The following is a 72,089-nucleotide window of genomic DNA, read 5'->3' as shown; positions in this document are numbered from 1 at the left end:
ATGTCGGTGGCCGTAGCCGCCGCCATTTGCATACGCATTTGTTTTTGTTTTTTGTTTTGTTACCCAGAGCCCTCCGTGGCCGGAAATCCAGCTGCGGATGGCCCTGGCCTGGGCCTGGCCGGCTGCTCCGCAGAGCCTCTGCAGAGCACAGCCGGCCATCGAGGATTCCAGTGGATAGGACCGGATTGCCTCCCCCCCATCAAGGATTCCAGGGGGAAGGACAGAACGCCTCCCCCCCCATGAACTGAAGCCGCGAAAAGGTAAGTCACTTTCGTACATCCCTACAATGCAGATTGCCCCAAATTTGGCAAACCCATATCTGAAAGCCCAGTTGAGGGAAAAGCAGAGAAGCAGAGAAGAGGCAGGTTGGGAAGGGTTAAGCACCTGATCCTGTCTGCCACTTCTCTGCCTCCCCTCACTTCCACTTCACCCTTCTCCTACAGCTCTGAGGCTATTCAATAGAGATCCAAGTTCCTGGAGTCTATGCTTGCAAAAGATGGACAGGAGGTCCACTGTGAGCAGAAGATGTAGAAATGTTAGTGGGTGACAGAGGGAAGGCAGAGCCACTCAGAGTGTAATCTCAGATCCTCTGTCTATACTTTTTGAGAACTCTTGGAATACAGATCTTGTGTCATGAAACTGGAGATAAACAAATGCTGTCCCCATCTGCAAAGCAGAGGAGGGAACCAGGCAACTACTGACCTGTCAGCTTGATGTCGATACCTGGAAAGGTTTTAGAACAGATCTTTAAACAGTCAGTCTATGAGTGTTTAGAAAAGAATGTTTTGATTATGAACAGCTAGCATGGATTTCTCAAGACCAAGTCATGCCAGATTAATTTTATCTCCTCTTTAGATAGAATTACAAGCATAGTAGATCAGGGGAATGATGTGGACATAGTATATCTTGAGATATGGACATAATCTTGATTTCCGCAAGGCTTTCAACAAGATCCCCTATGATATTCTCATGGCAAGCTAGTAAAATATGGGCTAGATAATGCTACTATTAGCTATAGTCATTGCTGGTTGATGGACCATACCCCAAAAGTGCTCTTCCATCTCTTCTTGTCAACCTAGAAGTGGCAAGTGGGATGCTGAAGTCTTGGGCCCAGTATTGTTAGACATCTTTATAAATGACTTGGAAAAAGGAGCAGAGAGGATGACCTGGCATTTTCTACTGAGTAGGTATTTCTCCCATCATCCTTGAAAGACTGAGAAAAGCCCACAGGGTGCTTAAGAAGCCACTGTTCCCCCTTTTCTCAGGAACTGGTTGGTTGGATGATAAAAGCTGGTGCTGGACCTACGCAAATCATGGAAGTGGAGTCCACTACTAAATAATCCCGGCCATTCAACAGTTTGGTGGTGACTGTTCTCTCATTTCATCCCTTTTTCCATATGATTGTCTAGAGCAGGGAGAAGGAACAAGGAGCAGTATACTGAGATGGGGAGAAGGGGCAGGTAATTTCCTCATCTACAAAATAGTGGATTGCTTCTACAAAATAGAAGGACATGCCACTCCCTGGCTCAGCTCCTAATTGGTTGCTTAATGGAGGCTGACCCTGCTCTTTCCATAGCTCTTGAGTACATTGAATATGCTGAGTGCTCCCATCCTGCTTGTGTCAAACTGTTGATCCACACTTCACATTGCTAGATGGCTGAACACTGGTGAGGTATCTGCCAGCTGTGTAGTTCTACTCTGAACTTCACTACAGTCTTAGACTTTTTTTCCCTTCAGTGAGGTATGAATAGGGATGTACAAAAGTCACTTACCTTTTCGACGGGGTGATTCGCAGTGGCGGGAGGCACTCCGCACCTCCCCCCAAAATCCTAATCTGGCTGGCTCCACTCCGCAGAGATTCCGCAGAGCCACCAGCCGGGGCCACCTGCAGCCGGACATCTGGCCGCTGGGCAACCTTCTGGGAAACAAAACACAGCATACGCAAATGGCGGCGGCTACGGTGGCCACCATTTGTGTTCCCTTTATTTCACTGTTTTAGCCTACGTTAATATTTACGTAAGCTATTACAGCGAAAAAAAGGGGAATGCAAATTGCGCCCACTACGCTATTTGTGTTCCTCTTTTTTTCACCGTAATAGCTTATGTAAATATTCATGTAGGCTAAAACAGTGAAGAAAAGGGAACGCAAATGGCGGCCGCCGTAGCCACCGCCATTTGCGTACACTGTTGTTGTTGTTTTTAGCTTGCCGTGATAGGCTATGTAAGTAATTACGTAGCTTATCATGGCAAAGGCAGCTACGCAAATGGTGTGGTGGCCGCTATTTGCGTGGCTGCCTTTGCCGTGATAGGCTACGTAAATACTTACGTAGCCTATCACGGCAGCCTGGCCGGACGCAAATGGTGAAACAAGAGTAATTTCCCCTGACGATGGATGTGAGACCTATCTTTGGGCAAATGCTAGAAAGACCCTGATTGGTTGGCCAGAAAAACAACCATTACAGGTTATCCATTACATTCTCCCAGTCTCTTTTCCCCTTGTAAATCAAGTAAAGGAGAAAAACAAAGATGAGACAATTACATTCTCCCAGTCTCTTTTCCCCTTGTAAATCAAGTAAAGGAGAGTGTGTGCAATCATTTTGGTATGATGCCTTAAGGGCAAAGAATAGAGATAATCACTCCCTTAATCAGCCATCTATGTAGCTCTAACTATACTCAGTCTTCCCTGAAGATTTTATTTTGTGATTGCAGTTTTTTTAAAAAAAACTAAGATGGTGAACAGGAAATTGAAACTGTTATTATACAGGAAATAACAGCACTCTGTCAAAATCTACAGGAAAAAAAATCCATGTGTTCAAAGTTACCGTCGACATCTAATGTATCTGATCAGATAGCAAAAAAGAGCAAAATTACAAGAGTCATTACAATATCATTCCAGGGCAAAGTTCTGTTAAAAAAATAAATGTGTTCACATTAAATGAATGGGAGTTTAAAGCTCAGAATATCTGATACAAAGGAGAGCCGGTAATAATTTCATATACTGCTAGATCAAAGGCAGGAGTTCCAGTTGCCCACCATACCTTCATTACCAAGAAAAAATATCAAAACCTATCTCTAATACCAACATGCAAATGTTTGCTTCCAATTATCTTTTACCCTTTATTAGATACCAAGACAATGCAATTGATTCTTGCTTATCTGTAATCAGTAAAAATAAGCAGTAATCTCAAATACAGTTGACCACTGCCATGCTCCATATACATCTGAACGAATTTTACTATCTTTTTGTGACACATTCAGAAAACAAATGTTCACAGCATAATTACAAAATCTTAGGAATTTTTCAGTGAACCTATTCAAGATGCCCTACAGCAGTGATCATCAAAACATTTATTTGTTCTACCTGAGTTTTTTCAACTATTTATAATAATTCTTTCAACTTCTGTGAAGCAGTTAAACGTACATTGCTTTATTAGTAGACAGGTGAGCCTCCCTAGACAGGGCGGAGTTCTATGACCAGGGCCACCAAGTAAACTCTAGAGCTTGGAACAACCCCTATATCTCAGATTTTATTGCACAGGAAGAGATATGTGTAGGAGGCATCCTTCCAGAGAAACAAGGCATAGCAGAACATTTAGGGCTTTAAAGGTGAAAACTAGCCCCTTGAATTGTGCCCAGAAATCAACTAGTAACCCATGCAGATATTAGAGAACTTATGTTACATGGTACCCAAGGCCTATTCTACCTAAAATGCTGGCTGATACATTTTGGATCAGTGGTATGTTCCAATCATCTTCAGTTATGGTGGTAACTGGTGTACTGATCCAATGAGAAATACAAGGTTTCGTGGGTGTGACTGCTTTGGTCGTTGTTTATAAACCTACTGTCTCCCACAATAAGGTTGTCCCCAGATTTTTCATTTTCCTTTGGTTTTCTTCCTCATACCCGTTTCCCCAAAGCAAGAGTAACCAAATTGTGAAACAGTGATGTGGAGTTAAGGTTGTGATCCTGAGCAGAATTACTAGGAAGTGAATTTTATCAAGCTCATTGGTATTTACTTGTGATCCCCCCCTCCCCTCACCAGTTACAGTGCTCTGCATTGAGTATTTCATCCTGGCAGTGAAAGCACTCAGCTGAATCTTACTAACTTCCTTTTTGAAATAAATTTCATCCATTAACATTTTAAAATTTACCCGTTTCATTGTGCTGTCCCAATGTGATTTTTGTTTGTTCTCAGACTTATATTGTGCATGAGCATGCTACAACTTGGATTCCTGACTAGTCCTCTGCTGATGTCTTTGTCTGGGAATTAATCCATGAAGAGATTAACTACTCTTGTATGGAAAACTCGAATCCGTACCAACCAGTCTTCTGTGGAAAGAAGCTGTGAAGATACAAATTTGGAATGAGTCTGTCTTTATGTAGAAACAGGCTGCCTTGCCATTCATAGTTGTGGTTACCTATCTGTTGAAATAAATGCTGCCCTACTGGAGGAGATATTAATTAATTCATTTTTGTTTTTGAATTTCTGTGTGACGTGCTGTCTCAATTTTGGCCTGTCCTCATTACCTTTCATCTGGTCAGTACAGGATAGATTGTTATCTTACTCTCTATTCTCATGGACCATTTTTTTTGTCCCATTGACCCATAATACAAAGTGGTAGCTTGCAAAGCAAAGGGGTGTGAGTGTGTGTGTGTGTGATAAAATAAAGTTAATAAAATATAACTATTGGATCCACATTGGCCATTGGCCATCCCAGTGCTTTCCATTTATGGAAAGTATTGGGATCTAGTAGAAGATCCCTGCTGGAGGAAGGGGCAGGGAGGCGATTTTCCAGCCCTTCAGAAGAGCTTTTCAGGAGACAAAGGGGGCTTCGGGAGAAGGAGTTATTGCAAACAGGGTTTACTGTTTGCATCATATTGGAAAATGAACAAAATCTAATAAACTGTTAATAATTCAAAATCAGGTAGTACCAGAATGGGGTGGTGGTGGTGATGGTGATGGTAAATATCATCCAAGATGAACACAAACAAGCAAGAGGTGGCTTTCTTTTTTAAAAAAAGGATGCAATGAATGGGATTTGGGGAAAGGACTTTAGGAAAGGATTGATCTGGATTAGAATAAGGAAAGGCTCAGATAAAATGACACAAGCCATAAACAACCCCCAATAACTCCATCATAAACGTTTCCAGCATTACTGCTCTGATGACATAACTTGCAAAGAGCACTGAAAACAGTGGAACGACGTCTGATATGGAGTGTTTCAGTCAGAACCAGTCAGAACTCTAAAGGAGTTGCAAAGTACAAGGTGCAACGTACCTTGGAGAGCTCCTTTAGAGTTCTGACTGGTTCTGACTGAAACCTGGAACAGATTCACCACCCCACTGACATTGGAACCAACAGTCTCCACTGCTGATAAAGTACTTCAGTATCCCTCCCAAAAGCACTGTGATTGGAGAGCCCTGGAACATCTATAGCAGACCTTGGAAGCCCACCCCTGGGCTACCCACTTAAAGCAGTTGGATTTAATCACAATTAACTTGTTTCTTTCATTTCAGTGGCACTTAATCATGGCTAACTTTAGCTATATCATGGCTTTAGCTGATAAGTTAACTCTGGTCAATTTTAATTGAAGAGGGCAAATATTAATTGGTGCTGCTGCTAATTAATTGTGCCATTTTTGAAACAATTTTATTTCTGGTGTGCTACTGTGAAAGGGTATGAAAAAGAAAATATGTTTTTTCCTTCAGTGGGTGGGAGGTTTTATTTATTACATTGTAAGTTATTGGGTACTTCTCACAATATCTCCAAAAATAAACATCTACATGGAGGTGTAGGTCATATGCAAATTTAATTAAATTTAAATGATTTGTGAATTAATTAAGAGAACAATGCTTTAACTGGTTGGTAGATAGGCAGAGAAATATTTTTAGTTGATTTTATTGTTAGTAAAATAATATATTCTGTGCATTTCTGACTCTGTGTGTGAAAGGGGGTGGGGGGAATGGATATCCAAAAATGGTGAATGTGGTTATTCATATACGACAGCTGCAAATTTTATACAAATTTTATGAATGTCTGAAAAGTTGAAAACACAGGGATATACCAGTGTCAAGGTTCCACTTATGACCTGGACCCCCTGAGCAACACCTTAAGGATCTCCTGCCTCCTTAAGAGTCCCACCTTCCTTCTTTAAACTTCCCTTTCCCAGTAACGTGGGGTTTAGGCTGTAGACATGGGGTGACTGACACTCTAGGCACAGAGCTGAACCACAACAGTTTACTAGCAGATTTAAAGCAAACAAATTACAATTAGAGGTATTTATACAATAGAGCTGAGTGATACAAAAGGCATCAAAAGAAAATAAAAATTGCAAAACACAAGTTCCTTTACCCTAGCTGTCCTTAGACTTTTCTAGGCTGCTTCTTCCTACTCACTCTTCAGATTCTGTTCTCATTTCAGGCTCTGGCTGGCTCTCCTCTTACTGGCTGTCTTTATATACCCACCTCCCTCAAAACCAAAAGTACTGCTTCAAACCTGAAGAAATGAAACTTAAGTGAAGAAATTAAACTGACACTTAACTGGAGAAATGAAACTACTCCTCTCAGGGTTACCCCCTCAGCACAGAAAATTCCATGCCTCCAAATCTGACCCTTTTTCCCCTTGCCTCTGTAGGCCTCAAACCTTCACTACCAGTGAAGGCTGAGTCACCTTGATAAGATTGTTAGGGTTCATTAGTATATGTCTGAAAAATGGGAAATTGTAGATCTGTTTTCAGATGTTCACAATTAATTCTGGGATTGTCAGTATTTACTTGTGAGTGTCAACAGTCATCAAATTCCAGAATTTCATTGTAACATTAATATAATATAACATACATACATATATATATATATAGAGAGAGAGAGAGAGAGTAATATTATATATAATTTATCTCACACAGAAAGAAAGTGTGTGTGTGTGTGAATTTACACACATACTCACATACTTAGATGCAAAGTATTTTTATTAACGACGTAAACTCTCAAAGAATCTCTGCTGCTCTGTTCTTCACTACAGCCTATATAAAATGAAATTCTCCTCCCGTCCAGATTGATGGTGGTGGAATGCCCCAAGCTCCAGCTTTCAGACTCCAACCACCTTGCATGATAGATGTTAATGCCTTTCTTTAGCAATGCACCATATATAAATCTTGGGATTGTTGATGGGAGAAATAAAAGTTTTATTTGTTAATGAAATATGATGTAGCCTTTGCCTTGCTCTACTTAAATACCATCAAGGAATAGATCATGTTTTTTTAGAAGTCAGGAGTAGCCCCAGGCTCTCTATAATTCTAATTGATGTAAATGAAGAAAATAATGAAAGCTTGTGTGTGCTGACCCTGTTATACAGGGTGGTTCACCTCAATTAATCAAAGAACCTTTAGAGGGGCTGAAAGCATCTGGCCAGAATAGAGAGTTCTTCATTTATGGATGCTCAATTGGCAGTGCTTGACTGTGAAATGCTCTGCCTAGATTTCTAGGGGAAAAATATTATTACACCATCATTGTATGTGGGATTTTTCAAAAATAGCTAATGTAGGGAGGGCTGGGGGAATGACAGGTCCCTGTCCCAAGCAGGTTACAATCTACACATCAACAGAGGGAGAGACAGAGATGAAAGAGAAAGAAGAGGATAATGGGGGAACAACATGCCAAAATGCATTTACACTTACAGTATAATTCTGTACATGTTGACTCAGAAATAAGTCCCAGTGGGCTCAATGTGACTTGCTTACAGGTAAACGTGTACAGGATTGCAGCCTTAGGTTTAGTTTGTGTAGGCAGTGAGGATGAAAAGGTTAAGCCAATGGCTTCATGGACAGGGTGGGCTGGTTTTAGGAGGAAACTGAACAAAGTTAAAGAGGCAGCGCTATGCAGATGTTCATGGAAAGAGTCTCAGGCACAAAGGATAGCAAAGGGGAATAGGCACAGTTGTCCTTTAGAAACTAAACCATGGAAACTTTATTGATCAACATTTAAAGAAGTACTTAATCATTTCTGTTTGGTTAAATAAGAACACAACTCATCAAATATTATTTATGAAACCCTTCCACCTTACAGATACCAGGGTGGTGTACAATAAATATGACAATAAAAAGGTCACATAAATACAAAGTAAAACAATAAAATACAATCAAAGCATTGAAAAAGTAGCAAATACTACAAGACAAACAATCCCACTTAAAATGTCTGGGCAAACAGGATCACTGTTTTAACCTGGAACCAAAAGGATTGCAATGTTGGAGTTAAATGCAGCTCTAAAAAGTGTGAATGTTTCACAATTGGGGTGCCACAGCAAAGAAGGCCCTCTCCTTTGCTGTCACATAATATCTTGAAGATACTAGGAAAAGAACCTCCCCTGTAGATCTTAAGACACAGGCAGACTGATATAGGGAGAGACTCTCCTTCAGGTATTTTGGTCCCAAACTATTTAGGGCTTTAAAAGTAAACACCAGTGTCTTCACAATCAGTGTGATATGATTTTATCTTGCTGCACCAGATAAGATACTGGCAGCCACTTTCTGAAATAGGTGAAGCTTCTGGGTCATCTTCAGAGCAGCCCATGCAGAGCACATTAAAGTGGTCTAGTCAGGAGGTTACCAGGGTATGGATCACTATGCCCATGCTGGCAGCTGGAGTGGTAAAAGGCACTTTCAATGGGAGTTCAACCCTGTCTAGAACAGGTTGCACACCCAGTTCCATAAGAACCACAAATCAGAATGCCTCTATTTTGTTGGAATTCAGTTCCAGCTCATTGGCTCCCATCCAGCCCACGACCAAGTCCAATGACAGAGAGAAATAGAGCTGAATATCATCGGCGTAATGATGACACCTCACTCTAAATCCTCACCCACCAGTTAAGATGGAACTTTGCTGGGCCTCACAGCCCAAAATTCGTGGAGTTGAGCTGCTATGTTCTGAAACTGACCCTACAAATAGGAATGGAACAATGGTATCACTGTGCCTCCAACATCCAACTCAAAGGGCCAGTCCAGCAAGATACCTTCGCTGATGGTATCAAAAGCCACTACGGGACCATGGAAGATCAGCAGGATCACACTCCTCCTGTCTCTCCCCCAAAAGAGGTCAACTATCAGGTGACCAAAGCCATTTCAGTTCCAAAACTGGGCCTAACTTCAATTTGAAATGGATCTAGACAATCAATTTAATCCAAAAGTGCCTGGCACTGAATCTCCATCAGCTTCTCTCAAGAGTTGATATTAGCACCTGGCCTGGGCAATAGTTAAAATCTCCCAAATGCAGAGACAATTTCTTAAGGAGTGGTCACACAGCCACACAGCCACCTCTTCAAAGGCGGCTGGGACCACCCCCTCTCATAATGTGGCATTCATTACCTCCTGGATACACCAAAGCAACCCCCTCCCCAGCTAGCTGTTAATAGCTATGGTGGGCAAGGATCAAAGATACAGGTTGTCAGCTCCACCCCTCCAAGCACTTTGTCTAGGTCCTCAGGCCACATCAACTGGAATGGGTCCCACACAACAAGACTAGATTGTGCTCTGGACATGTCCACATCAAGTTCAAGGTGAATATTAATTACTATCCTCCGTGTACCTTGCAAATTTCTCCTCCCACCTCCGGCTCAAATCGGATTGGTTTGGAAATATGCTGAGCTACTTCCCCCAAACTCTAGAGACCCAGATTCACAAATCCCTGCTCAGCCATGATGTTCACAGGGTGATCTTGGACCGGTGAAGTATCTTCTCCCCTCCTGCCAGCCCTACTGAAATATAAAATCCCTTACCATTTATACTAATACTAATCTTCTAGTCCTATGATTATTATAGGCAAGAGTTTAACCATTTCTTCTGTTGACTTACTGATCGCTCATGTTTTTTTGTTTGTTGGGGGGAGGGTTTGCTTGAAATGTAGATACTTTGGTAACATGTTACCTCTGTCACATCTGATATGTGTACTTTCCATAAAATGACCCTCATGCCACTCAACTAACAATGCTCTCAAGTAAAGCTTGAAATCAAATGAAGGTTTGTAATAACACACAGGAAGGTTATGTATACTGATTACTTCTTCTTCTTCTTCTTCTTCTTCTTCTTCTTCTTCTTCTTCTTTTTGATAGTGATATTGCTTTGTTTGGAAAATGCAGCATTCATACATTTTAAACATACTTAAAATTGTTTTACAAAGGTAGGCATTAAATTTTTCAGCAAGGTCACCATGTGGTCAGTGTTGACGTGGTAATTCTAACTATGGACTGCCTGCAGATTGGATAGACAATTTAAAACAAAAAACCTTGTGGAAAATTTACACCCATATGCTGCTCATACAAATTTAAAACCTGCCTAGCTCTTTGCATAGTAAATACTGTCTGATGTAACCGCTGTGGATAATCTCTCTGAAAGGAACTTGGCCTCCAAGGGCTAGCGGTATAACTCAAGGGAAACATTGGGTGAAGATTAGAAAGAAACAAAAGACAAGCACTCAATTTAAGAAAGTCAGCTTTGGTATTTACAATGAATGCCCATTCTTTTCCCAATCTGGGAGGGAATCATGATGTCATATGCTATTTACCAGGGAAAGTCTCTCCTTTTTCTGGTACCTACCTATCCCTAATAAATCACAGTTGCTATTACGTCTCCTTTTCAAGGGAGAGTTTAGAAATATATATTTTTAAATGTTGGTGTGTATACAGCTAGGCCAGACCTAGCTTCCCTTTCTTTTCCAGCCCCCAGCTAGCCATCCAGATGTTGCTTCATGTGTTTAAGTTGCAACTATTCTATTCTATAATCATAGTACAACTAGGGACGGAGGCGAAATTTGTTCAGAATGAGCTAATTTCACACTTTTGAACCAATCCATGAACCGAAACTCAGTTAGCCTTCAAAAATTTGCACTTCTCAGGTTTTGTGATGGGGGGTCTTCCATCAAAGAATGCATACAAAAATGTATATAGGGAGAAGTGAGTATATTTGTGAAAATAACATAAAAATGCATACAATTTTTCATGCAAACTTTAAAAGAATTCTCAATGTTTGGGACAAACTGAAGTTAGGGAGCAATCTTATTCATGTTTAGAAAGAAAAACAGTCCTGCAGCTTCCAGCGATCTCCAGCCAGCATAGCCCTTAAGTTTGGGGAAAATGAGAAATTGGGAGACAATTTACGCCCTTTTCGTAAATCCCCATTTATGCAAATGGAGGCTGTAAAGGGGCCATTTACGCAAGATTAATTTACGCAGGTGTAAATGATCCATATATGCTTGTAATTTTGTGTAAATGGCTGCTTTATACCCTCCAGTTGTGTAAATGGGGATTTACAAAAAGGCCGAGCCATCATTTTTATGTTAAATGGCAGCTCAGTGAGGGATCAGGTGGCCATGTGCTGCTTACTGGGCACCGTGGACTGCACAGGGGCTCACCGCACATAGCGAGCAGGGGCAGGCAGCCAGCGGGGGTCCAGCAAGGGGTGCGCAGTGCGGGACCCAGTGAGTTCATCCAACCCTAGCCCTACTTCAAGATAGATGCAAACACACACACAAACATCAGTAGATGCCAGCCAATATTAAGCACTTTTATATTCCACTGATTACAGTGGAAGCATGTGAATCAGAAGTATTTCCCATGCTTGCCAGTATCCCTCAACACTACCACAAACATAAGGGTCAGCTTCCAGATCATGGGAACTCTCCACCTCAGTACATTTGGGGGTGATGAGGAAGGTTCCCAGAAACCACAGTAAGCCTGAATCTGATTTATTTTCAGATCAGGACCAAATTCCAGACTGTTCTGGATTCAACCTAAAATGGATCTGGGGAGGCAGGACTCAAACAAATCTGGTGACTGAATTCTGTCCCCCACACACATTCCACCATTGCAGGGGTTTGCCCCATCACTAAGTAGTTTGCGTATAGTACAGTAGCAGTGCCATGTTGCAGTGATGCCGAGAGCTTTCTCATGCCCAATAGAAAAATGCAACATTTTGTAAAGTGAATCATTTATGTATCAACCACAGACTTCTAATACGTGCCAGCTCTTGTGTATTTCACGAAGAAGATAACAATTTAAATAAGGTTATAATTTACTACCAAAATCTGTAATTAAACTGCTCTGATTTGCATCAAACTGGAAGAAACTCCCTCGGGGGGGGGGGGAGAGAGAGAGAGAGAGAGAGATCTATCAAACACTACTTGATTTTATCTAATATTAAGAAAATAATATCTGCCCCTGATATAGATTACACAAACTGACTTCAGATGCTTCTTTATTCTCAGCCTGTCTAGCAGCTTTTTGGTATATATTTTTTCATATGTGAAAGAGATAATGCGAATGAAAGATATAATACATGCTTCTTTTGGTAAGAATGGTACAGAAGATAACAGGCAAGTTAGCAGCAAATATGCACAGTGTTAGTGCATTTTATTTAGGGATGTGCAAATCAACCACAACCAAGATCAGTGACATTTTTCAAATTCCACCACAAAGCTCATTCTGGCTTGTGTCCATATCAGATGTGAAGCTCTTGGGTGAGTTTGGGTCAGTCACTATTTCTCATCTCACCTCACAGGTTTGTTGTGAGGACACAAAGGGGAGGGAGGACCCAAAAGCTGCCTTGAGGTCCTTGGAGGAAATGTTTATAAATGCCATAAATAACCAAATGTTTCTGAAGAAATAATCCAGAGAATTAACCCATACTGAGAAGACAGTAACCAAATAGCTACTTGGTTGGATGGCCTGGTAATACAGCACACAGCAATCACTTAGAGTTCCAAACTTTCCCCAATCTCATGCTCTCCAGATGTTTTGGACTATACCTCCCATCACCCCCAGCCAGCATAGCTAATGGTCAGGGATGATGGGTGTTGCAGTCCAAAAGATCTGGAGGGCTCCAGGTTGGGGAAGGCTGGTTAACATTAAGGAGCATCCATGCATGCACCTAAAGGGCAGCCGGCTTTATGGTTCACAGAGTTTCACAGCAATCAATGAGAGTTTTACCAAGGGTCAGGGATTTATTAAATAACTGTTTTGCACATACCTACATAACAGCTCACTTCAGGCACTTCGTCTGTTGAATAATGACTGTGGATGCTCAGACTCTCATTCTATACTGTGAACCAGAGAACTTCTCAGGCAAATGGTGCCTGAGTTTGGGTTACCCCAAACTTTGTGATTTTTTTCCAGTCTCAAGTTTGGTTCTTCCCCAATGTTGAGATTGTTGCATTTTTTTAATAATAAAAAAAGGTTACAAACACATGCATTTCTGTACACAATTTACACAATAAATATGCACATTTTTGTCAGTGGTATACAGAGTCTTCCATCACAACATTCAGAGAAGTGAGATTTCAAAGGATAATGGTGTTTTGGTTTGCTAATGGGTTTAAAAGTGTGAAATTCAATATATTTGCATTAAAATTCCAACCAAACAGATTTCTGCCAAACTGTAGTTTTTATTTCATTGTCTGTTTTTTCTATTAATTTCATCTGTTGTTTTCTCATCTGCTCTTGAGAAAGGAAGGCATGGATAGATATGGAGCTAAACAAAATCAATGAGCAAATCAACCAATGAAGGAAAGTGAACTGGGACCTTCCCTGAATACCAGAAGCTCGGGGCAAAGGAACGGGGCATGGTGATCACCTTCATCACCTGTCTGTGAGCTTCCAGGAACATCTGGCTAACTGCTGTTGGAAACCAAATGCTGCACAAGATGGACCTTTGCTCTGATCCAGCAGGGCTCCCCTTATGTTCAGTAGCAAACTCCAGGCACAATGCAATGACTGATGGCCTCTCCAAGACGTGCCAGCTTGACTTCTTGCCACTGTCCTGTGTGACTTCACTACTCACAAGAAGTAAGACATTTTGTTCTTATTGTTGGTTAAAGTAACGCTTCCCGGCTTACAAAGTTGGATTTACCTGTTGACTATCCCATTTTGCATGCTCCTTGGAGTCTCCTTGAAACCTCCAGGATCAGAGGCAGCCAGCCATTCGGAATGCCAGTCATTAGGGAACCACTATGAGCAGGGTCCGATGTGTTCTTATGTCCTCCTTGTGGGCTTCATGTAGGCATCTGGTTGACCACTGTGGGAAACAGGATACTGGATTAGATAGGCCCTTGGTCTGATCCAGCAGGGCTATTCTTATGTTCTTAGGAGAAGTAAGTCAGGGGTGTTGAACCTCTTTGAGCCCAAGGGCCAAATTCAATTTCAGAGCAGCTCTCAGGAAGTAAATTCCAGCAATGGGCGGGCCTGAAGGCAAAAGAGAAAGCCAAAGGTTAAAGCGGCAGGCCAAAACTGTCAATGTAATTTAGCTTAAAACCTTACTGCCAGTAATGAAGCCTTAGAATTAACACTGTGCTGAATTTTTTATCAGTTTATTTTCAACCATTTACTGGGGGGGGAGGGGTGAAAAGAAATTGCACCCGAAAGTTTGTGGGAAAGTGTGAGAATTTCAGAGAAATTTCTCAGGGTGCAGGGCTTCAGGGTTTACCATACTGTACAGAGGAGGCCAAGGGGTGTGTGCGTGTGCTCTTTCTTTCACCATTTCCCCCAGTTCTGTCCTTGCAGCCTCTCCAGTGGCTTGAGAATATTGGAAAGCCCCCTAGAGGACTTTGCCAGGACTCCCTCCCTTGGGGCTTTCCGGTGAGGCTGCCTGCTGAGGGGGAAAGCTGGGAGACCACCAAACAATCGTAGGGGGAAAGGTGTGGGGCTGGGGGAAGGGGGGATGGCCATCTGGGGAACCCCAGAGGGTCAGATTGGGACTCCAAGCAGGCTGGATTATTATTATACCTAGAGGTAACATGTTTGAAAAACACTGAAACAGCACTTTTGAGAATCCAAAGAGCTTCACATATATTTATTTTAGCAGTCCTTACAACAAGAACAAAGTATTCTGTTCATTTTCATTATTAAACACTTCATTACTTTTACTTAAATGACATGCATAAAGGCATCAATCCTATGCACACTTACTTGGGAGAAAGTCCCACTGAACTCAGTGGAATTTATTTCTGTGTTGGCATGCATAGGACTCTGTTATTAATTTATTAATTCTTTTATTCAAAACATTAATTTTCAATACTCACATTTGTTTTCATTGGCAGCAGAGAAACTGGTTACCACCTCCTGCTAGCTACCATTTTATTTTCCCAGAATGCTCCCATTTTCTTCCACATGCTAAAGATGCTGTAAGGCTGAGCCATCACTCCTGGACTTATCCTAGCCTGAACGTTGCAACCTTGTGCACATCTACTTGGGCATAAGCTCCTCCGAGCACAGTGGGACTTACTTCTGAGTAAAGATGCACAGGTTCAGGCTCTAAACTGATTCAGTGGACAGGAACAGTCAAGCTCGTGATGATTGACGTTGGAGATTCCGGGTGTGGGGGAATTATCATAATAACTTAGGAAGACAAGACAATTCAAGTGTGGAATCCAAAATCACGTTGAGCAAAAAACAGAAATGCAAAGAGTTTCACCAGGGTGCCAGTGCTAATAATGACAAGATCATTTGTTTTTCACATCTGTAGCAGCAACAACAACAACAAAAACACACCAAAAAAGGAAAGGAAAAAAATGAGGTGGGAAGATGGAAGAGAAGCCCTGGGATGTACCAGCTGTTGCTGTTGCTCCTCCCCGCTGAGTCCTGAGCCTTGTGCCCCCACCGGAAGGCACAGCAATCTGTTGACATCTTCAGCTCTTTTGCTACTTCAGGACACTCTGCTGAATCAAAGGCAACCATCATCTGGTTGAATGAACGAAAATCGGCACCGGTTGTGTGAGGAAGCGGGACAAATGCACCAAGCAGATGGCTGGAGGCCTGTTCGTTCCTGTTTCTGGAGCTGTTTACATTCTTAAGTGACTAATTTTGACATGTTCTACCACTAATGAAGTTTTTTTGGTGTGACCCAGTAAACGGCAAGCGGCGCACGCTGGGACCACTCTAATTTGGCTTTGGAGGCCCACTGCTATCTCAGCTCTACAAGTAGTCAATTAAAATTTCCTGAGCCTGACTAATCATTGTCAGGGAGTCACTGAGGCTTTGTCTCAAAAATGCAATCCTTCTCCCTCCCTCTCTCCCTCCCTCTCTATGTTGTTGTTATTGTTTTGGCAAACCATTAATGAATCTTCGAGGAGGGGGAAAAGCACTTGAAAATTCAAATGTGTTATCAAAGAAGCTGCATTTCTTTCCATCACCCATAGTGTGCTTTTTTTTCAGAGCTCCTGAGAGCTCCATTTCAAATGAATCTGTTTGCCTGAACTCCTCCCCTCCCCAAAAAGGGAGGGAGAAGAAGGAGTGGGAATACCTCCAACATTTTTGCTCAGCGGGCAGAATTCTATGAGAATTCAGATTCTTATCCTAAACCTCCTGGTGCTTTAGAAGAAAAATGCAAGTTTAAATGTCTTTGTTTACTAGCAAGTCACCTACCATACCAAATCATAGGAATGTGGATAGAAATGTGGCTTTAAATTCAGCCTGTAGCTGAGTGGGTGGGTGCATGCCAGCCACAATTTCTCTTCCCAGCTGGCTTTGCTCCACCTTCCTTTCCCTTGGCATCGGCTTCCTTTTTGGGCTGTCATCTTTCTGTGCAGCTTTGCTTTTAAAAACGGCATAATTGGTGGATGCTTAACTACAGCTGCTTTTCCAAATTACATGGAAGATTGTGGAGAAGAGGAGTATTTTATTTAACTATTCATTTGTTTATTTACAACATTTGTATACCACTCCCCATCCAAACAGGTTCTAGAGCGGTGAACACAAGAAGTACAATATAAAAAACATAAAAGATTAAAACAATGTATTAAAATTATTAAAAGCAGAATGCCAGTAAAAACTGCAGCTGGTCATTTAATTAATTAATTAATTAATTAAATTTATTAATCGCCCATCTGACTGGTCACCCAGCCACTCTGGGCGATGTACAACCCACCATAAAACAATTTAAAACAATAAAATTTTACCATTAAATTTTTTTTTTTTTAAATACCCTAGCCCACCCCAAATGCCTGCCTGAACAACCACGTTTTTAATGCACGACGGAAGCTCATTAAAGAGGGGGCATGACGGAGTTCCCTAGGGAGGGAGTTCCACAAAGTGGGGGCCACCACAGAGAAGGCCCTCTCCCTCATCCCCACCAGTCTAGCTGTCCTGGCTGATGGGACAGAGAGAAGGCCATCCGAGGCTGATCTTGTTAAGCGGCCTGTCTGGTGTTGCTGGAGGCGCTCCTTAAGATAGGCTGGGCCGGAACCATATAGGGTTTTAAAGGTCAAAACCAACACCTTGAATTTGGCCTGGAAAACAACTGGTAACCAGTGCAACTCCTTCAGCACTGGAGTGATGTGATCTCGCCGGCGGCTGCCTTTAATCAGGCGAGCCACCGCGTTCTGTACCAGCTGCAGTTTCCGAACCGTCTTCAAGGGTAACCCCACGTACAGCGCATTACAGTAGTCCAAACGAGAGGAGACCAGGGCATGTACTACCAATGGGAGCAGATGGTCGGGAAGGAAGCATTTAAGGAATGCTTCCTGGAACAGAATTGTTATCAGGAGGCACTGGAAGCAGTGATGGTGCCTGCCTGACCTCCAAGGGCAGGGAGTTCCAAAGAAAGGGGGCTGCCACACTGAAGGCTCTTCTCCGGATGGACTCTAATCGGGCCATATAGGTCCATGTGGAACCACCAGAAGCAAGCCCTCCAATGACCTCAGTGACTGGGCAGGTTGATAAGGGAGAAAGCACTCTCTTGGGTATCCTGGTCCCAAGTTGTTTGGGGTTTTGTACACTAGTTGTGTTGTTGTTGTTGTTCAGTCGTTCAGTCGTGTCCGACTCTTCGTGACCCCATGGACCATAGTACACCAGGCCTTCCTGTCCTGCGCTCTCTCCCGGAGCGTGGACTACCATTGTAAACATGTTGTACACTAGTACTGGAATGTTAAACCTGGTCTGGTAGCAAATAGGCAGCCAATGCAGTTCCCCCAGCAAGCAGTTACATGCTTGAAAGGGGCAGCTCCCAGTCCCAGCAACAGCCAAGCTGCTGCGTTCTGCACTAGCTCCAGCTTCTGGAGCAGCCTTGAGAGCAGCCCCACATAGAGACCATGGCAGGAATCCAGCCTTGAGGTTACTAGCACCTGTACCACTGTGGCCAAGCTCTCCCTGTCCAGGAGAGACTGTAGTTGGCACACCAGCCGAAGCTGGTAAAAGGCACTGCAAGCTGCCATGTTCTATATACATTAGTCTACTAGCTGCCATTATCACAGTTATCCAATATGGCTGGCACTGACTTTGGCTGGCCGCAGGCTCCAGTGCCAGGGAGTGCCGGGAGTCCTTGGGCCATCCTGGACATGGCCTTGGGTTGCCAGAGCAACACCAGGAGGCAAGGGGCATGGCCCCCTGTCAACTGAGGGTAATTTAAAGTTTTAAACCCCAGCAGCCAGGAGGATGGGATGATAGACAAAGAAGAGGAGAAGCAAGGGCAGAGAAGGAGGAGAAGGGGGAGGAAGGAGAGCCGCAAGGTGGAAGAGTGGGGGGAAACAGAGCTGGGGAAGAGGCAACGAAAGGTGGGACAAAGAGAGATGTGAAAACTGAATAACAGCCCTACAGAGGTCAGGAAGGAGAGTGGAGACATGTGCAGGCATTCAGCCTACTCCCACGAAGGCTAAAAGTGTGCTGGGGTGGGGCATGCTTAGAAGCCCCACCCCACTGTCCCCATGTGCCCATCACCTCTGTAGACCTTTGCACACTCAGCACCAGGGTCTGAGGGATGTGTGTGATAAGCATGCTCACCCCAAGGTGCTTCGAAACCTCCCCATAGCTGGGAATACTGGCTTACCAGGCCTCCCAATCATGGGGTTTGTAAACATGTTGAACCAAATGTGTTTGGCTCACCTTCAGGCCTTAGCACAAAACATGGAAGTCTAAAGAGGAGCTTGGCACATGGGAGCATTGGGGGGGGGGGCTGCTGAATGCCTGCATCAGCCTTGGATGAAAATGAGGAGCAAGCAGAATGAGGCCAGATTGGAAAGGAGGAACCAGATGAGCAAGAGGTGGCATCTGGTGGGAAGCTCGAGACAGAGGAGCAGATGAGGAAGAGAGAATGATTGGGGGAAAGAGCAAGAGAGGAGTGGAAGCAGCAGGGGGGAAGAAACCAGGAGAAAGACAATGTCAGGAGTACAGACGCCCTGAGGGATTCCAGTACTTGCCTCCCCACTGTCTGGAACACAAGCCAGAGATGTGGGAGAGGCTACAGCTGAGGAACCTTTTACAAGCCAACTGCCTCGGGAAATCCGGAGAGTGAACTCCCTGCAAGCATCCACTTGGTTGCAAGGTTCACCAAGGGTCATATAGAGGCAGAATAACCTGCTGTGACACAAACTTTGGGTGCAAGACCTTAATTGGTACCAACAGGACTAAACCAGAATGACATCCTGCTAGTGACAGCTTGTTGTTGTTCAGTCGTTAAGTCATGTCTGACTCTTCATGACCCCATGGACCATAGCACGCCAGGCCTTCCTGTCCTCCGCTCTCTCCCAGAGAGTGTTCAAGTTCATATTCATCACATTGGTGATGCTATCTAGCCATCTCATCCTCTGCTGTCCCCTTCTCCTTTTGCCTTCAATCTTTCCCAGCATCAGGGTCTTTTCTAGAGAGTTTTCTCTTCGCATTAGGTGGCCAAAATATTTGAGCTTCAGCTTCATTATCTGTCCTTCCAATGAGCACTCAGGGTTGATTTCCTTTAGGATGGACTGATTGGACCTCCTTGCAGTCCAGGGGGCTCGTCGTAAGAGTCTTCTCCAGCACCACAATTCGAAAGCATCAATTCTTCGGCGCTCAGCCTTCCTTATAGTCCAGCTCTCACAGCCATACGTTGCTACTGGGAAAACCATAGCTTTGATTATACGAACCTTTGTTGGCAAGGTGATGTCTCTGCTTCTTACTATGCTGTCTAGGTTTGCCATAGCTTTCCTCCCAAGGAGCAAGCGTCTTTTAATTTCATGGCTACAGTCACCGTCTGCAGTGACCTTGGAGCCCAAGAAAATAAAATCTGTCCCTTCTTCCATTTCTTCCCCTTCTATATGCCAGGAAGTGATGGGGCCAGATGCCATGATCTTTGTTTTTTTAATGTTGAGTTTCAAACCAGCTTTTGCACTCTCCACTTTCACCCTCAACAAGAGGCTCTTTAGATCCTCTTCGCTTTCTGCCATTAGGGTGGTATCGTCTGCGTATCTGAGGTTGTTGATAATTCTCCCAGCAATCTTAATTCCAACCTGTGATGCATCCAACCTGGCGTTTCTCATGATGTACTCTGCATATAAATTAAAGAAGCAGGGCGACAATATGCAGCCTTGTCGTACTCCTTTCCCAATTTTGAACCAATTGGTTGTTCCATGTCCGGTTCTTACTGTTGCTTCTTGACCCTCGTACAGGTTTCTCAGGAGACAATTGTACAGTAGTTTGAACGATCTTTAGCATTGCCCTTCTTTGGAACTGGAATGCAAACTGACCTTTTCCAGTCTTGTGGCCACTGTTGAGTGTTCCGCTAGTGACAGCAGCTAGTAGGCAATAAATGTATATACATAGCTCTTGAAGAGATTTACGTACATCTCTACTTCATGAGAAACAGCGGAAGGGGTAGATTTGAGGTGCCCATCCCCCTGGAACCAATGATACCACCCTAACCCCATACCACAATATGAACATCTTAGAAATGGATGTTGTTCACAACTTTGACAATTGTCTTCTCTGTCCTCAGCATCATGCAGGGTAGATTTGCATGCCTTCTTTCATTTTCTCCTATATCCATTCCACTAGAGATATATGAGATATTTGTTTCAGTTCACTCTTGACCAGAAGTTATCCAGTTTGCACCTCCTCGAACCAAACACAACCCCGAATACAATCTGTGGTTGAAGTCCATACATTAACATTTCTGAGTTTGCAGTGTGATTAACAGAACAAAGAAAATGTCAGAAAAATGTGTACATTAGGAACATGTGCATGAAAAAAAATGTGTACTTTTGAAAAGTGTGCACAAAAATGCTTTAATCAATGGGAGAATAATACATACATTTCAAAAATTATTTATTTATTGCATTTATAGCCAATAAATAAATAAATTTATTTATTGCATTTTTCCTCTTGCAAGGAACCCAAGGGGGCTTACATTATTCTTCTCCTCTTCATTTTATCCTCACAACAGCCCTGTGAGGTAGTTTGGGCTGAGAGTCTGTGACTGGCCCAAAGTCACCCAGTGAGCTTCCATGGCTGAGTGGGGACTAGAACCTGGATCTCCTGGCTCCCAGTCCAACACTCTCACCACTACACCAACACCACAATGTGAAATTTTCCACAATGTGAAAATGGTCATGAAAATATGCACAAATGTTTATACAAAACGTTTTTTAAAAAAACAAATCTTGCAATCTGATACAGACACAAGATGGAATGAGCTTCAAGGTGGAATTCAGAGAATCTTGACGAGCTCAAGTTTTGTTGATTCACACATCCCTATATTCCACAACCCAGTTCTCCTATACTGCTCCAATGACATTCCTGCACTGAGTCACTTGGGTGTCCAGATCCTTGAAGCTGATGTCTCTGAGTAAGGATATCCATCCAATACAGAATCAGGAGACTAATTCCAACATCTTATATCTATGAAACTAAGTTCAGATGACAAGATGAGTGAATTTCTCCTATTATGTTCCCCCAGTTATTATTGTTCCTTGAGTTCAGTCTGCCTTCATCCCACCCATGCCAACCCACTTGACTTCCAGTTTAATTTGGAGAACTTCTAAAATTAATTCCAGGGTTGGTGGATACAGAGCTTGCTGCAGGTTTTGGTTCCTTTGGGTCCTTCATGTCTTCCCTCCCAAAGGGAAGGGCTGCAGGATACAAAGGGTCCCAGGTTTAATCTCCAGCAACTCCAGATAGGGCTAGAAAGAATCCTGCCTGAGATCCTGGAGAGTCGCTGTCAGTCAGCATCATCACCAATACTGGGCTAGATGGACCAACAGTCTGTCTTGCTGTAAGGCAGCATCCTATGTTTCCAAGCCTCTACCCATACATGACTAATCAGCAGGCCTTAGCTCGGAATTGTCTTCATCACATAAGGGGTTGGACTAGATGGCCTATACAAGGCCTTCTCCTGTTCTATGATTCATTCTATACACAGAGGTGCCCATCATAAACCACTTCAATCAATAGCTTCAAGATTTGGGTGGGGGGGTGATACTGGTGGTGATTGGTGTGCATATGTGCAACATTAAAGTTCAGGAGGAGAATACAAATGAACTGGGGGGGGGGGCTGAAAGCTATGACAAACTGTGCATGCACAGAGTACAGTTTGTTACAGATTTTGGGGAGGGTTCAGTTCAAAACATGGGGGGGGGGTGAAACATGGAAGAGAATCAGATTCCTAAGGCATTGGCACTGACTTCTCCACAAATAAGCACTGGTAGTTCAGATGCCCAAACTCCAAAGAGAAATCCACATACAGAGATATTCATAAACATCCCTGCTTCAACAGAAGCATAATCAAAATGTGAATACAAGGTTTGTTTACACTCTGTTTTGAATTGTTCTGCTCTCCCTTTCTAATTTGCAGTCCGTGGATCTGGATGCATATAGAAAACTGATTCACATTGATGTTCATATTTCATTGGTCACATTTTTTATTAAGAGAAAGAATTGGCTGATGGAGAATTACCTCAGATTGCTCAGAGGTTCTACAGTAAAGGTAGAGCATTCATAGTGCTTTCTTTCACAAAGGCATAGCAAGAGTTAGAGCCAAGCGTGGATATCACTGCCCTCTACTGTATGAAAACACAGACCTGTTCATTTGTTTGTGGCAATCTCACACTTCAGTCCAATCGCAAGAAGATATGCTTTGAATTTAAGCTAAGGAAATAATTCAATTTAAGCTTTCTAGCCCAATCCTTTGGAGTTTGACTCGCAAACTGAATTATGCCATACATGCTGTTGGGTCTATTGCCTTGCTTATAGATGACATTCTTGCCTTCGAAGAGACATTGTGGTAAAGTGCTCTGGTTCAGAGCATTCTGCAACTCTCTCCCGAGAATTCTGGAGCTACGCTTATGTTCACATGAACAGATATTTCACTTTAACAAGCCCACTCCAAATCCTTGAAGTGCTGTTCTAAAAAAGAAGTGAAAGCAAAGAGGAAAGTGGGAGTATATCCTTTCCGAAGAGGACATTAAGAACTACCTTGATATTTCAGACCAAGGCCAATCTAGTCAGCAGTGTAGGACTTTGGGACAGAAGTCCGGGACCTCATGCAGCAGAAGGAACAGGAGGGCCCCCAAATGCAGCTGGGCTGGCTTACCACATTTTGAGTTAAGTGAGCTAATACACATTACCATCAAAATAGAGGCCACATAAGACTATTCAGTCCAGCCTCTAAAATTACCTAACTGAACTACTGGCTTTAAGCCATACTGGACCCATGGGATAGAGCAGGATATAAGTCTAATAAATAGTTCAGCTTTCTGTTTCCATCAGGGAAAGTCGCAAGCCTTCCCCTCTTGTTTGGCCACTGAAGCTAATATTCAGAAGTATTCTGCCTCTGTAATACAGATTTCCTAGACCAGGAGTGGGCAACTTGGGGCCCTCCAGATGTTGCTGGACTGCAACTCCCATCATCCTTCACCATTGGCTATGCTAGTTAGGGCTGATGTGTTTTGCAGTCCAACAACATCTGGAGGGCCACAAATTATCTGTACTGGACTTCGCCTCCATGGCTAAGAGAAACGGCCTACTCCTTTTCTCAAGTCATCCAAGCCAGTGACCATCAGCACAACTTGGGGTAGTGATTTCCATAGGTGAAATATGTGCACCCCTTCCTTGAAGAATAATATCCTCCCTATTCCAGGAAGAGCTGCCCCATTTGTATATGGTGCCTGATACTGTGTTATTTATTTATTTAATAGATTTTGAATGATACCACCCTTCAAGAAGACATCTCCAGGGCAGTTTACGAGGTGACAACCAAGCACGCCCAAAGGTAAAACGGTATCAAGATGGCAATCAGAAGCAGCATGAAAGAGATAAAACAATTTTACAATCCAGAGATAATAATATTTAAGGGATTTTTATGTTATCTGATTAGGAACCGCTCTTTTCCTTTCTGAGGTGCTACTAGCCCTAGACAGAAGTTCATCTCCCCACACACCCACCACCCACCTCCAGATCCTGTACACACAGAGTTAGAATTGTTTGATGGGGAGAACAGGAATGAGCACATTTGCCCCACCTCTTCGATTGGTCTTCATCACCTGCCCCTGAGTCCTCCATTTGTACAGGGCTGAATGTCTGCAGCAGGGAGCCATCTCTCTGTGTGTAGGCACCCTGTGCGATTTAGATCACTGACTCTAATCACGGGGGGGGGGGGTGAATATCTGAATAGGGTGACTTTCTGTCACAAAGACTTTGTCTATTTATGCTCCAGGAAACTCAGCTGCAAAGAACTCCAGGTTACACATTCCTGTTTTGAAAACATACGTGAACAGTGCAGAAATAAAGTACACCCTCCTAAATGCCATGCAGGCGTACCTAACATTCTCCTCCTCCTCCTCCTCTTCTTCTTCTCCTTCTCCTTCTCCTTCTTCTTCTTCTTCTTCTTCTTCTTCCTCCTCCTCCTCCTCTTCCTCTTCCTCTTCAGATTTCTTAGACACATTTCTCAGAAGGGACTCAAGGCAACTACAAAATCAAAACATACAAAATTTAAGGCAGCTAAAAAAATTGTCCACTAAAATGCAACCATCCCATGAAACAATTAAAACATCAGTGACAATCATAAAGAATTCAACTGAGACATCAAACAGCCCATCATATGCCATCAAATGCCTGGGAATAGAGAAAAGTCTTAACCTGGTGCTGAAAAGATGACAATGTTGGTTCCAGGAGAGCCTCACTAGGGAGAGCATTCTGTACTGTTCTCATGCTCCTTATGTTCATGTGTACCAGCATGTACTTGGGAACCTTTTTCCTAAGCATTCTAGCCACACCAGTTTGGTGGTGATTTTAGTTCAATCACACTGGGGAGGGAGAAAGTAACCCTCACCACCCTGGATATACATTCCCATTAAGGTTTACCTCCTGCATGCACCTGCAATTGATAGGGGGGACATAGCAACACACTATGCATGAAATGTAACATGCAGTTTGGCCCTAAGAGAGGAGGACAGGAGGGTGGAAGGAGCCAAAATGATTGATTCCTCTTAAAATAGTTATTGGGTTGAATTTACACCTGAAGTTCTTTACCTCACTGCATCCAGAGAAATGGAGGGGAAAGATTTCACCAAACATTATCCAAGTCCCCCTGAAATTGTCCAACAGTTTTGGGGGAGCCCCAAAAGCAAATTCTTGAAGAATTTCTTAGAAAATTCTTGTCTGAGAAATTTTGTTTCAGCGCTACATGTCTACTATGCAGCCACTCCCTAGTTCCTCAAGCTTACACAGAGATATGGCTTCCTTATTGCTATCTATGTCATTTTTCTTTGATCTGTTGATCATTGACCATGTACCGCAAACATTTGCCTGAGGGCTTCATTGCCAGCAGGATGGTAATAAAAGACAAACTTCTGAAATAATTGCTCTTGACTATCACATGTGAGCCTACTTTCACCCATTGTCAAAGCCTATGATGTTAACATGGGGTGTGGCAATTATGAGTATTAACATGTTTTTAATTGTAACCTACCTGAGGGAAAGGTCTTGACAACTTTAACAGGTGGTGCTGCTGGAAAGCTGTGTGTGAGAAAAATCTGTGCGTTCAGAACCACACAACCAGCATTGCTCCAGAATGGCCATTTGCCAGTTCACAAAGCAAGGGGGAAAATAATCTCTTGTGTGCAGGTGCAGCTTACGTTCTTTGGTTTGCCAATGAAAATATCAGATGGTTTCCAGGGTAGGATGACACTTGTTTTGGTCTTGTTGTGGCATGCTTTGCTCTCCAAAACATATGTTAGGGCATTACTGGTTAAAGCAAAGCTGATGGAGGAAAGAAATGATGTGGCAATGTATAAAACCAACTTTAGGACAATTATACTCTTGAATCCTATTATTCAAGGGGTGGTGGGGTGGAGGGGGTTGTAAAAAAAAAGGCGGAGGGAGACTGTGAAGTGCTCCAAGAGGATCTCACCAGATTGGGTGAATGGACAGCAATGTAAACTCAAAGTGATGTACATTTAGTCACTGGGCTGTAGTGAGCAGCTCGATGAAAGTCTCAACTTCATGTGCAACAGTGGTGAAAAAAGCAAATCCCATGCTGACATTTATTAGTAAAAGGATTGAAAACAAAATACTTTCATATTACAATTGTGCCGAAGTCTGGAGAAGTAACTTTTGGCAATGATGGGTTGGGTGATAACCTTTAGTAAAAATTTATTTTGGGGGCTGAAGACTTGGGTGGGAGGAGGAATATTTGAGAGGAGGAGTAATTAGCTCTTTACAGTTACAAGGTACTCTTAAAAAGGGAAGCCACAGCTCCAAGTCACAGCTTGGCTGAAAGATGGGCATACCAGCTGGCATTTTGAAAATGGAGCATATGGAGAGAATGTGGGTTGGAAACTAGGCTATCCTATTTCTCCCCAACGCTCTGGGGAGGTTTTTGTCTGTTAGAGTAACCTCTAATAAACACACACACCTTTGTAGGGGTTGGATCTAGATTTAGTCATACTTAGAACAGACCCACTGAAATCAGTGGGACTTACATTAGTCATGACTAATGTAAGTCCCATTAAGTTCAATGGGTCTACTGTAAGCATGCTTAAATCTGGGTCCATCCCATAGTTTCTTATAGGAGATAACTAAGCTGGCCTATATCAGATGTATACAGGTGGGTACGGTTTCTGAACAGCAATGTTTAATAAAGTGCTCCAGTAGAAAGGTGACAATTTGAGGGGGAGAATGGGGCTGAGCTCACTGGCCCCACCCCTTGGATTGGTTGTCATCCCCTGTCCCTGCAGCTCTCCATGTGTCCAGGTCTGAATGCCTGGAGCAGGGAGCCAGCTCTCTCTGTGTGTAGGTTCCCTGTGCAATTTAGAGCCCTGACTCTAATCATGTCGGGGTGAACGTCTGCCACAGTTTGTCTATTTACACTCCAGGAAACTCAGCCGTGAAGAACTCTGGGATAAGAATGTTACATACTCTTGTTTTGAAAACATGAGTGAGCAGTGCAGAAATAAAGTACACCTAGGGATGTACGAAAGTCACTTACCTTATGACGAAATTGATTCACGGTGGGGGGGAGGCGCTCCGTCCCTCCCCCCGAAATTCTGGCCGGGGGGGAGGCGCCCCGTCCCTCCCCCCAAAATTCTGGCCGGGGGGGGAGGTGCCCCGTCCCTCCTGCCGCGAATCCTGGCCGGCCGGGTCTGCAAATGGCGGCGGCCATAGCCGCCGCCGTTTGCGTCCCTGCAGTCAGCCGTGATAGGCTACGTAAATGTTTACGTAGCCTATCACGGCTGAGTAAAAAAACACGAAAAAACTGCGCATATGCAAATGGCGGCGCCCATGGGCGCCGCCATTTGGGTTCCTTATTTTGGCACGTCTAGTCTATGTAAACGTTTACGTAGACAATGGCGAAAATAAAGGGAACGCAAATAGCGTAGCGTCTACGCTATTTGCGTTCCCCTTATTTTTGCCCTAATCTACGTAAATGTTTACGTAGACTAGACGTGCCAAAATAAGGAATGCAAATGGTGGCACCCATGGGCGCCACCATTTGCGTACACGCGTTTTTTTGTGTGTTTTTTTACTCAGCCGTGATAGGCTATGTAAATCTTTACGTAGCCTATCACGTTTTTTTGTTTTTTGTGGGTTTTTTACTGGAAATGGCAGCGGCGGCAGCCGGTCGGAAGACCGGCCGCCGCAGCCGCCGCCACCAAACTGCCCCTGAACCACCGCTGAACCGCGGCCAGAGCCACCGCCGCCAGGGAGATTCGCCCAAAGTAAGTCCCGTCCCGGGGGGGGGGGGGCGGGGGGGCAGACCATTTCGCCACCGATTTTGAGGGGCCGAATGCACTGGCATTCAGCCTCCCCGAGATTCGTGGCGAAATTCTCTGACATCCCTAAGTACACCTTTCTAAATACCATGCAGAAGTACCTAACTGTTGTTGTTGTTCTTATTATTATTTAGATTTCAGAGGGAGCAATCCTATGGCCACTAGTCAGTGGCTAGAGATATGTGGTTTTCCAGGTACTGACCTCGGAGCCCGTGTTCCAAGGTCGGTTCCCGAAGAACCGACCTTCCCCCCTTCCATGCTGCCCCCAGGGATGTCAGAGAATTCTGCCACGGATTCCAGTGAGGCCGGATTCATTAGAATCTGGCCCCCCAGAAGCCATGGCAGAATGGCCTCCTCCCCCCCCCCGCGAAATTCCCCTGTGATGGAACTTTCCTGGGGCGGATGAGGCAGTGGTGGCTGGTCTCCTGGCTGGCTGCGGCCAGGCTGCTGCAGCCACCATTTGCATCCTTGCAGCTGTGATTGGCTATGTAAGTATTTACATAGCCTATCACGGCTAAGAGCAGGGGTGCAAATGGCATAGTGGTTGCCATTTGCGTCCCTGCTCTTTGCCGTGATAGGTTACATAAATACTTACGTAGCCTATCATGGCTGCTTGCAAGGACGCAAATGGCAGCTGCTACGACAGCCACCATTTGCAGCCACAGCAGCCCGGCCACAGCGGGAACTCCAGCTGTGGACAGCCCCAGCTGGCAGCTCCACAGAGCTGGCCAGGGAGGATTCCGGGGGAGGGACGGAGTGCCTCCCCCCCACCGCGGATGACCCTGCGTGGAGCCAGATAAGGCATTCGTACATCCCTACTGGCAGCCGACAGCCTTCTTGGCTTCCCACACTTCATTTAAATCCCAGGGGAAGACGTTGTGAGGTAATTCTTCCCATAGGGCTTTTTTGAGGTCAGGAAGTGTAAGCAGCCTGAGTGGCTGCAGAGCAATGGAAAGATGTGTGATAGAAAGAAAACACACACAGCACCCTCGGCCACCTCACAATTATTAGGTAAGCTCAAAAACACCACAAAAATAAATCCTAAAACACTCGAGAATTAGGCAGAACAATGGAATCCTCTTTCATGGGGGAAGAAAACTTTCAGGAAGTTGGAGGTCAGATTTTGGCACAGCACTTTTTCCATTTCTTCCCTGGAGCTGCCCCCCTCAGAACACTGTTCCCCTCACACCTGCATTGTGGTGGATGCAAAATACAGCCAACATACCAAAACAGTTGATACTATTGCCACTTCCAATGGCAGTACAATATCTATCTATCTATCTATCTATCTATCTATCTATCTATCATCTATCTATCTATCTCCTTAGGAATAAAGAAAAAAAAAAGCTGTGCTACAACCCTTGCCAGTGGTGAGCCTGTGAGTTTCTCACCTGTGAGAAACTGTTGGAGAATTTCTCCTTCCCCTGGAGAAATTTGTCCCCCCAATTTCTCTGTGCACAGAGTGGAGAATTTTGAGAGGCCATTTATGCACAGCTCTATTGCACACATGTCACCTGCTTTCACCAATGGTAACATTCAAAGCTAATTTGGAGGGTACTCAGGCAAAATGTCTGAAGAATTCTGAGAGAAGCTGGAAGATTTTTAACAAGACGAGCACAAGTCGTGAGATGGGGAGGTGGGTGGAGGTTTTACATCCCAAAAGTTAATGGTAGAATCTGGATTCTTTCTCACCCAATTTCTGAAGGTGACCTCACTCTAAAGTGAGGCTATGGGTTATATTTTTTACTACATCTTGATTTTCTTTTTAAATGCTAAATCTAAAACTGCTTTGTAGGCTACATATGGGCCAAGGGATGACAGCTGGCTATTGCTGATCTGGCCATGACATTCAGGGCCCACAGCATTCCATCTAGTGACTTAGAGGCAACCAGTTCAATGCTGCATTTCTTTTTTTCTTCTAAGGCATTCTTTACATCTTGTTCCTGAAAACCTGCTGTGGCTCTTATTGTACAGTCTCTAATCTGACTCTCCTTGCAACCTCCTCAGTGTGTCGTAGCGTTTTGTGTATGTAATTACATAGTTCTAAAGTAAGACAAATTGAAATGTCTGTTATGGAAACATCCCGTTGTAACTCTCCTAAACAATAAGCCATGCGTAGGAAGCTGTACAGAGAGAACACGCTTAATAACCTAGAGGCTGGGTGCAGCTTGGGGGTGCTTCAAAGGAGTTCCTATTTTAAACCCTACTACTGCTTGAAGCTAACAACCGACTTACAGTTCCAAACAAAATAAAAAAAAAAATACTCCCCCAAAAGGACCTGTTTTTAACAGGCTTTTCTGAAAGGCTGCCAACATTTGCGGAATGAATACACTGTAGAACTCATGCCATCTGTTATACAACAAATGCACATTGGCATGAAGATAGGGTCCAAACTAAGAGAAAGTGCAAGGTGTTTACAGGGAAGTTATCCCAGCATTCATCAACTCCAGAGATTTCAAGGGGGCTGGAACTTGCCCCACTTGATATGATTTGACATCCACAATTTTGAGCTCTGCTTAGACCTCCAATAAATATGTGATTCAGAAAAACATGAGCTCATCGAGGTTCTACAAACTTCACCTTGAGGCTCGTTCTGACTCATGTCCATATCAGTTAGCAAGTTTTGTTTTGTTTTCCTTTCACATGAAAACGAATGCATATTTTCATGTGTATTTTTTCAGATGTACGCATCAACCATGCACATTATTAAATATATGCATTTTATCCCATTGATTAAAGCATATTTGTGTGCATTTTTCAAAAGTATGCATTTTTCATGTGCATTTTTCAAATGTATGCATTTTTCAAACACTCGCCTTTATTTGTTTTGCAAATTGTATTGCAAGCTTGGAAACATATGGACTGGAATCTAATCTGACCTGGCCTGAGACAGCTTTTACAGCAAAAAAAATCATCCCTTGTCCAGTCCTGACCCCTCATCACACACTCAAGCCTATCTGCCTGCTACTTCCATAGGTTAGTATACTGGACACGCAGGGCTCCTGCACATCAGCTGATCACTTGGTTGAGTCATTTGATACTCCATGAGATCAGCTGCCCCATGACTGCATCACAGAGGTCTTAGTAGAAAGGCTGGTGATGGCTCTCCTTGGTTTTTCTACTTGATGGCATTCCAAGTGATACTTTGGATACATGAGAGGTATGGGGTTGCCAACTGAACAGAAAAAAATTCTGGTCTGTTCTTGTGCATTCAGTAATAGCTTGACCTGCAGAGTTCAGCGGGTGAAGCTTTGCATGGCATGAAAATTAGTGTTATCACACAAATGACTGAAGATCAAGTTCTAGTTAAAATTACAGAGTGTGCAGCTGTAAAATACCTGGCAACTTTAACAGAAAAGGACAAAACGTTTGAAATGTGGTCATTAGGGATGTATGGATGTTATTAAAACTGTTCTGTCTGTGTTTCTCAGATGGTTAGGCATCTTTCGTTCCATTGTCCACTCATTGACAGATTCGGATTATTTTTAGCGATGTACAAGAATTTTGTTCCATTAGCGCAAGTGTGCATTAGTGAATGTGCATTAGCGCAAGTGCGGATTTGTGCAAATCCCCCCAAAGGTAAAAACCAAAATCCACATAACTTGGAAAAAGCCAGTTTACTGTGGAATTTGCAGGTCAGATTCACAGAAATCCAAACTGGTTTGAATCCATTGCAGCTTTCTCCAACATCCCTAGTGGTCATGCACACCTAATTATGATTAGAATCATTAATGTATGTACCTGCAGGCTTCTAAAATTATATTCATTCTCGGCTAATCTAATTATTCATTATATTCAGCATAGGCTCAGAAAATGTAAGGCTACAATAAAGCTTAGTTTGACTACAGGCTGCCATAAGAGATTTCTTTCTTGCACATATTTGCCAGTAGCTCATTCTCCAGGCTAATGCCATAAATTACAAGACCATGGGATTGATAGATAACTGTAGTTTATAGCAATGTATCCTGCCCGCTGAATATACAGCTGCTGCTAGAGTAAATGCAGAGGTCACCCTGGTTTCTTCCCTGTGGCTTTTCCAGGTGTTGCAGCCACTGTAACATCTGGGAGAGAGTGGGTATTTTTGCTCAGGTTGTCAGTTGTTCTGTAGGTTGCAAATTAAGTCTTGTCAGTAAATTGCAGGTTTGCTCAAAGAATAGAAGAGGAAGCCACTTTCCCTCCTCTCTCCCTACCCCACCCTGGCCAAAGCACACAGAGAAAAAAATCTTGGAGTACCCAGGAGATAGTTTAAAATTTAAATAGAAAGAAATAGAAGTGTTGATTACCCAAAATATATTTCTCAGTTTAGAACGATTTGGAATCTAATATGTGTCCCTAAATTATTGTGGCTGAGAGTTTCAATGGGTCTGTGCTGGTCTTTACTGCACATGCATGAAAGCCCCTTGTGTTTGGTCCAAGAGATCATTTGCCCCCAAACACAAATGGGTGATGATGTCACTGGCCTGCGCCAGGGGCATGTGCTGCGATGCCTAGTAGCAATGCCAGAACTGGAAGCAGATTCCAGAGCATAATTCAGGAGGAACCAGAAGGCAAATAGGTTGGGTGGAGGATGAAATACAAAAACAAAAACAGGAAATGAAGACAACACCCTTTGTGACCAAGAACAACCCAGTGTTCTGTGCTCATCCTGAAAGCCAGTGTAGCTGAAGAAAGTCTAATTTCAGTTACCCGTTCAGTGGGTGTCTTAGTCAGGCCACAATTGCCTAGCTTCAGCCCCCGCCTGAAATGTGGGAATCATATAATTAGGTACTTGACAGATTGTTGCAAGGATCCATGTAGTAATATATGTGCAGTGCTCTGAACATTCTAAAGCAGGGGTGTTGAATCTCTTTCAGTCTGAGGGCCTAATTCCATTTCACAGGCACTCTGGTGGGGGGTACATTCCAGTGGTGGGTGGTGCCAAAGGCAAATGGGGGCAGAGCCAAAATACCAAAAATACCAGCATATTTTTAGCTTAAAGCTCTTCCTGCCAGTAACTCAGCCTTAGGAGAGGCATTTCAACCATTGGGGGCGTGGGGAGAACTGTGCATATCCAACTGTTTATTCATTGCATTCGACTGGTTCTCTGTACACTTCTAAGAACATAAGAACACAAGAAGAGCCCTGCTAGATCAGAGCAAGGGTCCATCCAGTCCAGCATTCTGTTCACACAGTGGCCAACCAGCTGTCGACCGGGGACCCACAAGCAGGACACGAGTGCAACAGCACCCTCCCGCCCATGTTCCCCAACACCTGGTGTACATAGGCTCACTGGTACATAGGCTCACTTTTCTCCATGATGGTTTCTTGCAGCCCCAATGTTCCTCTCTGTTTTATTTAATGATGCAAGATTATCCACATTTATACAGGAGTAAGTCTCATTGAATTTCATGTGGCTTACCTCTGAGGACAGGATTGGGTTGTATGTACCATTTAGCTTTCCATACTAGAGCTGGAAGAGAGTGTGTGAGAAACACCTTGCTGAATCAATCAACTGCCTATGCCTTTTCTCTCGTCTTTTTTCTTTTGCATTAAAACCACTTAAAGCCAGAAATCGCAACTTCAAAAACTTCCAACTGGAGGGTAGTCAACATTTCATTAGCAGCTACAATACCTTTGATTGCTCCACAGCCACCACAGATAAAATCAGTGTCGGGAAAACAAGCCCATATCTTTTGAACTGCAGTGTGCATAACAATTACTTACTGAAAGATTAAAAAATATTAATTACCCCACTGCAGGTAGGCCTTGCAGGGCTTAAAGAACATGTGCTGTTTGCACTCATATGTGTTCATTAATCATAGTCTATTACTGTAATTTTAATGAATGTTTATCTTATTTTCTTTATGTAATCCAATTACTTTTGTTTTCTTAACCATCGTCAGGGATCTCTTTGTCTCCGGCATTCTGCCAATCAGTTCCCCTTTCGATGTGCCCAATTGAATTCGTTATCATTAAGTTTCTTCTATTTCTTTCACTTCTGGGGGCTTCAGTGAAAGGGAATCTGGGAACAGAAGTACTCCCACAGCAGGAGTCTTTAAATGTGGCGAGAACACCTGAGCAATTAGGTGTGTTGTTATTTTTTGGTCCCAGAAAGATGGTTGGGTGTCTTTCTAAATTTGCACCATATTAATGATTAGAACATCTGGTGTGTTTCTTTCCTGATAAAATTAATAACACCATTAAAAGGAAACCTTTAGGGGATGGGGAAATGTACCATGTTGGACCTGGCTCAAATGTTGCTGCATTATAAAAACGCAATGTTTGTAAGTGTGTATATATGGCCAAATTAATGCCATGGTACCAAGGATTTCTGCTGGAATTCCTAACGGTTAAAGTAGCAGTAAATGGCATTTGCAGGACTGTACATGTTTTTTGCTAAGAGTGAAATTAAACGTTACAAGAAACATGGGATTGCCACAGACAAGAGCAGCCCTGTGTTAAATTATCCTTTCCTCCTTTGTAACATGTAGTTTAACTTATCCTGTGTCCTGATCTTATTACAGTGTTCCGGCTCTACCAGTGGCAGTGAATGACGACATGTTGAGTTCTGTCCTGAGTGAAGTCAGTCGAAAAGCACATTCCTTCTAAGTATATCTGTGTAACAGCCACAGCTCTGATTTTTCTCATGATATGTACCGTTGCTGTCTAAAATCAGTTTTTAATGCCAGAGCTTCTTCAGAGTAAAATGGGATAACCCTGTGTTAGGGTTATATCACACATTACATGTTTTGGGGTGTATAGTTAAGTTTTTAAAAATGTAGCTTTGAAATTGCTTACCTTTAAAGCCCTTTACAGCCTGGGACCAGGGGCCTGAAGGAACCATCACTCCCATATCAACCTGCCTGTGTATTAAAGTTCTCTTCAGAGACTCACCTCCAGAAAAGAGAGGGCTTTCTCAGTGGTAGTATCTGCTTTATGGAATTCCCTTCCCAGAGACATCTGCCTGGCACACAAACATCTTTTCGGCACTAAGAAAAGATTTCCCTTGGCTTTTTAATGTATTGTCAGTTTAACATGTTGTAATTGGTTGTATTTTATTTTGATTTTTGTATTTTTATCACATTTTTGTAAACCTCCCAGGAAGCATTTCTAAAAGGCAGTATAGAAATCTTGTAAATGAATAAATAAAACCCAAATTAGACATTGACAGCAACAGGTCTGTATGTCTTTCAACATGGAACTGTCCCAGGCATGTAGAAAGAGGGGAGTAAGAGTCCAGATTTAAGAATAGAAAGGGTGTGGGGTCAGGAGCGCCGATCCCCCCCTCTGGTTCCAGCTTACCTCCCCCTGCCCGCCTGTCTCCAGGCATTTTTACTTTTTGTTTCATTCAAGAATTATGTAGGACTTTGATATACTTAAGCTTAGATTTGGTTTATATTTATTTTAATAGTAACTAATAAAGGAGATATGTGATAGTAATTGTGCAAATTTGAGACCATTAAACATGACATTGCATTCCCTTGTAGGGAGATGTATAATTTGATTTCAACCAACTGTTCAGCAGTTCATTGTACTAAAGCCTTCCTCCTTTGACTGACACATGACAAGGCCCTTAGCATAACTAAGACCCTGTTTGTTTTTTAGTGACCTCAATGGCATTGTAGAAATGTTTTGTACACTCTATCTTCTGATTGTGATCTGATCTTGATGTTATGTTCCAGCATAGCCAAGTGATTTTATCATTAGCACATTCCAGTCAAAGATGAGTACCTTGAAGCCCCATTGATTTCAATGGGAGATATTTAATTATGTACTTAATGCTTCCATTGAAATCAATGGAGGTCAAAAGTGCTTAACTTTCCCCATATCAATTTCATTGGGCTAATGTGTTGTCCAGCGGTGCCTTCACATGGCAAGAGCTGATGTTTACCACATGAGGACAAAACAAAACACATTATATGAAACGGATATGCTAGTGGGCAAAAAGAGGATTAAGCACCAGAGCTGGAATGGACAACTTGTGGCCCTTCTGATATTTTGGCCTACAGCTCCCATCAGCTCTCACCATTTGGCTATGCTAGCTAGGGCTGATGGAACTGCAGGCCAAAAGAGCTACCTTCAAGACACCTCCCTACCAACCCATGGGATTTCACAGGCCTTTCAGCAATTCAGAAAAAACTGCCATACCACAAAAAGGTGAACCTTGCTGACTCCCCCAAGCCCTAAAAGATTCCCATTGGAGGTTTTTCTGTCAGAACCTGTGCCTGTTCATTGAGTGGGGGGTGGATTTCTCCCCAGTCCCACTCTCACTTGGGCGGCACATTCTCTCTGAGCCAAAAGGAAGTTCTCAGTCCGTAGCTTGTCCTGTGCATTCATAATGCCCAACATTTCTTTTAATGGTCTTCTATGCCCTCCCAGCAGCACCGGTGGGGATGGTCATGGCAGCGTCTGCAAAATGAGTGGTCCAGCTGTTTGCAGGGCAGAGTACCAGAGTCATGTCAAGAGAAGCCACCAGAGGAATTATTTTTCATCACCTGACCTTTGCATAATTGTATATTCTTTATAAATAAACCACAGGAACAAGGAGGCCCCTTTTCTGCCTCCTTGCAGAAGAAGTGGGGGAAAGTTTCTTTTAAAGCAAAACAGCATTATTGATCAAAGGCAAAGGTAGCACCACATGCAAAGAAGGAACAGCTGGCAGTCACCTCTCTGTCACTTGCAAGCACACCTCGCACACAAACCCACACTTATTAAAAACAGGTCAGATCGGATTCCAGGTTCACCCTGCAAAATTAATGACAACCTTGCAATAAAGTAACAGCATGAATTTGAGCCTTGTAATACAACGTGATTACTAGCATTTTTATTAGCCCGGCTTGAGCAGCAGGCAAGGCCGGCTGGTATTTGACACACAAACAAGGATGTTACCAGGTGCTCAGCTCTAAAATGTCACATCAAAGTCACAGGCCTGCTGGCTTGGCTTACACCTGAGCCAATTAGCCAAGGAGATCAGAAGGGTCTTGAAAACGAATCCGAATCTTTATTTGCATGCCGAACAGAATCGCTTGATCCCGGGGTAAGACGAGAAGAAGGGGAACAATGGTTGCTCCAATATGGCAAAGGCGGAAGAGTGGGAATGTAAGGGGAATGAGCAGAAAACAAATAGCAACAGGCAAAAGCAAGAGTATGGAACAACACCTGGCTGCTCTTTCTCAATGTATTTGTCAGTCTTTTGTTGGCAACAAAGGAGCTAATTGAAATGAAACAGTCTTCAGTCTGTTTGTTGGCACATCAAATATGCTGTAAGATATGTTGATTCTTGCTCCTCTTGAATTATTGAGTATCATGCCTTCCAGACAGAAGACAAGGGAAAAACCCCTCCAAGAAGCACTGCAGTTGAAGAAGTGTGCTCTTTAGAGGTTCTGCCGGAGTTCCCTTTGTTGTTGTCAAGGGTACATAAAATTAAGAATGTAATTGCCTTGGGTAATTAGTACATCAAGTCCCATATCAGAATTTGCATGATCAAAACCACCCCATGTTCTTCTACTGACTAGGATGGGAAGACAATTTCTCACAGTATAGTCAAATCTGTGTGTGTGTGTGTGTGTGTGTGTGTGTGTGTTTGACAGAGAGAGAGAGAGAGAGAGAGAGAGAGAGAGGTTTTTCTTCAACTGCAGGAATTAAATGGTATTAACACACTTTGAATATGTGCAATTTTGCACATGCAAAGAAAGCCTATGTGCCAATCATGAAATAATTCACATGCAAAGAAAGCAAAAGGGGTTGGGGGGTTTGCCCCTTTAGAAGTGAAATGCCTTTGCTTCCATTAATTACAGCAAACAACTTTCCCAATATCCCCATAAAAAACAAATAATTCGTCAATATTTAGAAGGAAATTCATCAAAAGAGTTTGGATGAACAAACATTTCCAAAGGCTGGTTTTCAGCCAGTCCTGAGTCACATCTTTTTTCTTTCTTGTCCATGAGTAGTTTGGACCTGCTTGAGCTACACTCCAGCCAAGTTCAAATCCTTTAAACTGATCCCCTCTATGGCCACCCATAGAGTGTCCCCATTGATGCAGCCAATTTGAGGAAGTAAAGTAACATCTTACCAAGTCTGATTGATGGATTGATTTAAACTATTTGTATGCCATATGATACCCTAAGATCTCTAAGTGGTTCGCATAAAACTACATATAATACAATATAATAACAAATCTAAAATAATAAAGACATTAAAACATGCATATGTTTAAGTATGATGTGATGGACAGGCTCTGTGTCCTGGCAATGGTGCTCATGGCCATGCTAGGTACAAAATGGGCCACTGATTGCACTCACGCCAACCAACAGCAGGTGGTGACCCTTGTCAACGTAGTTGTGCTGGATCAGATGTGGTTCATAAGTGGTACTGAAGGATATGTTGAGATGTTACTTCCTTCATGCGGCTACATCCACAGGGACACTCCACATGGTTGGCTTTAAAGCATCTGAACAAACCCGTATCTTTATTTTTGTGCAGGACAGAATCATTCTGACCCAGAATCATTATACACATGGACAGACTCAGTGTGTGAATCCACAAAACACAGATCTAGTCAGCGGCAGTTCTCATGAATGTGGCTGCTCTAAAAAATAGCTGCTGTAATCACACAAATTGCTGCTGATTTGTCCATGGACCCCATTTCACACATTATATTGCTCCTGTGGAATGCACGTCTGGAGGAGGTCAGGACTGCTTTAATTGATTTATTTATATTACATGTATATCCCAACTTGTTTCCTAGATATCCGAGGCAGCTTACATGGTCTTCCTTTCAAGGGCACACTAATGAAACGTGTGGACCAGCCATAAAATAATGTTGTTGTTTACTTCCCACTTCTTGGCTTGTTATGTCCCCTATAAAAAGTGAAATAAATGGTGGCACACTTCACATGGCAGATATGGGGGATCTATCAAAGGATGTAAAGTTTGTCATGTGCAGACACCATTTGGATGTTCAGGTTCCGACAAAATGCCTTGGATGCTGTCTCTAGATGCAAGCAACTCAGCCAGAGATATGCATGTTGAAGCATGCATTCACCATGCACTCATAGCGCATTTGTATTTCAGTGTGCACTGAAAGCTTATTTCCAACTAATCCAACACACATCAGAGGGATAGAGCCAACTTGGAGTAGACCCACTGAAATCAGTGGGATTTAAGTTAGTCATGACTAACTTGTCCTATTGATTTCAATGGGTCTACTCAAAGTATGACTAAGTCTGGATCCAACCCATTAACTATAGCTAACTGGAATCTTTATTTATTTACATCATTTGCCTTCCAAACCTCAAAGAACCAAAGAGAGTACATTTTTAAGAAGTCTTTTGACCTTTTACTTTTTAGATCTAAACTATGAACTGCCCACATGCTGTAGATCTAAAACAACCTCACTCCAGTGGAAGCCTATCTTACAGTGCTTCCAGCAATATTCAGAATTCATTGAGTCTTCCAATGATTGTGGAAGAGCTGCCCAAATAACTTCCCTGTGTGATGTCTTCTTACAACCCAGCCAATTGTCCTGGATTAGATAAACCAATGAATGTCTGACTAGGGAATGGCCTGAGAGTGCCAGATGCTCTAGAGTTATGGGAGTTAAGCAGGTCTGGATCTGATCAGTCCCTGGATGGGAGGTCGGTGGGATCTCCATGTCAGCTGTTCTGGGCTTTCCAAAAGGAAGAGCAGGAAATAAGTAAACAAAAAGGCCACTGTCATATTTATCCAGATGTGCAAAAATCAAGGAAGGCATATGCTGCATTTGTAATTATCTTGAATATTGTGCTCTCCCTGAACGAGTTTTACTTTTCCTCTGCTCTCTCTTTTCAGAGGGAGACGTGGTTAACACAGTCACTAATGCACTTGACTTCCTTTTTCCTCTCTGGAGCATATTTCTCTTCAACAGATGTTTCCCAAATAATTAAATGGTGTTGAGCATGCATTATTGACAATCTCAATGCCTTGCTAATGTACTCCACACTTAAACATTTTTTTCCACCAGCGGGACTGAGTGTTGAGGAATGTTGTGCTTATTTACAAATAATTGCTGTAATGGACTCGGATTTTTAAATGGGAAGAGTGAGAAATTGTGATAATAAATAAGTAATCATTTATTGAAAGGCTGTTTTTGCCATTCTTTATTCAGCTGAGATAATTATAGATGCTCAGACATTCTGTATTCTACTGAAACTGTCGCTTAGGACATGAAGGGAAACAACAAGTCTCCATTTTCAATGTTTCTGTAATTTGGACATTTCTGACACAGTAGGAATATAAATGGCTCCTCTCCCCTCTTTGCTGGCACACCAATAATGAGAAGTAAAATGGGACTTAAGAAATTATTCTATATGCTACCACTTCCCTATTAACCAGGGACCAGACATATTTTCAGTTATCTGCCCCTGGTAAATTTTGTGGCAAAAAAAAAATTGTGCACCAGAGCTCACTTCATCCTCGGTTGGGCAGGGGGCAGGGGATGGCTCAAAATGACAATGATCATTTCAAATCTCTTTCATAAATATCAAAATAGGTTGTTTTGATTTGTCAGTTTTTCAGTGAGATGGCAAAATAAATAAGAATGCCTTGCAAACACACAACAACAACCCTAAGATGCTTTATTCAAAAGCAGACGCAACCGTTTAAAAAGTGTGCCATCCCGTATTTTGAAGGAGGGAGGAATCAGAGATTAACAGTGCAATTCTATGCATATGTGTGTAATCAAAAGTAAGCTCCACTGAGTTCAGTTGAAAATACCGCAGAGGTCAATGGGTGATGCTCCTTTAAATGTGGTTTGTTGTTTTTGTTTTATTACATTTATGTAACAAAAGATAGGATATCCTGCCTGTCCTCCAAGGAACTCAAGGTGGCATATAAAATCCTCCCCCCTACCTCCGTTCCATTTTATCCTCATAACAACCCTGTGAGGTAGGGTGGGCTGAGAAAGACTGACTGACCAAAGATTACCCACTACACCAGGCGGTTACTAGGATATTCAGTTTACAGCCAGAAAGCATAGATGTCTATTCCTAGCTGCTACCAGACCGCAAACCCCTGACCAATTCAAGCATGTGAAGTGGCAGCAGAATTCCCACAACCCAATATTCCATTCCAGAGGTGGTTTTGCTTGCTCTGTGCTAGAGTGCTAGAAATGTCATGTTCTGAATTACGGCTACTAGATGTACAAATGTCCAATTTTAAGATTTCTGTAGTTATAAGGATGTCTTGGACTACCTCTGTGTACCTCATCAGCTTTCTGGTTCATGCAGAGGTACCTAAAAGGTGAGTGGAACAATCAGAAAGGCCCACGTGTTTGGCAATGTAAGAAATTGTCCTGGGCACCACCACAAAATGGCTGCCATGGGAGGTGTGGCACAGGACACGTAACCTGCCCAAAAGACTGAGTACAAGGCAGAGGTGAAATCTAAGCCTCAATACACTAAACATCTCCTTTGAACCCACAGTTTTCAGCACCAACAGAAACCTATTTCATAGCAATCCCAGGTGCAGCAGGTAAGAAAATGTGCTAATTAAAACAAAAACAAAAACAGTGCGATGGGTAGGACACCTTAGTGGGCACCTTGACACATTGGTGCCCATATGTACCACATTGCCTACCCCTGATATATAGATTAGATATAGATATATACAAGCAAATCAATGCTATTTTAACTGAGACATCCATTTCTAAAGAATAGGGTTTTTTTTTTCTATATCTGCTCTGAAGAGTGTGCCAAATATTTTATTAGATTCATAAGAAAATAATTGAAATCCAGACACATGATGAAGGGGGTGGGGGAGCTCATCATCTTTCCAAAAATTCAAGAGAATATTACCGTTATACCAAAAAAACCACCAAAAAACACCCCCAACCCCATCCACTCTCCTTATATTAGGTGGCCAAGCTAAAATAAAATGAAGCTGCATTTTTCTCCTCATTAGGATTTTATGATATTATTATTATAATTAAGCTCCCCATTAAATTTTGCTCATGGTTTTATTGAGTTACTGCTCCCTACAGATTTGAGGCATATTTAACATATAATTACAGCAGTTCATCTCTAGATGAGGATTTAGAATGCAGGGTTGTGGGCTCGCACCTCAGGTTCTTAGAAATTAAAAAATCAGCTGCCAATTGCAAAAAGGGCAAGTTCCTGGGAAACCTATTAATTAAACTAAGGCTGAAGGAAGGATATTGTTCTTGAATTTAATGGAGGGAATAGATGTGCCACAGGGACCTGGCCAAAGTCAAATTAACATGTATAACTGAAGTAGGTTATCATAGCACTGAGGCTGCTCATGTTACAAAGGTCTTGTGCTTTAGTGAAGAAAGTGTCAGTGATACACAGCACTCCAGGTCTGGCCCTGGGTTGACCTATGATGATGCCTGTAAAGACATAGGATGGGAGAGCGCCCTCTAGTGGACTTTCAAATCAGAGCTCTTTGCTTTATGTGGGTTCCTGGGGCAGGGGTGGGGTGAGTACCTCCAAAGTGAGGCGACTCTGGTCCAAAGTGGTCTAAGGCAAAGCAGACTTGTCCTGAAGATTCAGATTCACTTCAGAGTAGGGATGTCAGAGAATTCCGCCACAGATCCCGGTGAGGCCGAATGCCAGTGCATTCAGCTCCCTGAACTCCGTGGCAGAACGGCCTGCCACCCCCCCATCCCCCGTGGATCCCCCCCGGGACGAGACTTACCTGGGGCAGATGTTCCGGACAGCGGCAGTTCCAGCGGCGGCTTCGGCAGAGGCTGCAGCTGGTCTTCCGACCGGCTGCTAGGGATGTCAGAGAATTCCGCCACAGATCTCGGTGAGGCTAAATGCCAGTGCATTCGGCCCCCCAAACTCAGTGACAGAACGGCTTGCCCCCCCGCCCCCCCGTGGATCCCCCCCGGGACGAGACTTACCTGGAGCAGATCTTCTGGGCAGCGGCAGCTCTGGCAGCGGTGGCGGCTGATCTTCTGACCGGCTGCCGCCGCCGCCATTTGCAGTCTTGTAAAAAAAAAAAGATGTGGTAGGCTACATAAAGATTTATGTAGCCTATCATGGCTGGGTTTAAAAAAAACAAAACTACGTGATAGGCTACATAAAGATTTACGTAGCCTATCATAGCTGGGTTTAAAAAAAAAAAACCAAAAAAACCTGACGTGATAGGCTATGTAAAGATTTATGTAGCCTATCATGGCTGGGTTTAAAAAAAAAAAAAAAAACTGCATACGCAAATGGCGGTGGCTACGGCCGCCACCATTTCCATTCCTTATTTTTGGCCATCTTAGTCTACGTAAATATTTACATAGACTATGACGGTGAAAATAAAAGGGAACGCAAATAGCGTAGCGGGCGCTATTTGCATCCCTTTTTGATTCGCCGTTTTAGCCTACGTAAATATTTACATAGGCTAAAACGGTGAATCAAAAAGGAAAGCAAATAGCGCCCGCTACGCTATTTGCGTTCCCCTTTATTTTCGCCATCATAGTCTATGTAAATATTTACGTAGATTAAGACGGCCAAAAATAAGGAACGCAAATGGCGGCGGCCCTAGCCGCTGCCATTTGCATACGTGGTTTTGTTTTTTGTTTTTCCCCAGAGCCCTCCGCAGCCGGAAATCCAGCTGCGGACAACTCTGGCCTGGCTGGGCCTGGCTGGCTGCTCCGCAGAGCTGCCGCAGAGCACAGCCAGCTGTGGATGATTCCGGGAGGGAGGAATGGATTGCCTCCCCCCCGTCAAGGATTCCGGGGGGAGGGATGGAACGCCTCCCCCTCCACCATCAACATAATCCGCGGAAAGGTAAGTGACTTTCATACATCCCTACCGGCTGCCACCGCCATTTGCAATCTTTTCCTCCCCTCCCCCATTCGTGATAGGCTACGTAAAGACTTATGTAGCCTATTGTCAGGGTGGACACTGAGCCCATAGAATCCCAGAGTAGTTCTGATTCTGAGGAAGAGCAGTCGCTCCTGGGAGAGGAGCGCGCTCCCCTTTCCCAGGACCAACAGCTGACGGAGATTCCTCCCACCAGCATTCCTAGTTTAGTTAGCAGTCCAGGGAGTGACCAAGCACAGATAGCAGACTTGGTGGATGCATGACGCAGACGCAGAGAGCGGTGCCAGATGGAGGGCGCGGAAAGGAGGCGAAGTGCCAGGTTGGCGCGCAAACAACGGCTGCGCCCAGAGGCTCCAAGGGAAAAGGGGAGGGACTCTCCCTAGTCCTTAAGTTCAGGGTCTGCCAGTAATTCCCTTTCAAACGGGGACCAACTGTTCCAACTTAGGGCATAGGTACTGTGCTGCTCAGATCTCGTTGCAATCGGTATAGTTGTTAAGTTGTAAAAGAAGAATAAAGCTTTGAAAGGAATTCCTTTGTCTGTGTCTGGACTTGGCTACTGGTTTAGACAGAGAGAGACCTCCAAGGAGCCCTTGACACCTATCACGTCTGGGTTAAAAAACAAACAAACACGTACGCAAATGGCGGAGGCTACGGCCGCCGCCTTTTGCGTTCCCTATTTTTGGTTGTCTTAGTCTACGTAAATATTTACGTAGACTAAGACGGCGAAACTAAGGGGGAACGCAAACAGCGTAGCCGACCCTATTTGCGTTCCCCCTTATTTTCGCCGTCTTAGTCTATGTAAATATTTATGTAGACTAAGATGGTAAAAATAAAGGGGAACACAAATGGCATCCGCTACGCTATTTGCATTCCCCCTTAGTTTCTCCATCTTAGTCTATGTAAATATTTACGTAGACTAAGACAACCAAAAATAGGGAACGCAAATGGCGGCGGCCGTAGCTGTCGCCATTTGCGTACGCGTTTGTTTGTTTTTTTACCCAGACGTGATAGGCTACGTAAGTCTTTACGTAGCCTATCACAGCTGAATACAGGGACGCAAACGGTGGCGGCTATGGCCGCCGCCATTTGTGTCCCTGCTAGCCAGCGGCCGGATGTCTGGCTGCTGGCGGAGCCAGCCAGAGGCTCCGCGGAATCCCCACGGAGCGGAGCCGGCCGGCCAGGATTCCGGGGGGAGGGATGGAGCGCCTCGCCCCCCCCAGCGGAACCCAGTGGAGCCAGGTAAGGGGGGTTTCATATATCCCTACTTCAGAGGGTGTTTTTTTTGTTTCAGTTTATGGTTTTAAACCTCCCACAGCCAAAGTCTCCAAAAAAGAGAAAACACCAGGCAGCGGGGCAGGAGCAGTGGGTGGGTAGTTCTGTGACTGACAGCTGTAGCTTCCAACCAGGGAATGACTTTACCAGGGCTCTCCAGTCCTTCATGCCCACCAGCCTAGTTGCTTTCACAGGTGGGCACACAAGCAGAGACTCCAGTGTTGATTTCAGACTGTGGCTGTGACACTCCTGCCCTGGGTTCTGCCTTCTCCAGCTTCCACCTGATGGAACGGAGAAGAAAACCCCCTCAGGACATCTGCCTCCGCTGGGTCAGTTGTCCTCACTGACACACACAGCTTCAGCCCCTTTTACTTTCCGGGTTAAAGAGACACCCAATATGCCTAATTGGTTCCCTCTACCCAATACAGGAGAAGTAACAAGGAAATATGTTTACTAATGGTAGTGCAATAAGACAAACTAGCACGTGGGATTTTGTATTAAAAACAAATCCAAAATTATTTAATACAAGAAGAGTTATATATTATTATTACTCAGTGTAATCTTGGTCCTAACATAGCTACCTACTTTACCCCTTCTAAATCCTATTCCCAAAACCGCACTCACTAGAGGCAGCTTCCTCAATCCCTAGGGCCCTATCTGGCTTCTGTCAGTTCATTCCTTTTATAAACTAAGAATCCTCACACACACACACACACACACACACACACACCTCCCACCTTTCACTCCCTCCCTGACTCTCTATCAAGCCTATCTTACCTGGGTCACATTTAGCAATGAAAACACATACATTAACGTAACAGGACAGGAGGATGTTACGGTGGGCATTTTGATATGGGTCATCCTTCAGGTAACCTGGACCTAGGGATGTACGAAAGTCACTTACCTTTTTGAAGGGTGACATTCGTGGGGGGGGGAGGCTCTCCGTCCCTCCCCCCCAAATTTTTTCTGGCCGGCTCCACTCCGCAGCGATTCCGCAGAGCCACCAGCCAGGGCCGCCTGCAGCCGGACATCTGGCCGCTGGGCAGCCTGCAGGGACACAAATGGCAGCTGCCATAGCGACCGCCATTTGCGTCCCTGTATTTTGCCTCGATAGGCTACATAAATATTTACGAAGCCTATCACGGCAAAAAAAAACCCCTAAAAAACAGTGAACACAAATGGCGGCGGCTACGGCAGCTGCCATTTGTGTTCCCTTTTTTTTTTTGCCGTGATAGGCTACGTAAATATTTACGTAGCCTATTACAGCAAAAGAGATGGGCGTAAATGGTGTCCACTACGCCATTTGCGCCCCTCTCTTTGCCGTAATAGCCTACATAAATATTTACGTAGGCTATCACGGACAAAAAAAAAGGGGAACGCAAATGGCGGCCACCGTAGCCACTAGGGATGTCAGAGAATTCCGTGACGGATCTCGGTGAGGCCGAATGCCAGTGCATTCAGCCCTCCAAAAACCGTCAGGGAATGAAGCCCCTGCCACCCCAAACCACGAAAGACACACGGGACAAAGTGCGCGCTGCCCCCACCCCATGAAAAGTGCGTGAAACGGAGCACTTACCTGCTCCCGTCCACGCTGCTGTACGAATGGCACCGTCCTGCAGCCGCCATTCGCTTCCTTCTTCTTCAGCCATGATAGGCTATGTAAATACTTACGTAGCCTATCACGGCTAACGCAGGGACGCCATTTGTGTCCCTGCGGAGGCCGTGATAGGCTATGTAAGTATTTATGTAGCCTATCACAGCAGGGGGGGGAACCCAGCATACTCAAATGGCGGTAGCCGCCGCCATTTGCGTACACTGAAGTTTTTTCCCCCCTGCCATGGTAGGCTACATAAATATTTATGTAGCCTATCATGGCAAGGGGAAAAAAACCCAGTGTACGCAAATGGCGGCGGCTACTGCCATTTGCATATGCTGGGGTTTTCCCCCTGCTGTGATAGGCTACGTAAATATTTACATAGCCTATCACACCTCACTACAGGGATGCAAATGACGGTGGCTACGACAGCCACCATTTGCTTCCGTGCAGGGCTGCTCAGTGGGCGGCCGGAGCCGGCTGGTGGTTCCGCAGCTTGACCGCAGAGCGGAGCCAGCTGGCCAGGATTCCAGGGGGGAGGTGCTCCATGCCTCCCCCCACCTGCGGAACCCAGCGGCGCCAGGTAAGTGGGGTTTCTTACACCCCTAGTAGCCACCGCCATTTGCATTCCTTATATTTGGCCGTCTTAATCTACGTAAATATTTACGTAGACTGAGACAGCGAAAAGAAGGGGAACGCAAATAGCGTAGTGGACGCAAATAAGGAACGCAATAAAATAAAATAAGGAACGCAAATGGCAGTGGCCGTAGCCGCCACCATTTGCATACGCCTTTTTTTTTTTACCCAGACATTTTAGGCTATGTAAAAACTTATGTAGCCTATCATGTCTCTGTAAAAAAAAAAAAACAACCTGCAAATGGCGGCGGCGGCAGCCGGTCAGAAGACCAGCCGCCGCCGCTGAAGCTGCCGCCAGAGCTGCCGCCGCCGCCCAGAAGATCCGCCCCAGGTAAGTCTCATCCCGGGGGGATCCGTGGGGGGTGGCAGGCCGTTCCGCCACAGATTTCTTCCGCCACAGATTTCAGGGGGCTGAATGCATTGGCATTCGGCCTCACCGAGATCCGTGGCAGAATTCTCTGCCATCCCTAAAAGGGACTGAATTAAAATCTGACGGCATCTTAATTCTGGAAACATTAGAAAGGCATGTACAAATGTTAGTGTTGCCATCAACTTCTTCCCCACACTCCCCCCCCCCGCTCTGAAAATTAGAGGTTCCTAATCGGGTGAAACATCTGAGAAATTTTGACAGACACAAACAAGAGTTTTTATTTTTTTTAATGGCACTTTTTCAAACATAGTGCTGAAATGTCTTCTGCATTTTTTCAACCACTCTCATCCAATTTGATAAATTGCTTTCAAAAATTATTTCAAAGAAGAACTTTTCATTGAAATTCTTGTGGGCCGAATATAGGGAGGTTGTGTTTATCTTAGTCATGAGGTGGTTGAGGTGTGTGCGTGTCTTGCCTTTTATTGTACAATCATCTCTCTCCAGCAGTATGCAGCTTCCCCGGCTTCCTGTGCTTCAATTCTAGCCCAGGGGAATATTTCCTGAGATAACTCCTCCTATGGGGCTTTTTCAGATCAGAAAGCACAGGCAGCCAGGAAAGCTGCAAAGTGATGGAGAGATGTGCAATAGAAAGAAGAAAAAACAGAGCACCCTTGGCCACCTCACAAGGTAAGCTCAAAAACACCAAAGGAAATTCTAAAGAAATTCTAAAGTGCCCTGAGAATGAGGCAGAAAAATAGAAGCCTCTCTTGGGGAAAGAAAACTTCTAGGAACTTGGAGGACAGATTTCAGCAGAGTACTGCCAAACATCCCAATGTGGGAACAAGAGGAAACTTGAGTGCAGATAGTTAGTCAAGCTGTGTTTTGTCATCCTCAGCCTCTACCAATATCTGAGACTTCTGTTGGGAGTCCAGTCTGTGAAGAAACTCTTTCTGCAGGTGATGAGAGCCAGGAGTAGAGTTGCCACCAAATTTTGTGTATAGCAAAATTTGGAACCTCTGGATTGGGGGAAACCATAAGAGAAGAGTGGGTTTGAGAAGTCTAGTGAATCTTAGAGGGCGGTTCTACAGATCCCCACTTAAAAAACAAAACAAAAAAGCCATAAAATCACCTGGAAAAAGAAATCTTACAAACCAGAAGGAAGGGGTTCAGTGACAAAAATAGTATTAAAATACCCCTCTTAAATATGTCTGGTATTCCTGGAAATAGTAATTCGATGAGTTCAGTTCTCTCTTCCTTGCCAAGTGTTTCAGGGTTAGATTAGAAGCCAGGGAAAGTTCCACTGCCGTATGGAAACCTAATCGCAATATCACTTCAAAGCCAATTACCAGCCAAGTTGCAACCCAGCTGCTTTTTTTTTTCTCTTTTTCCCGGAAACTGGCTGAAGCATTCTTTAATAAACATTTATGAGCTCATTAGATGGAGCAACCCCTTTCCCTCGGAACAATATGGCTGCCAGGGATTGTGCCTCAAGAGGAGTTCTACCTGAATGCACTTTGCCAGCCTGATGAGCCTCGTTCCGACAGTTGATTTTTTACGTCGGGAATTTGCTTGGCGGGCCCAAGCTGCTCACATCAATATATTATTAAAGCGGGAGGGAGAGGCAGACACAAACCTGTAATGCTACCGCATCCTTTGTAGGTGGCATACACATGGCATCTCTTTCCTGCATTGTTTCCCCGAAGAAGCCCAGTTGCCAGATACTGTGGAATCTTTCACCCAATTCACAAACACATTTAGCGATTCCTTTTGCGGTTCCGGGGCTGACCTTGCTGCCCCCATCACCCACCTCTCTGCCTTCCCCCAACATACATATCTTAAATAACCTGTTAAAGGTAAAAAAAAAAAAAAAGTCTCAGTGGTCCCTTAGTACAAACATGCATCGAAAGGTTACTCAGCGGGTTTGCATAGTAAACACAAATGGATATTGTTTTTGACATCTTGTGAACTTGTCTCTCTCCCTTGTACCTTGAGAGAACATGGGACCTTCTGGGCCTGTCTGAGGGTTGCTGCATTTTTAATGATGGCCACTGAAATGCAGGGCAGCAAGATCTTGTCACCTTGGCATATTTTATCCCTGATCAAACATTCGTTGGCAGCTGCTGGGAAACTTGTAACACCGTCTCATCAACGCCAGCTGCCGGTTTGGTGGCAAGAGTGCAAGATCTCACCCAGCCTATTTTTAGCGTGCATCTCACCCTTGCAGCCTTGAATCCTGCTTTCGGTGAGATTAGCATGATTAAACAATGTTATCTTTTACATAAAAAAATAATAAAAAACAAGCAAAAGTGCGAAGGCTGTCTTTGCATCTGGTTAGGGTAGCCAGCAATAACATTAAACAACACTGCATATGCTCTATTCAGTGCTCAGGGTCTAAGCTGAGAGGTTGTGGAACTCAACTCCACCTGTCAATTATGCCCTCTCACCTAGAAACCATCCCCTCCCTACCATCCGAAGTATCTGGGTCTCTTTGATGTTTGTGGGATATTGGTACTGTTGCTTTAAGGGCAAGAACTCAGGGCTTCTACAGCAGAAAAAGAAGGTTTAAATAGCATGATTAGAAACTAGGATGGTGCTGAGTTTTCCCTGAGTTTTGCTTTTTGGGGTGTGAAAGTTGCCCTTTCAAACTGGCAAAGCTCCCAAGAAAAAAAATAAGCCATCCCTCACAAACGAAACAAAAAAATAGTTTTTCCACCTCCTACCCCGCAAAGGTTCCTCCCCCTCCCTGTTTTATCAAGCATTTTGCCAAGAGAGAGGGTCAGGCTGGGTTGTGGCCGTGATCCACAGCACAAGCAGCATCCTCCCCACTACCTTGGCTCCTCCCGTTGTGTCGTTTAAACCGGCAGTTGCCAGCTTAAAGGAGAAAACCTCCCACTCTCTTGGCAAAGCACTGCAGCTTACCTTCTTTAAAGGGGAGCTTAAAAGGATACAATCAACAGTGCGATCATCATTCCTCTTCTGTTCATGGGAACCAGCTGCCAGGAGCAGGTAGGGATGGTGGAGAATTTCTCCACAAACCTCTGGGAGGCCGAATGCCAACGCATTCGGCCCCCCAAAATTGGTGGAGAAACGGCCCGCCACCCCCCCACCACCCCCCCGGAATGGGACTTATCTTTCCCAAATGTCCCTGGCACTGGCGGCTCCTGGCGGCGGTTCGGCGGTGGTTCGGCGGCGGTTCGGCGGCATTTCCAAGTACAAAAAAAAAAAAATGTGAAAGGCTGCGTAAAGATTTACGTAGCCTATCACAGCTAGAAAACACCGTGATAGGCTACGTAAATCCTTATGTAGCCTATCACGGCTGACTTTGGGGAGAAAAAAAGCACGTATGCAAATGGCGGCGCCCATGGGCACCACCATTTGCGTATGTGCTTTCCCCCCCCCAAAGTCAGCCGTGATAGGCTACATAAGGATTTACGTAGCCTATCACGGCTGACTGCAGGGATGCAAACGGCAGCGGCTACGGCCGCCGCCATTTGCGTCCTGGCCGGCCAGGAGGATTCACGGCTGGAGGGACGGGGCACCGCCCCCCCCGGCCAGAATTTCGGCCGGGGGGACGGGGCGCCTCCCCCCCAGCCAGAATTTCGGCCGGAGGGACGGGGTGCCTCCCCCCCGGCCAGAATTTCGGCGGGGAGGAACGGAGCACCTCCCCCCCACCGCGAAGCAAGCTGCGGGACCACGTAAGTGACTCTCGTCCATCCCTAGGAGCAGGGCAGGAACTGGGATTGCAATGTGGCAAACATTTTCACACATACATGCACACACCTTTCTGCAGAGGGCAAAAATTTTTCATAGCACCCCTCACCCAGTTTTGGCTCAGCACCACCAAAGAGAACACTGTCTGTTAGCAGAAGGAGCAGACTGAATCCAGAAAGTGAAGAGCTTGGAAAATTCTAAAAGGTAAAGGTGTCCCCAACCAGTCGTGTCCGACTCTAGGGTGTGGTGCTCATCTCCATTTCTAAGCCGAAGAGCCAGTGCTGTCAGAAGACGCTTCCATGGTCATGTGGCCAGCATGACTGAACACCCAGGTGCACGGAACGCTGTTACCTTTCCCGCCGAAGTGGTACCTATAGGGATGTCAGAGAATTCAGTTACTGATCTCGGTGAGGCTGAATGCCAGTGCATTTGGCTCCCCGAAATCCATTGCGGAACGGCCTGCCACCCCCCCACCCCCCGCAGATCCCCCCTGGGATGAGACTTACCTGGGGCGGATGTTCCGGATGGCAGCGGCTCCAGTGGCGGTTGCGGCGGCTGGTCATCCAAACGGCTGCCGCTGCTGCCATTTGCAGTCTGTGTCTTCCCCCCCTCCCCCATAGATGTGATAGGCTACATAAAGACTTACGTAGCCTATCACGTCTGGGTTAAAAAAAAAAACGCATACGCAAATGGCAGCGGCTACGGCCACTACTATTTGCGTTCCTTATTTTTCGCCGTCTTAGTCTACGTCAATATTTACATAGACTAAGATGAAGAAAAGAAAGCGGAATGCAAATAGCGCCCACTACGCTATTTGCATTCCCCTTTCTTTACTTTGTCTTAGTCTACGTCAATATTGACGTAGACTAAGGCAGCGAAAAATAAGGAACACAAATGGCGGTGGCCATAGCCGCCACCGTTTGCATACGTGTTTTTTTTTTTTTGGTTACCCAGAGCCCTCCGCGGCTGGAAATCCAGCTGCGGACAGCCTTGGCCTGGGCCTGGCCAGCTGCTCCGTGGAGCCCCCATGGAGCACAGTCAGTCGTCGAGGATTCCGGGGGGGAAGACTGGATCACCTCCCCCCCGTTGAGGATTCTGGGGGGAGGGACGGAACACCTCCCCCCCACCACCATGAACAGAATCCGCGAAAAGGTAAGTCACTTTCGTACATCCCTAGGTACCTATTTATCTACTTGCAATTTCTTGCTTTCGAACTGCTAGGTTGGCAGGAGCTGGGACTGAAGACAGGAGCTCAGTCCGTCATGCGGCACTCGGGTCTCGAACTGCTGTTCTGCCGACCTTCTGGTCTGCAGTTCAGCGTCTTAACCACTAAGCCACCGTGGCCCCTTAACTCTACTGAGAAAACTCTACTGAGTCACAAACAGAGACTCTCCTGGTTAAGCAACCAGAAGTACAAAAGAGCAAAGCAAATGAGGCCAGGCATCTAACAAAATAAAAACCATCACCACTACTAAACATACTGAACACGTTAGTTTTTTTATACACAAGAAACCCAGGTTAAAATGAAGCTTATGTGGCTCCACCAGGCTGCTGGGGAACATTTCCCCCCCACCACCACCACCTTGTGCCCCTGTTTGCACCCAAGGCTCTCTGATGCATCCAGAGCTGTTAATTACTTCTGCATCCTGCATGGCCCTTGTTATTGTGCCTACTACTAACTGCTTTAGAGCAGTCCAATTAATTCTTGAAGCACCCTTTTTTGGGTGTGAGCCCCTGCCAACGCTATCCACCACTAGAAGGAGTTCCTGTGGAAGGGAGCTCCATGGAGACTGACTCCAGGGACGCAAACGGCAGCGGCTATGGCCGCCACCATTTGTGTCCCTGCTAGCCAGCGGCTGGATGTCCGGCTGTTGGCGGAGCCAGCCGGCGACTCTGCAGAATCTCTGTGGAGCACAGCCGGCTGGCCAGGATTCCGGGGGGGAGGAATGGAGCGCCTCCCCCCCCCAGCCAGGATTCCGGTGGGAGGGTGGAACGCCTCCCCCCCATCAACATAATCCACAGAAAGGTAAGTCACTTTCGTACATCCCTACTCCTGTGCCAGAAAAAGAACGAGTATGTACGACAATCCTGGATGGAGCTAGGGCTGGCAATTCTAGAAAGAGATTCAACTGGATTCTGGATGTTAGTTACAAAAGGGACAAGGAGACATCATGGCTCTATTGATAATCAAATTACTTCCTCACAGTGGCAAGCTCACTTTTCAGCCTTGTTTAGACAATCTTTTGTTGGGACCCCATCTGATCCCCTTCACGGCAGGGATTTTTTGTCTTTCTCTTCCTGCCCTGATTGGGAACCAGTAACCTGGGATGAAGTGCATGATCTGATTTCCTCCCTGCCTCCTAAAAAGGCCCCTGGACTGGAGAGGATATGCTTCCTGGTAAATTGTTTAGATCTAATTCTACTTGGTGGTGCCCAATTCTTGCTAAAATGTTTACTTATATAAACCAGCATGGAAAAATCCCACAGGAATGGGAAGTGAGCATTGTTGTTCCTATTCACAAGAGAGGCTCTAAAGCAGATCCAAATAATTTTAGACCAGTCTGCTTAATGTTGTTTCAAAATTATATACTAAATATCTTTTACACAAAGTAGAGTCATGGGCAGCTGAAAACTTGATTTTAGCTGAAGAACAGGCTGGATTTGCAAAGGGGAAATCTACAACAGACCAGTGTTTTGTTCTCCTTCACAATACAGAAATATTCTCAGCATGATAGAAAAGAGTTATTTGTTACTTTTGTGAATTTTAGTTCAGCCTTTGACCTTGTAGACAGAGATCATTTGTGGCAAAAGCTATCTGCCACAAACATTGATAGGAGGCTGTTTCATCCAAATGCTTCACTCTGACACTACTCTTAGAGTTAGGCTGGGGGCGAATGGATTGTTATCAGAAAGCATCCCAACTGATAAAGGAGTGCGTCAGGGATGTTTATTGGCCCCTTTTCTTTTTAATTTTTATATTAATAGCATTGTACAAGAACTGAGTGATTTGGAATGCTTCCCAGCTTCTATTCAGGATGTTAAACTCTCGGTCCTCCTATATGCAGATGATATCGCAATGATTTCCCTACATTAATTGGTATGCGAAGGCTCTTGAGAAAGTTGAGTACATTTTGCACAAGAAAGCATTTGTCTATTAACTATGCTAAGACTAAAATTGTAGTATTTGGGAAGACAAGGAAAACACGTATGTGGAAGTTGGACAATGAATCCATTGAACAAATGAACAACTTTAGATATTTGGGCCTTAATTTCAACGCCCGACTTTCGTGGAGACAACATCTAGATGTAATTAAGCTGAAATCATCCCAGTCTACTCAATCTCTCCTTCAGTTCTCTTGATCACAAGGGGGAAGTTTGGTTGCCCCTGCAGTTGAGATATTTCAGAAGAATGTAGTTTCACAACTGACGTATGGGGCTGAGGTATGGGGATACACGAATGCCTCTATTTTTGAGGTGGTTCAGAACTCTTTTATGAGATCTCTCTTAACTGTCCCCCGGAGTACACCTGGGGCCCTTCTAAGGGCAGAAGTAGGATTGATTTCAGTTAAAACATCTATTTATGCTGCTCTCGATTTGTATTGGCTCAAGTTGACCCATATGAGCGATTCCTGCCTTCCAAAAAAATACTTTCAAGAGCAACTTCAGACCCCATCCCAAAAATCTTGGGTAAACCTGACCAAACCTATGTTGCAAGCTTATGGAATTGATACTGAGTCCTTTCCTTCTTTCCCTTCTGATAGAGTAAAGCAGAGGCTTAAAGAAAAAAATTATCTTTATTCTAAGTGGATGGATTTGGTTGTTTTTGTTCAGTCGTTCAGTCGTGTCTGACTCTTCGTGACCCCATGGACCATAGCACTCCAGGCCTTCCTGTCCTGCGCGCTCTCCCGGAGCGTGCTCAAGTCCATATTCATTGCATCAGTGATGCTATCTAGCCATCTCATCCTCTGCCGTCCCCTTCTGCTTTTGCCTTCAATCTTTCCCAGCATCAGGGCCTTTTCCAGAGAGTTTTCTCTTCGCATTAGGTGGCCAAAATATTTGAGTGTCAGCTTCAGTATCTGTCCTTCCAATGAGGATGGACTGGTTTGATCTCCTTGCAGTCCAGGGGACTCGTAAGAGTCTTCTCCAGCACCACAGTTTGAAAGCATCAATTCTTCGGCGCTCAGCCTTCCTTATAGTCCAACTCTCACAGCCATACGTTACTACTGGGAAAAACATAGCTTTGATTATGCGGACCTTTGTTGACAAAGTGATGTCTCTGCTTCTTACTATGCTGTCTAGGTTTGCCATAGCTTTCCTCCCAAGGAGCAAGCGACTTTTAATTTCTTGGCTACAGTCACCGTCTCTGGTGATCTTGGAGCCCAAAAAAATAAAATCTGTCACTGCTTCCATTTCTTCCCCTTCTATATGCCAGGAAGTGATGGGGCCAGATGCCATGATCTTCGTTTTTTTAATGTTGAGTTTCAAACCAGCTTTTGCACTCTCCACTTTCACCCTCAACAAAAGGCTCTTTAGATCCTCTTCGCTTTCTGCCATTAGGGTGGTATCATCTGCGTATCTGAGGTTGTTGATAATTCTCCCGGCAATCTTAATTCCAACCTGTGATTCATCCAACCCAGCGTTTCTCATGATGTACTCTGCATATAAGTTAAATAAGCAGGGCAACAATATGCAGCCTTGTCGTACTCCTTTCCCAATTTTGAACCAATCGGTTGTTCCATGTCTGGTTCTTACTGTTGCTTCTTGACCCTCGTACAGGTTTCTCAGGAGACAGGTAAGGTGGTCTGGTACTCCCATCTCTTTCAGAATTTGCCACAGTTTGTTGTGATCCACACAATCAAAAGCTTTAGCATAGTCAATGAAGCAGAAATAGATGTTTTTCTGGCATTCTCTTGCTTTCTCCATGATCCAGCGAATGTTGGCGATTTGATCTCTAGTTCCTCTGCCTCTTCGAAACCCAGCTTGTACTTCTGGTAGTTCTCGGTTCACATGCTGCTGAAGCCTAGCTTGTAGGATTTTGAGCATCACCTTGCTGGCATGTGAAATGAGCGCAATTGTACGGTAGTTTGAACACTCTTCGGTACTGCCCTTCTTTGGAATTGGAATGTAAACTCACCTTTTCCAGTCTTGTGGCCACTGTGGAGTGTTCCAAATGTGTTGCCATATTGAGTGCAGCACTTTAACAGCATCATCTTGTAGGATTTTAAATAGCTCAGCTGGAATACTGTCATCTCCGCTAGCTTTGTTGTTAGTAATGCTTCCTAAGGCCCACTTGATTTCACTCTCTAGGATGCCCAGCTCAAGTTCAGTGACCGCACTATCATGGCTATCAGGGACATTCAGATCTTTCCTGTATAGTTCTTCTGTGTATTCCTTCCACCTCTTCTTAATTTCATCTACTTCTGTTAGGTCCCTGCCTTCTTTGTCCTTTATCATGCCCATCTTTGCACAAAATGTTCCCTTGATATTTCCGATTTTCTTAAAAAGATCTCTAGTCTTTCCCATTCTGTTGTTTTCCTCGATTTCTTTGCATTGTTCATTTAAGAAGGCCTTCCTGTCTCTCCTTGCTGTTCTCTGGAACTCTGCATTCAGTTGGATATATCTTCCCCTTTCTCTTTTGCTTTTTGCTTCCCTTCTTTCCTCAGCTACTTGTAAAGCCTCATCAGACAGCCACTTTGCTTTCTTGTAGGGATGTCAGAGAATTCCGCCACAGATCTTGGTGAGGCCGAATGCCAGTGCATTCAGCCCCCCAAACTCCATGGCGGAATGGCCTGCCACCCCCAGCCCCCCCCACCCATGGATCCCCCCCGGGACGAGACTTACCTGGGGTGGATGTTCCGGGTGACAGCGGTGGCGGCGGCGGCGGCAGCAGCGGCTGGTCTTCCGACCGGCTGCCGCCGCCGCCATTTGAATTCTTGTTGAAGGGGGGGTTGTTGTTTTTTAACAAGACGTGATAGGCTACGTAAAGATTTACGTAGCCTATCATGGCTGGGTAAAAAAAAAAACCACGCACGCAAATGGCGGCGGCTACAGCCGCCGCCATTTGCGTTCCTTATTTTTGGCCACCTTAGTCTACGTAAATATTTACGTGGACTATGACAGTGAAAATAAAGGGGAATGCAAATAGCGTAGCGGGCGCTATTTGCGTCCCTTTTTGATTCCCCGTTTTAGCCTACGTAAATATTTAGGTAGGCTAAAACTAGGGATGTACGAAAGTCACGTACCTGTGACAAAATTTAATTTGCGGTGGGGGGGAAGCGCCCCGTCCCTCCCCCCTGAAATTCTGGCCAGGGGGGGGCACCCCATCCCTCCTGCCGCAAATCCTGGCTGGCAGGGACTGCAAATGGCGGCGGCCGTAGCTGCCGCCGTTTGCGTCCCTGTAGTCAGCCGTGATAGGCTACATAAATGTTTACGTAGCCTATCATGGCTGAGTGAAAGAAACAAAACCGCGCGTACGCAAATGGCAGCGCCCATGGGCGCCGCCACTTGCGTTCCTTATTTTAGCACGTCTAGTCTACGTAAACATTTACGTAGACTACAGCGAAAATAAGGGGAACGCAAATAGCGTAGATGCTACGCTATTTGCGTTCCCCTTATTTTCACCGCAGTCTACGTAAATGTTTACGTAGACTAGACAAGCCAAAATAAGGAACGCAAATGGTGGCGCCAGTGGGCGCCGCCATTTGCATACGCGCGGTTTTGTTTTGTTTTTTTTACTCAGCCGTGATAGGCTACGTAAACATTTACATAGAGTATCACGGTATTTTTAAAAAATCTAGCCGTGATAGGCTACGCAAATCTTTACGTAGCCTATCACTTTTTTCTTTTTTTTTTTAACTTGGAAATGGAAGTGGTGGCAGCCGGTCAGAAGATTGGATGCCGAGCCGCCACCGCCGCCGCCGAACCGCTGCCGAACCGCCGCTGGAGCCGCCACCGCCAGGGAGGTTTGCCCAAGGTAAGTACCGTCCTGGGGGTGGCCGGGGGGCAGACCATTTTGCCACCGATTCGTGGTGAAATCTTCTGACATCCCTAGCTAAAACTGGGAATTAAAAAGGGACACAAATAGTGCCCACTACGCTATTTGCATTCCCCTTTATTTTCGCCATCATAGTCTACGTAAATATTTACGTAGATTAAGATGGCAAAAATAAAGGCTGTAGCCACCGCCATTTGCATACGCGGTTTTGTTTTGTTTTTTTTACCCAGAGCCCTCCGCGGCCGGAAATCCGGCTGCAGATGGCTCTGGCCTGGCTGGGCCTGGCCGGCTGCTCCATGGAGCTGCCATGGAGCACAGCTGGCCGCAGAGGATTCTGGGGGGGAGGTACGGAGTGCCTCCCCCCGCGGCGAGGATTCTGGGGGGAGGGACAGAACGCCTCCCCCCCCACCTTCAACATAATCCACGAACAGGTAAGTGACTTTCGTACTTCCCTAGTTTTTACTGACTATATAGCACTTCTCCATCTTTGGCTGCAAAGGACATAATCAATCTGATTTCAATATAGACCATCTGGTGATGTCCATGTGTAGAGTCGCTTCTTGTGCTGTTGGAAAAGAGTGTTTGCTATGATCAGCATGTTCTCTTGGCAAAACTCTATTAGCCTTTGTCCTGCTTCATTTTGTACACCAAGGCCATGCTTGCCTGTTATCCCGGTGATTTCTTGACTTCCTACTTTAGCATTCCAATCCCCTATGATGAAGAGGACATCTTTTTTTGGTGTTAGTTCTAGAAGGTGTTGTAGGTAGGGATGGACGAAAGGGCCTTACCTTGCCCTGCAGCTTGCTTCACGGTGGGGGGGAGGCACTTCACTTCTCCCCCCGAAGTTCAGGCGAGGGGGGGAGGCGCCCCGCCTCGCCCGTCCGAAATTCAGGCCGGGGGGGAGGCGCCCCATCCCTCGCCACCGAAATTCAGGCCGGGGAGGAGCACCCCGTCTACCTGGCCGCAAAAAAAAAAAAGTAAAGTAAAAAATACACACACACACACCCGTGATAGGCTACGTAACGATTTACATAGCCTATCACGGCTAGATTTCCAAAGTCAGCTGTGATAGGCTATGTAAATCGTCACGTAGCCTATCACGGGTGACTTTTAAAAAAAAAGGCGCGTACGCAAATGGCGGCGCCCATGTAGACGTCTAGTCTACATAAAGATTTACGTAGACTAAGACGAAAATAAGGGAACGCTATTTGCGTTGCCCCTATTTTCGCCGTAGTCTACGTAAATCTTTACGTAGACTAGATGTGACAAACTAAGGAATGCAAATGGCGGCGCCCCATGGGCACCGCCATGTCCGTACGTGCTTTTTTTTTTCCCAAAGTCACCCGTGATAGGCTACATGACGATTTACGTAGCCTATCACGGCTGACTTTGGAAATCTAGCCGTGATAGGCTACGTAAATCGTTACGTAGCCTATCACGGGTGTGTTTTTTTTTTTACTTTACTTTTTTATTTTGCAATGGCCGCCGCTGCCGGCCCCACCGAAATGCCGCCGAAACAACGCTGGGACCCGCCACCGAGAGGGACATTTGGCTACGGTAAATCCCATCCCGGGGGGGCGGGGGGCCGGCAGAGAATTTCACCACCAATTTCAGGGGGCCGAATGCGTTGGCATTCGGCCTCCCAGAGATTCGTGGAGAAATTCTCCGCCATCCCTAGGTAGGTAAGGATGGACGAAAGTCCCTTACCTGGTCCCGCAGCTGTTTTCGGTGGGGGGGGAGGCGCTCCGTTTCTCCCCCTGAAATTCTTGGTGGGGGGAGGCACCCCACCCCTCCCAGCCAAAATTCAGGCCGGGGGGAGCGCCCCGTCTCCCCAGCCGCGAAATAAAAAAGTGAATTGGAAAAAAAAAAAAGTGACAGGCTACGTAACGATTTACGTAGCCTATCATGGCTAGATTTTCAAAGTCAGCCGTGATAGGCTACGTAAATCTTTATGTAGCCTATCACGGCTGACTTTGAAAAAAAAAAACCCGTACGCAAATGGCAGCGCCCATGGGCACCACCATTTGCGTTCCTTATTTGGGCACCGGTAGTCTACGTAAAGATTTATGTAGACTACGGCGAAAATGAGGGCAACACAGCGAAAATAGGTGCCAACGCCCAAACCGCCTACTAGGGATGACGTAGACCACGTTGAAAATAAGGGCAACGCAGTTGGAAAATAGTTGCCAACGCCCAAACCGCCTACTAGGGATGATTCTGTTGGATGTATGAATTTATGTATATACAAATATGTGACTGTACTGTGTTTTTTTCTTTCTCTTTCTCTCTCTCTCTCTCTCTCTTTTTAATGTACATTGTGGTGGCCTATGGCTTAAAGCAATAAAGTATCATATCGTATTGCATTTAACATAGCATTTAACATAGCATGTAGTTAAGTATTTATGTATTTAAAATATTTATTTATTATAATCATTATTGACTTAATTATATTATTAATATTATTAATAATTTATATATACAATATCTATTAAAATTTATCATTGATATTATATTATTTATTTACATATTTATGTATTTAACATAGCATTTAACAATATGCATTTACCATAGCATGTAGTTTAGCAGCAAGGGGTTAAGCCAAAGGTGAGTTCTAAACTGGGGTCTGAAGAAAGGCCAAGATGCAGCACTGTATAGGTCTTTGTGGAGAGAATTCCAGGCATAAGGAGTAGCAAGGGAGAATGGGCAAGGTCTTTTAAATGAGCATGAAACACTGGGGCAGCTCAGGGTTTCCCTGTTGCCCTCTGCCATGAGGGAAAAGCATGGCCTATGTAATGGAATTCTATGTTGCGGCAGTGATGTGATATATATCTTCATTTAAGCACACCAAGGAAGCAACATGTGGGCATACCATTCAATAATCCAATACTTGTAGAAAGAAAAGTAAGGGGGTGGGGGGAGAATCCATTTTGAATATCTGAGCTATACTGGATTATGTGCAGAACTTTGAGGATTAACAGTCCTACACTGTGCCTGTATTCCAGTCAACTGACTTTGATTTCATAGTTTTCTTGTATGTATTAAAGAACCTCTTGCATAGTGAGTTAAGTGAGCATTGCCATACTATTTAGCACTGGGCAGAAAAGTCATGTATCTGGAAAAGCACGTATAAAAGTGATAACAAGATCATAGAGGTCAGATACTCCCTGTAAGAAAGTCCAGTTCTTTGTACCAATGTCAAGATAGCATAGAGAAATATGCTGCATGTAAAGGGCCCGTGAAATGTTCATGGAGGGTAATATTATGGTTATGAATTGCTTTGATCAAAAAGGGGAGCAGGTTCTTTTTCTCAAACTGTATTGAAGCGGAGGGGGAAAGACATTACAGTACTTGAAAAGGTAGCAGAGGGCAACAAGGCTAATCCAGGATTAAAGAAAATGAGCTTTGAGGACAGCAAGAGAAACCCTTAACCAGCATGGCCTAGAGGGAGCAGGAATTTTATTTAAGCTAAGAATCTGGTGAAAGTCAGCAAACTGGTAGGATAAATAATATTTCTGGTTTGGGGACAAAAAAAATTATCCTTAATTTATAAATCCATGAATTTATAAGAAGCAGTTAAAAATAGATAAATAGAAATGCTTCTCACATTATTTCATCCTCAGATATATTACTACATGTTTACCTACCTATCTGTAAAGGAGTACAGAAGTCAGAAAGATTTTCACCAAAGGACTCTTAAGTAAGCAACTAGAGGTGAAATGAATTGGCTCCCCAAAAATCTCTTCACATCTTTTACTGTTGAATAGTCACCAAATATTCTCTGAAATATTAATCAAATATTTGATATCTGTATCTGACATCCAAGGATGTTTAATTTCAATATTTGACAGCATTAACAGTTCACATACAATGCCATTTTATTACTTCACACTATTTAATAGCTGACATGCAATGATGTTTCATATTCAATAATATGAATTATCCATTAAGACGACTGCAATGTTTCGACCCTTGGCCTGCCTTTGAAAATGTCCGGAAACATCCGTCAGCACAAACTATGGCAGCTGGACTGCTGACTGGAAATGGGCATTATGATCACATTATGCCAGCGTAATATCATCTTCACTGGCTCCTGGTCCATTTCTGGGCCCAATTTAATGTGTTTCCAACCTATAATGCCTTTTATGGCTCATGAATTCAGTATCTGAAGGACCGCTTCTATCCGTGTATACCTACCCAAAGCCCTAAGATCATCAGTAGAGGCCTGCTCTGAGTGCTCTTACATGCTGAGGTAATGCTGAGTGGCCACTTGAGAGAGGTCCTTCTCAGCAATAGTCCCCCAGTTATGAAATGCCCCCTCTAGGCAGGTCCACAATAAAAATAAATCAAGTAACTTTTGCTGTCCTTTCAGGACAACCAAAATCAGCTGCTTGAAGTAGCTGCCTCACTCTGCCCTCCAGGTCTGGTGGTCACACTTTAAATGTGGCAGAAATTATTTGGACACATATTTGCTGCCCTGAAAATAAATATCTAATGTAGTAGATGTGTTCAGATGACTTCCACCCATTTAAAATGTTACATGATCTGCCTTCACCCCTACTCTTCCCTAAGTTTCTTGTATCTCAGGGCTAAACTACATGCTACGTTAAATGCATAGTATGTAGCTGATCCTAACTCTCTCTCTCTCTCTTTTTACTTTAGTGTAACTGCATGGGGACCAAATCTGGATCGGGACCATTGTGTGGGGGTTGGGGGTAAAACCTTCCCATCCAGTTTCTCCCCCGCCCCCCAATTCCCGCCATGAGAGCTAAAGTTAGAAAAAAAGCTCCATTAGTGCCAATGGAGTTTTTCTTTCTTTTTCTAGCCCCTACGTGGTGAATTTAGTGGGGAGAGAGCAGCTGGGTGGGAAGATTTAAAATCCCTACCCACGCATGGTGATCCTGATCTGGATTGGGCCCTGTATACTTATACTAAGAAAGTTAGGATCAGCGACACTCTGTGAATTTATTTTAACAGCCCATGGAGTTCAGCCTCAACCCACTATTGACCCTGCCTCTGGGGTCCCGAACCCATATCGCCTCTACCTCCAGGAAATCTCACTTAGCCTGCTTGTCTTACCATTTCAGCTCCTCCTGCTCCTAGAGGCACTGTGAGGTTTAATTCCAGCTGGAGCTGAAACAAAACTTGGGGGTGGGGAATGAGAATTCTTTAATTTTTCAAATTTCAACATTTGGATTTGGTTTTTGAAATTTGACATCAAATCCATCATTAACATTTCAGTACTGAATCTGCCATCATGTAGGGTGGCCATGTGTCCTCTTTTACAAAGGACAGTCCTCCATTTGAAGGGCTGCCAGAGGATTGTCCTCCATTTGGAAGGCGTTCTCTATTTGAAGGCCTGTCCAGTCCAAGTCCAGTCCAAAGAGAAAGAACCATCAGAAGGAAGAGCTGGGCCTTGACGTTGCCCATCAACAGTTAGCACCTAGTCAGCAGACTGAGGAAAACACACACAGGGCCAGTCCTAGGATCAACGGCACCCTAGGCGAGGAGTGCTTTGGTGCCCCCCCCCCCAACACGGTCAGTTTTGCAGAGCCACCCAAAGGATTTATGGGGACTGGTGCAGGTGTGATGTCCATCGAGAATGACATTGCTCAAAACCTTGATCTCTCAGCCACTGTGCTGCAGTTTGCACAAGCCAGAGCTCAAAAAGCCACATTCTGAGCAGTGCAACACAGCAGCGCTATCACAGGTTTTACTTATAATATTTTTTGTTTTGTAGCAGTTCCTGTCTTTTGGTAAGCATTCTTTATTTTGGAATATGCATTATTTTTATCTTTAAAAATAATAAAGAAAAGTTATAAATAAAAAAAGTATCCAGCTGGCATCTTACAGTTTACAGCTTAGTTTTACTATTAGTTATATAGTGCTTCTAGTGTTTACGGTATTTGAAGTGTTACGTGCCCGATAAGTTAACATTGCCTCAAAGTAAAGCTCTGTTCCACTGATTTTTACCTAGTGCAAATAACATCAAAGTAGGGATGTACGAAACACCTACCTGGATCCGCGCTGGGCAATCCGCAATAGGGGGGAGGCACTCCATCCCTCCCCCCAGAATCCTCGATGGAGGGGAGGCGATCCGGTCCTCCCCCCCGGAATCCTGCCCAGCTGGCTCCACTCCGTGGCCAAGCTGCAGAACCGCCAGCTGGCTCCGGCCACCCGCAGCCGGACATCTGGCCACTGGGCAGCCCTGTATTCATAACCGCCGCCATTTGCATCCCTGTATTGAGCCGTGATAGGCTACGTAAATATTACGTAAATATTAATCAGTACGCCATTTGCGTACACTGGGGTTTTTCCCCCTTGCTGTGATAGGCTATGTAAATACTTATGTAGCCTATCACGGAAGGGGGGGGAAATCCCCAGCGTATGCAAATGGCGTCCCTGCGTTAGCTGTGTTAGGGATGTCGGAGAATTTCTCCACGAATCTCCAGGAGGCCGAATGCCAACGCATTTGGCCCCCCGAAATTGGTGGGGAAATTCTCTGACACCCCCCGCCCCCCCGGATGGGACTTACCTCGTGTGACTGTCCCTCTCAGTGGCGGGTCCCGGCGGCGGTTCGGCGGCATTGCTGCGGCGGCAGCAGCGGCAGCGGCGGTGGCCGGTCTTCTGACCAGCTGCTGCTGCCGCCATTACAAAGTAAAAAAAAAAAAAAAACGTGATAGGCTACGTAAAGATTTATGTAGCCTATCACGGCTAGATTTTCAAAGTCAGCCGTGATAGGCTAAATAAATCTTTATGTAGCCTATCACGGCTGACTTTGAAGAAGAAAAAAAAACGCATACGCAAATGGCGGCGCCCATGGGCGCCGCCATTTGCATTCCTTATTTGGGCACGGGTAGCCAACATAAAGATTTACGTAGACTAGGCTACCCGTGCCCAAATAAGGAACAAAAATGGCGGCGCCCATGGGCGCCGCCATTTGCATACGCGTTTTTGTTTTGTTTTTTCAAAGTCAGCCGTGATAGGCTACGTAAAGATTTACGTAGCCGATCATGTTTTTGTTTTTGTTTTACTTTAGTTTTTTCTTTCGCGGCCGGAGAGGCGGGGCGCTCCCCCCCAGCTAGAATTTCACCGGGGAGGGACGGGGCACCTCCCCACCCACCAAGAACCACCCTGGTTCACTGAAGAAAGTACATTAAAAAAAAAAAAAACATAGCCACTGAGCTTAACTTGGCACCCAACCGCCCAGCTCACCCATCCCTAGGGCCGGCCCTGAATACACAGGTTCAAGTCTTCTACACTCTGGTGAGATGTACAATATCTCTATTTCAATTATAATAATTTCCAAATTTGCATCTAAATGTATAAATTAGCATATGCACATTTTATGCAAATCAGTATCTTCTTTTGTACTCTTTGGTGATTCATAAGTGGCCACCCTCAGATGGCTCTTTCAAAACTGACAGAACCATTAGAGTAAGCCATTCTCTCAAGGTTTTTCTTCTTTAAAGTCAGAGGGACAGATACATACATCTCCACATCACTTGTGCAACGTTATTTATTTAGTTATCTGATTCGTATCCTGCCTTTCCACCAAAAAATGGCACTCAAGGTGGCTAACAATAATAAGATCAAGATTAAAACAAAAACTTAATTAAAAACAATAATAAAACAAATAAATTAAAAGTACAATAAAAGCACAACAATAAAAGAAATAAACAGTGCCCTAACTCATTACAAGCTTATATGCCAAAGGCCTGGCTGAATAAAAACGGTTCTTCATCTTCTGCCTGATTTTTGGCAATTTCTCCATCCCACTGCAGTCCCCCTCACTATGACACAGCCTGTACTATTCAGTAGGGCCCCCAACTGTCTGGAAACGATTTCGGAAAGGCTCAGAGGACTACAGGGTGCAGGAGGGGTGGGGGAAGATCAGCAGCACTTCCACTCAGGCAACATTTGAATCCATGATTTTATAATTTTTTCTTATTATTAGACATGCAGTTGACCTTCTTCTTCTTCTTCACTGCTGAAGACTTTTTCTTAAAGAAAGCAGTTAAAGAGAGCTGACAGGGGCAACAACTGTGAGCTGGGAAATTCCCCATTCGAATCTCACCTCAGACTATGAGTTTATTGGGTGGCTTTAGACCAGTCACTCTTTCTCAGCCTCCCCTCCCACCTTTACGATGGAGATAATATACTAACCTGTCTTAAAGGTATGCTGTTGTCAGGAGTGTTGAGATAGTGTATGGGAGGCCCTTTGAAGCATAAATCAAAATAATAATAACAATAATTATTATTATTAAATACTTATCCAGTTACCAGCAGCTGGTCTTTTTCTTTATTTTTGTGAGCATTGTTTAAAAAGAAGGGTTCAATACATAATTGAATTGCCTTGTCTTTTTCCCACAGGTTCATATGTTATATTCTCCTGAACAGTATTTCTGCAATGGCAGAAAAATGTCAAAACACAGATGTCCAGTAGAAGCTGCACAGATGTGAACAATTCTACGATGTGCCACCACGCAGACATCTTCATACTTTCCTCTGCAGCCTGATTGGAAGACCTGACTGGCTTGTGTATTTACCCACCTTTCGAGAGAGATTTGCCTTCCTCCCCCATTGCAGCATCTAGATCCCAAGCTGAGTTGCCTCGTTGGCAATGATTGATTACCCAATTTCTAATTAAACCTGATCCAATCACTTATTATGCAGAGTGGAACAAACAAACTGAAGTCGACTGTCAGTCCTGTGATTGATGATACCGTCAATCCAGCTTTTGTTGTGTCTAATGTCTTGACGCTTGTTACAACCAGCCAAAGCTGGGCTGGACAAAGGGGTCTGTCACTCTTCACATGAATTCACACCCCTGCAAACACACCCAATTTTTTTAACAGAAAAAAAATTATTGAGAACAGCAGAGGTTTTGTTTGGGTTAGTTTGCACAATGAGATCAAAGTCCTCCAGAGACCTGGATTTCTTCTGTAGCAGGGAGTGCAGGAAGGGGGTAGGATTAGCGGGGGGGGGGGGGGCTCTTGGTATGGTAATAAACTTACCTTGGGGAGAGTGACAGATATGACATTAAAGCAAACCTAGCAGGATAATAATTTATTTTCTATTGTCTGCCAAGCAGGATTCTTTTAGCAGCCCTCATTTATAAATTTTTCAGTTTTAATGTTTTAATTATTTAAAATGCAAATAGGAGCAGAAAATACAAATTCCCTAAACAGATTCAACTTCAGAAGTCACGTTCACACATAACAAATCTTTCTTTTCTTTTCTTTTTCATTTTGTTTTGTGCTTGAGCTCTGTATTTATTTTAGAAAAGGTGAGCTAGGGTTTGTTTCCCCAAGGTTGAACTCCCACATTGTGTCACTGCATGATTATTAAGTTCACCCTCATTAAGTACACATTCCTGCAGAAAAAAGCCTCAAGACACAGATTTGATCTCACTACCATTTTTTTAATGTCAAAAATATACATAGTTGTTTATGTGTTGATTTATTCTCTGTTGTCATTAAATGTTTAGGATTGTATCTGGGTGTTTTCTAGTGTGCCTAGTTAAGATAAAGCCATGTAACAAAATATGCCTTAGACCATTCTAAACTATTTATGCACATCATTCCATATATGGACTAAAAACAGCCCATCTTTATAGGGTATAGAAAATATAGGGCACAAGAAAGCCAGATTTAAGCACTTTGAAACCCCACAACCATCAGACAGAGAGCTGCTTAAAAGTTTACCATTGACCGCTATGGGACTTCCAAGTGCTCCGTTTTAGCTGGACTGTGCAACCGAAACTCTCCCCACGACCTGAGTTCGATCCCAGCGGAAGCCAGGTCTCGGGTAGCCGGCTCAGGTCAACTCAGCCCTCCATCCTTCCAAGGTCGGTAAAATGAGTACCCAGCTTGCTGGGGAAAAGGTAGTCATGACTGGGGAAGGCAATGGCAAACCACCCCACTATAGTCTGCCATGAAAACGCCAGCGCAAACAGTGTCCCTCTAGGGGTCAGCAATGACTTGGTGCTTGCACAGGAGGAACGTTTATATCACAAAGCTCAGAATACTGCCACATCCCCTGCCCTGTCAGCTTGCACCAGCCAGGGCAGAAATTGTGTTGTGGGGGTGGGCAGTTTCACTAGGCTGTTCAGCATGGCAGATCTGTATATTGACAGTGCTGGTGGTGACGGGGGAATTAGTTGGCTTAGTTTGGGCCTGTCTGGAACAGATCCAAAGCCGCCCCATTTTGGGTCTTCCCACTTACTCATGGTGGCAGATTTCCACCAGCCTGGATGGCTGACAGAGTGGCACCAGTGCACCATCCTAACCCCCTCCAGATATCAACACAGGGGATTGTGCTTTTACTTATTTATTATTTATTTATATCAGAATGTTTTGGCTGTATTTCAGGGCATAGCCCACGCAAGGTGGCTTTCATAAAATATTTTTTAAAAGCAATATTAAAAACAGCCCACAAGAATTTAAAAACAAAACCCAGCCATGACTTGAATTGTACTTGGAAGTTACTGGGATGGCGCTGAGGTGGGTGCCTATCTGAGGTGCCTGGCCTATTCCGGAGGTGGACTTCTGCACTCTCTACAGCAGCTGAAGCATCAACATGCTGTCTTCAGCCTCTGTGGGGTTATTTAGCATATTTCATTTTAGAAGGAAAGTTTGGCTAGGAGAATAATGCAAGAGAAATCTAGGACTGAACTTAACCGTAAGCCATGGAAGACCAGTTTGCTGGTTGCATCATCCAAACTAGAGAAAGAGTGGCTAAGCAAGAGATACTAAAATTATATCATAGAGAAGAAGTCTAGCCGTAAACAGCAATGGTTTGGGTTGTTGTTTATTATAGTCATGGATCTTCTATATGCGCCTGATCTCGAATGATCTTGAAAGCTAAGTACTAGTTAGTACTTGGATGGGAGACCGCCTGGGAATCAGGCTTCCTGCATTGAGCAGGGGGTTGGACTCAATGGTCTTGTAGGCCCCTTCCAACCCTACTATTCTGTGATTCTATTCTATTCTGTGATTTAACATGCAAAAGTGGGTTCTGACATATTGTTAAGGAAAAATGGATGTCCTTAAGGAAGTGAGTCAAAATTTAGCTAGTCTTATTGAAAGTCTTCTGACTTCCCTTGAAGTTCATTGGTTGGTTTGTCTGAATGGGTACATCCAAATATGTATTGAGATTTTGCTTTAAGTAAAATGTGTTGACAGCTCTAGCTCCAGTTCTTTCCAGTTTTGCTCACTGCATAGAGCAGCCTTCCCCAACCTGGTATCCTCCAGAAGTTTTGGAATACAACTCCCAGCATTCCTGGCCATTGGCCATGCTGGCTGGGACTGATGGGAATTGAAGTACAAAACATTTGGAGGCCACCAGGCTGGGGGAAGACATAGAGACAAGCCTAACAGGTCATCTAGTGCTGTCACGCAGATGACATCCACAGCACAATTTAGCTAATTTTCAGAACCATATACTACTTGGTCCTCAGCTTGGGCTGAAAGCAAGAGTCCAGTTCACTACAAACAGGGATGGGTTCCATTGACTAGGCAAAAGCAGAAAGCAAGACTTTGAATATTTATATTAGTCCTGTCCAATCCAGAGACTTCACACAGTGCTTGCAAATCATGGGTCTGAGGCCTGAACACACTCATGGTGGTTTACTAGGCTAGTTCCAGCTTCTGACTTTGCTGTTCCTTAACAATCTACATTAATGTTTTGTATGGATTCCAGATCCATAGCTAAATATATCTAAGCATAGTTAGCTAAACGTGTTAATTAGCTAAACATACATACGTAGCTAACCACTTTGGTCTGGAGAGGGTGGGAATCTAAAATTGTAGGGCATAGATTTATTAGGACCAACCAATATGTCACAATGCTGAGCAAGCCTTCAAATTCTTCAAAAGTTCTGAAGAACTTGAAAAGGTGCTCATTATTTTCTGACATTTTGTTGTTCCCAATAAAGCTAGGTCTTACTGTGGATTTTCAACAGGGGTATGCAATTCTAGATGCAATAGTAGATGAGAGAGAGAAAATGTTTGAAAGTGGCATTCACAGTGGAATCATATGCATGGTTTACTCAGATGTAAGTCCCACTGTGTTCATTGGAGCTCACTCCCTAGTTCAGGCATGGGCAACTTGTGGCCCTCCAGATGTTTTGGCTGATGACTCCCATGATCGCTCACCATTGGCTATGCTGCCTACAACTGATAGGAATTATTGGCCAAAACATCTGCAGGGCCACAAGTTGCCCAATGGTGCCCTAGTGTGTTTAGGACTGAGGCCTCAAAGTAGTTGCTGCCCATTCCCAGAGCGTAGAAAAACATATGTGTGATCTTTTTCACATTGAGACTAGGGTGGCGACTTTAAACATGGCTCAGTCTGTTTCCCGCCTCCCAGCTGAGCAGAGCAGAGCAAGCTGCTCCAGCTGGTCCAGGGACTACAGAAGCAAGCAAGCTCCCAGAGAGCGAGCGACCAGATCGAGTGAACGAACAGGGGGAGCAAACAGGAATTGGCCGGGGGAGTTACAGTGGTAGAAGAGACACAGGAGACACAGGAGACAGAGGCTAAGAGTGGGACTCTGCTTTTAACCTCTACTGAGTAGAGGAGCAGCCACAGGCTAGTCTAGAACAATCACAAAGCTAGACACAAAAAGGGAAAAGGGGCTATGGAAGGACAAGACTCTCCAGTGGTAGTGACCTGCAAGGTGTGTGCAATGCTTGTTTTCTTGCCTGAGAACAACATGGCCTACAACTGCAACAAGTGCAAGTTGATCACACTGCTGGAAGAAAAAGTAAGTGGACTGGAGCAGTGACTGTCGACCCTCTGGGGAATAAGAGAACACGAAGAGCTCTTGGACAGAATGGGGGAACTACAGCAGCAAAACGAAGACCAGAAGCTTGAAAAGCAACAGCAAGAGGAGGCAGAAGTGGGAAATGCTGAGGTGAAGAAAAATGGAGTAGAGGATACTCCTTGGGAAAGGGTGACAGTTAGGAGAAGAAGAATAGACCCCACTCTGCATCAGTGAAAGCCGTGGAGCTGTGGAACCGATTCCAGGTACTTGCAGATGAGACTGGAGGACAGCCTGCAGAGGAAGAATCACAGGGGAAGCTACATGAGAGTGAGCAAGAGGCTGAAGGTCAGTCAAACAGAGGCGATGAAACCCAGGCCTACAGTAACTAGGGATGTATGAAACCCCCCTTACCTGGCTCCGCCGGGTTCCACTGGGGGGGAGAGGCGCTCCGTCCCTCCCCCCGGAATCCTGGGCAGCCGGCTCCGCTTCGCGGGGATTCTGCAGAGCCACCGGCCAGCTCCGCCAGCAGCCGGACATCCGGCCGCTGGCTAGCAGGGACGCAAATGGCGGCGGCCATACCTGCCGCCGTTTGCATCCCTGTATTCAGCCGGGATAGGCTACGTAAAGACTTATGTAGCCTATCACGTCTGGGTTAAAAAAAAAAATGCGTACGCAAATGGCGGTGGCTACGGCCGCCGCCATTTGCGTTCCTCATTTTTGGTCGTCTTAGTCTACGTAAATATTTACGTAGACTAAGACGGCGAAACTAAGGGGGAACGCAAATAGCGTCCGCTACGCTATTTGCATTCCCCCTTATTTTCGCCGTCTTAGTCTACGTAAATATTTACTTAGACGAAGACAACCAAAAATAGGGAATGCAATTGGCGGAGGCCGTAGCCGCTGCCATTTGAATACGTGTTTTTTTTTTTTAACCCAGACGTGATAGGCTACATAAGTCTTTACGTAGCC

Source organism: Heloderma suspectum, chromosome 4 (genome assembly GCF_057233095.1).
Source record: "Heloderma suspectum isolate Gila_16-S chromosome 4, 16-S_ref, whole genome shotgun sequence".
Taxonomy (NCBI): domain Eukaryota; kingdom Metazoa; phylum Chordata; class Lepidosauria; order Squamata; family Helodermatidae; genus Heloderma; species Heloderma suspectum.
Note: the sequence above shows the minus strand (reverse complement) of the source record.